The sequence below is a fragment of the Hippocampus guttulatus genome, chromosome 7 (genome assembly GCF_054856545.1).
Source record: "Hippocampus guttulatus isolate MCC_2025c chromosome 7, RoL_Hgut_1.0, whole genome shotgun sequence".
Classification (NCBI taxonomy): Eukaryota; Metazoa; Chordata; class Actinopteri; order Syngnathiformes; family Syngnathidae; genus Hippocampus; species Hippocampus guttulatus.
Genome location: NC_141267.1, coordinates 21,465,150 through 21,536,251, shown reverse-complemented (window position 1 = coordinate 21,536,251; position 71,102 = coordinate 21,465,150). Strand labels below are relative to the sequence as shown.

The window sequence follows — 71,102 nt, the reverse complement described above, 5'->3', positions numbered from 1 at the left end:
CCACAAACCCTACTTCAAAACCTATCTCCGGCTTGAAACCCTGCGTTGACCCCGCAAATGAGGCAAAGGAAAAGTCTGCCGTGCGAAACCAATCTCGTGTCCATCTCGGATCTGGAGCGTCTCAGCTGTGTCGTGCCTCTGTGGCCACGTGGTGCTTTCACCACAATTAACCTGCGGGCGACCAGTTTAAAGGTGTATCAATAATGGATGACCTCGGATAAACGGACAAACGGATTCTCTGCTTGACCCCATCAGTGCTGCCATTATTTATTCACGTTGATGGCGAACTGGACCACGATTGAGCATTTCGCGCAAGGCTGCCTAAACCTATTTGCTATTTATAACTTGCGTTTCTTCTCGCATGAGAGTATTATGAGAGCTAATTTCATGAGCTAACATCGTAGCTCGCTTTGGAAGCTCTTTGAAGAAGCGGAAGAAAAAACATTGAAACTAACATCGGAAGCGAACCTAAGCTGACGTCAGACGACAAGAGTGAAAGCCCGATTTTGAGCCGACCAGCGTCGCGTCGCATAGCCGATTTTGAGTTGTGTCGTGGGACTTCCTCCACGATTGGAGCTAACGTGAGAAGCTGACATTTAACAGTTTAGCGAGCTAAGGTTGGAAGCTAACATTGAAAGCTAACTATGTCAGTAGGGTTGGACGCTCTCTTAACAAGCTAATGTTCATGCAAATTTTGGAAGCTAACATTTAAAGTCATTGAAGCTAACATTGGAAGCTAATTTAGGGACTGCCACTAGATGGCAGAAATGGCTTAGTTGCGCCTGCTCAGGCGCTTATACATACGACATGAGTAGGCCTGAGTTGTTGCGGAGTTGAAATGATATATGCAGGACAAACAATACCTCGATAACATCAACAAAAAAATACCCCAAATTAATTGAATTGTCATTTATATACCAGAGCTCTTTGCGGTGGCATAACAAAAATGACAGTATTTATTGTTTGCTTTCGTGGATCTTTGAGACCAGGGGTGTCAAACTCATTTTTGTCGCTGGACACATTTCTGCAACCATTTCCCTTGGAGGGCCGTTTTGACTGGAAGCATAGGAGGAACGGTTTATTCAACTCTTGTTTAAGTTCCTGTCATGACATGAGGGATTTGGTAACAAGAAAATTCATACAATACAGTTTCTCCCTTATATATTACAAAGACATTTTAGCAAGCATTACGACAGTTGACATGTTTGATTTGCTTTCGCGGGCCACATGAAATGATATGGCGGGCCAGATTTGGCACACAGGCCTTGAGTTTGACACCTTTTTTAGACAAACATTGAGAAACGTATAATAAAACATTAAATATATTAAAAGCACATATTTTTAAATATATTAAAAGCACATATTTCTCTCCCGATCCACATATTTGACTTCAAAATGGCGCCGCGTGAGTGGCTGCCTTTCCAGCAGCTCCTATATTTTGTTGTTCTACTTCTTCCTTTCATAACTTTGCTGCTGTGAATCGGGAATTTCTCCATTGCGAGACTAATAAAGGTTTTCTTATCTTCTTTTTTCCTTACGTAAAATATAATTTTTGTCGTACATCTGGAAGGAAGGTTAGCAAGCGCGCGGTCTTCCGCGCGCTCCCCGAGTCGCGCTGATCAAAAATTGCGGGCCCCTCCGGCACTGAAGTTGAACGTAAATATCTGATCATTTGGAAGGCGGTGTCGAAGCAGAATGCCGAATCACCCGCTGGCTTTTTAACCCCGGAGCAGAGCTTTTGTTAAACCATCTGGCCCGCATCCACGTTTGTGACTCGTCGGTCTTGGCAGTGCAAGCGCTGCGGTTTGGCTGGCAGCTTTAATGACAAGTTGTCACCAGGAAGAACGGACGCTCAACTTTGTGTGGAGATGAAAGACATTATCATACCAAGAACGGCAATGTGGTGACTCTATTGATGTTGTTCCAAAAGGTGACATTCAGTTTTTTTATGTGCTCGGATGGGTGAAGGTCAGGTCCCAAAAAAAAAAAGAAAAAGAAAGAAAGAAATTTAAAAAACAATTCTGCTGAGCACAGCAGTTTTGTTCTTTTTGGTCGGGTTGCGATGTGTGTAATACGCCGGCTGCCAATGTCTCGAGACAGGCACTTCTTACCGCAGTCAACGTCTCGGTTTTGCTGTTCAGCTTGAAACCCTCATTTGAAACCTTTGCTGCTGACATTGAGACTCTTTCAAAGCCCGATACCAGCTGGAACCTTATTTTGAAACCCAAATCCAGGTTTTCAGCCATAGTATGAAGAGTAAACATGCTTTGAAACGGACTTTGAAACCCTAACTTGAAAACCTAACGCAAGTTTTCTCCCCCGAGCTCTCCTCTCGGTCCCTTGAAGCCCAGGGCCTTGCTCACATGAACGCCGAGTGCGCACAAACCAGAAGACAGAGGACGCAGCTTATCTGCTCACCTCATCTTGATTGTCTTTGCGTCGTCTTTTCATCCCTGCTGGCCTGAGCCGGCCGGGCCCTCGGCTTTCTTCTCTCCCGGGAGCTAAACCCTGCGTGTGTGTGTGTGTGTGGGTGTGTGCGTTATCTAGCATCAGGTATTATTTATCAGTGCATACAGCCAGTGTTGACCGGATAAACTATTCATCTGATGCTCAACCTTCTTCCATCGGGGACCTAACGCGGCCAAAACAGGACAGAGACAAAACATTAGGTACACTCATGACTCGTCCTGAGAGACAGAGAAGAGGTTGGAGAGAGGCGACAGAATGCAGTACCAAACATACAAAACGCGAAGCCACCTTGGGACCACCAACTTCAATTTGTTTGTTTCAATTTACTTTGAACACGGAGAACAAAAAAACCCCCCAACCTATTGTGATCTTGAGAAATTGTAGCAAAAAATAAATAATAAAATACACTAAACAGAAGGAACCACCTGAAGACAAGCATCTTTGGTCTTTTTTTTTTTTTTAATTAGTGGAAGAAAAAACATGGAAACATTATTTGAAAACAATAAATATTGATTTTAAGATCCGTTCATCGAAACCAGATCATTTCTCATTTGAATTTTGTATTAAAAATACATTGACGTCAAATTAATTCCGAAACTTGGACAAATTCCCTGAAAGTGGATCAGTGGAAATATTTTCTGAATTTAAAAAAACAAAAACAAACCAGTGAAATTGGAAAATTCGACTTAAACGTTGTTTTGTGTGCGTGTATTTTGGGCTGGGGGGGATAAATAAGTATCGACTTTTGTGCCAATAGAATGAAATTGGAAAATGAATTAAAATCTACCTTCTTGGCAGAATTTTTGGTGGGGGTCAATCAAGATGAATTCAAATGTCAATGTTTGCTTCCATTACTTGCAGGGAATAAATCCAGTTTTTATATTTATTTACATATTTTTGTTTTCAGAGCAATAAGTCATACATTCCGCGTGGTTCAATGGATTCCCATGTTCTGAAATTAGATCATTTTTCCTTTGAAGGAAATGATTGACAATCCACAGCACCGCTCAAAAGGTGGGCTGGAAACACATGAAGAGGTCAAGAAATTCAAGCGTTTGTCTCCTGACAATGCAAAGCTGCAAACTGAAAGTCATCGCGGGTCACGAGGCCTCATCCACATCAGAAAGGGGAAAGAAAAAAAAAAAAGAAAAGCAAGCGGATCTCGTTTGCTCATCGAGTCGGCACACATGAGAAGCGGCAGAAGCAGACGTTGACATTTTGGGCGGGCGGTGTCCTTCCCACAATTAGCACACAATTACTTGTCTGTTCTCCACGTTCTTAATTGCCGGGCGAAAAGGTGACTGGCGGGAAAACTCGTTCATCCCATGCCGGTGCCAAACACCGGCATGAACTCCTTTTGCTCCTTTTTACCTCCCCGCCGCGCTCAATATATATTTTTTTTTCGCCACCAAAATTCTCTATATGCGTTGCCATTATTCTCGCGCTTGTTTTGTTCCACCATTGACGCGTTCAAACGTCCGAATCTTCACCAGATTATTCCCGTTCTGAAAATCCCCCCACATTTCCCCCACTACGTCCCAGTCAATTCAAACCGTTCCAGCGTCTAACTCCGGGGTGTCCAAACTTTTTCATTTGAGGGCCCCATTCCTAAAAATGCACGGATGGCAAGCCGTGTTCTATTGTTGCCGTTTTCGAGTCGCGCTGGGAAACTTTTACTTCTCTTAAAGGCAATAAGGCAAATTGTTTGGGATTTTTCCAACACTTTCGGGTGGCCAACGGCCCTCCATCTCACTCGACTAGAACCACCCCTGCAGTGAACAGAAGCCGAATGCCATCTCCGCATTCTTAACCTAAACGAGAGCAAACTTTGCCAAGCTGCCCCTTTTGAAAACAGTTGAGAACTATTTCGAGTCGCTATATTCAGTTTAAATTCATCTTTCCTTTTATTATTTATAATTTTATCTGTGTTTTTTTTGTTCTTGTCTTGATTGTAAAGTGTCCTTGGGTGTTTTGAAAGGCGCTTATAAATAACATTTATTATTATTATTATTATTATTATTATTATTATTAATGACGAATTTGAGACGTCCACGTATCGGACCGTGACGCAGCAGAATGTGGAAGAAACAATTTATGCTTCTCAAAAATTGGCTTTATTCATCATTGTTGTGAAGAGGAACTCTGTTCTTTTATTATAGATGGTACTTCATTTGTATCTTTGCATATCTCGAAAAGCTGTTTGGAATGTGAATCCATTTCTTAATAGTTTCTCATCTGCCTGCCTCGGTCCTCTTCTTTTTTTCTTGTTTTTTAAAACTGGCCTTGTGGGCCGAGTCCAATATATGCCGCGGGCCACTAAAAAATGGATGGCGGGCCGCAAATGACCCCGGGGCTGTAATTTGGACACCGGGTCTAAATGTTCATCTTGGAAGCTCTTGGTCACATTCCCGAAGTTTCCCCATTTTCACATCAATCTTCCTTCCCAAACGAGGAGACACTTGAGCTTTTTCTTGCTCATTTCTGGACCGACTCAAAAGCCATCGAGTCTCCCATTCGACATTTGGACCCTCGGATTCATTTTGCGGCCTTTCAGTTGAGCTTCCTTCGCGCATTCACACGCCGTCGCCGTCCAAGTCTCGAGTTTTGTTTCTCCTCGTTGTCAAAGTTTGTCGACACAACAAGACGAGCGACGGCGGAGCAGAGGGAGAGGATTTGCTGCGCCGCGCGTTTAGCAATCAAAGCGTCCTAATGAAAGCGTGCGACAATCTTTTCAACCATCGCTTGTCTTGATCTCATGCCACCGTGGGAGGCCACAGAACAAACGTGTAGCACGCGTGTGTGTGTGTGTGGGGGGGGGGGGGGGGGGGTTGGGGGGGGGGGACAAAACATGGGCTGTGAATGCCCTCTAGTGGCGACTGAGGTCACACCAGTGGGTGGAACATCGATGCTACTCGTGAAGCAAAGCTGTGCGCTAGACAAATGCAAGCAAGTCCGACGAGTCCGTCGCCAGAGGTTAACTCGGACTTTTATCTTGTCAAAGCTGAGAAGCAATTTTTGCGCATCCAGTGATTATGTAATAAGTCGGTGCTTCTCAATTATTTTCTGTATATATTATCATCTATCCATTATCCGATCCGTTTATCCTCAGGAGGGAGGCGGGCGTGCCGGAGCCTCTCCCAGCCGTTTTCGGGCAGGGGCACACCCTGAACCGGTTGCCAGCCAATCGCAGGGCACACAGAGACGAACAACCATCCGCGCTCGCACTCACACCTCGGGACAATTTTGAGCGGCGGGGGTGGGTCACCAACCTTTTTGAAACGACTGATGAATGCGCAAAGGCTGCCACTTTGACCGTATGCACTTGACTTCATATAAATTAGCTGGAACTACTTTCATATGTGATCATTAACGACGAATGATATTCATTTGTGAGAAGATATGTATTTATCTTTCATAATTATTGCGAGGGGAAACGGCGAATGTGATCAGTATCGACTGGCCACGCTCTATTTGAAATATCTGCCAGCGTTCACCTTTTGAAACGATCACTTCTGGAGAGTCACGTTGTCTCGTCACCGGGTGAGCTATTTTTGGAATAGACCCTCGAGGGCCTCCCTGGTGTTCCCGCCGGGCGCCACACTGGTGACCCTTGATTGAGAGTGTTCCATCAACCTCCCGTGCATGTTTTGGGGAATGTGGGAGGGAAGCGGAGTGCCCGGAGAAGCAGGTGCGGGGAAGAACAAATTCCACAAAGGAAGGCCGGAGCCGGAAAAAAAAAAAAAGCATTCGGCTTTTTTTACAAAATGTCGATTCGCCATCAGATCAGATGACACAACAGTTTCCAAAGTGATTTCTATGAAACCTTGTGATGAGTCACATGACCTTAAAAGTGGCATAACAAATCCCCAAACCTTGCAGGTATTGATCGGTTACTTGCGTACAACGGCCAGACAATTCCTACCCAAGAAAAAGACTCTTGTGTGAATCACCCCCCCCCCCCCCCCTGGACTTTGGCTCAGTTTTGGCTTTCACTCTGCTCTGGATGCCTTCGCTGTCTTTGTGTGCCTGCGGGCCTTGAGATTTTCTTCGCTTTCTAGCCGCCGCGGATCTTTTTTGTTTGTTTATTTGTTTTTGTTTTTTCAATCGATCAGCTCATTGTGCGCGCGTGACGACGGCAGCGCAAGCAAACGCGACAGATGTTACAATTGACGATTTCCTTTGAAAGCACTTTCAAAGGCGGCCTTCAATTGATTTCAGTCCGCTTTCTCGGCAAGACGGCGGGGGAAGCGTCCTCGCTTAGTTTTTTCTGCCCATCGTGTTCTCCTCCACAAATTTTGTACATGACGGAGTGAAAACGGATTCGCGTCAAGCGCTCTCATCCGCGCTTTATAAAGAGAACCGGTTTCGACACGATTTAGAATTGTCGCTTTGCGAACCCGTTTTTGGTGAGTGTGAATGATTTCAAGCAAGTATCGATGAATCGCTATCGCTATTCGAAAAACACTTCAAAATATGAAATGAGATGATACAAAAAAAATATGTATTTTATTTATTTATTTATTTATTTGTCTTATTTCTTTTCATAACAAATTTAAAAAAAATAGGGATGTCCCGATACGATCAGACGATTGTCAGCTGATCGGGTGAAAAACGATCGCTTTTATTTTCTGAAAACTTCAAGGTCACCAATCTCCAAAATAATCTAAACGTGCAAGTATCTTTGCCAAATACAACAGGAGTGATACAGTACACCGTTTTGTTTTGTTTTTTTAAGTCGCGATCCAGTAAGCGCGACACGAACACGCCCGCAGACGCGTCATACCTCGTTTTTACAGGGAGAGGCAAGCATGAACGGTTCTCCCAAACGAGTCCGCCTCGTCAAAGACTTGAGGGAGCCGCCGGTGCGACAGACGGGTGGCGTTCAAACGAGCGACTCCAAATACGAGTTTAACCAGCGCAAATTATTTGGTGACAAGCGAGCTTGTTCCCCTCTGGTTGTATTTAACCACCGCCATCAATCAACGGCGTCGTTTCTAGACGAGGGAAGTCACGCACGTCGCCGCGGGCTCTTCGCCCCGAAAAAGCCGTGACATAACGACGGAAACGTATTGTTTACTATGAGATCAATCAAACGTGTCAAATAGAGGAATCCCTCATTTCGGGGTCATGCTCCACTAAATTGGTGCCCGGGCCGGCAAATGAAAAGGCTTTTTTATTTTTTGATTAAGCGTCCTGACACATTGACACGGATTGTCTTTAAAGTTAACGTTCAGTTAGCGTCAACGTCGACACAAATCGTACCCTGTATTTGCTGATTATATGCTCCGAACCCACTCGTAGTTTTGAGCACATTGAGTCATTCAATATGTGTAGCATCACATTTAGCCTGTACGCACAAAAAAAAAATCAAATCAGAAATAGAGAACTGGAGTTTATTTTGAATGTATCACAAAAAGCATTTGGCGCTTGATTTGGTGGAATTGTGGAATGGTCCATCTCAAGGAAATCTATTTTGTGTAACAATGCGCGCTGTTTTCCTGAATGCGTATTGTATCGGGCACTCGGTATCGGCACATTCTTCAAGCCAAAGACTATGGTGACAAAAAAAAAAAAAGCGTGACATCCCTCGTAAAATGTATAGAATGATTTTGACAAAAATTTTGAAGATGAGTTAGCGACCAAGGGAGGTGCCGTTAAAAAGTGGCATCGTGTAAGTGATCCAAAATGGCCGCTTTTCTCCTTCGAGTTCCGATTCAGATCGTCATCGCCGAGAAAAATCAAGGAAAGGAGAAGATCATCTGAAGCCACCATATCAAATCTCCAAACGTCCCGCCCGCTCCCGATTTCCCCCAATAAGAAAAGGACTGACGTGACATATCTGGAAAGTAAAAAATTAAAAATGACTGAATGCCTTTAAGGTTGAAAGTCGGCAATGTGATGAAGCCTTTTGATGCCGGAAGCGCCTTTCTTTTTTTTCTTCCGCATCAAAAGGGGACAAAGCTTTTTTCTGATGACCACTGCATAACGGGGTTCATCCACGGGAGTACCGTTTGTGATTAAGGTATCGGAAAATAAATTGTCCACAAAAAAAAAACCAAGGCCTTAAATGGAATTTCAATTCGTTCATTCAAACAAAAACATTTTTGAAAATTTTTAATTATAATTTATTATAATTATAATTATTATTTTTAATTGGGGGGTGGGTGGGCTTGTAGAAAATTGTCCTTGTCAGTGCAAATGTAAAGAATGACGAACCAGTCCTTGATTTAGCAATTAAAATGTTCTTAAATAAATAAAATAAAAGTAATTCTAAGATAAATAAAAAAATTGTCACAAATTGTAGTGATTTACCAAGTATTTTTATTTCTTTTTTTTTCACATAAAACTCCAGGGAGGGACCACTGTAATTTCCTAAATGTAATAATAATAATAATAATAAAAGGTCTGTTCGTCACCCCTTGCTCGAGGGCTGCACTGGAAACTAGCGATAGCATCTAGCTAACTGTTTTCTTTTTTTTTTAGCTAGTTAGGAGACTTTAAAACAGATCAATATCATAAAACAAGTGTTTTAAAATATCGATTATCTGCCTGGGCAATTCTTGTTCTTGCATCACTCGACCGGAGGGCTGCGCTGGAAACTAGCGATAGCATCGCGCTAACTAAGATCTGCTTTTTTATTTTGTTTTGTTTTGTTTTTTTGCTGTTCGCCAGACTTTAACACGAGTAGAGGTGAATTTTTGTCTAAAAGAATCACGGTGACCTTTTTCAACAACAAAAAAAAAAAAGAGCCTTTCCCTGTTGCGTATCCGGGTGAGCATCGAGCAGCGGCGGCACAACGCCCTGCCGGACCCCCCGGCGCGAGAAGGCACGTAGCGGGAGGGAAAGCGGCGTCCGCCGCTTTCCCGACCTGAGCCGCGACAAGCAAATCCTTCTAATCCAGTACAGTACACTTAAGGAGTGACCAGTGCTCAAGCCTGAGCATTAATAAGCTGTCACCGGGCTTACTCATTCTGCCTTTTTCTACAGACACTCAACTGGCAGGGATGAGTGCTCACCCCCCTGATCTTTACACCCCTCTTAAAAGCCGGAGAAGGGAGGGAGGAGGGGGCTCGGGATGGAGGATTACGGTTAGTGCGGTAATTGTGGCGAGGTGTTGGGGAAGTCAGGATGCGGCGTTTCTGCTGGATTAAGACAAGAAGACGGGGCTAATCTCGGATTGGGAGAGGAGACACAAGGGGTCGGAGTTGTTGCCGAGCCCCCGGGGCCGTTGGGAAAGCTTAAAGAAGAAGAAAAGATGCCGGGGGTTTATCCGCACTTGTCTTGTGCCGAGGAAGGAAAGGCAAGGGGGGGAAAAAAAAAAGTACAAATTTAAAATGGCGGCGTCTTTGAGCACATTATACGCGGCCGGGTGTCGTCACGCTAAGTCTGCGGGAAAAAGTGACGACGTTAAGTGTAAGACGGATCACTTTGGTTTCAAAGCGTCAACGCTGCAACACCGCTGTCGCCGCAAAGTCGTCAGAAAGCATTGTCAGGAGTTTACATGAACAAATAAGACGCTTTTCAGTTTGCGTTTCTGACTGAATGGACATTTGCCAATGTGTTATGGTTGTCGCTTGATCAACACTGTGATCTTTTGGAGTATTTCGTAGGTAATGGAAAAGGGGGCGGGGGATCTTTGTACCGTTTCCCCACAAAAAAAGAATTCTGAAAAGTGTTGTTTTGTCCTCTGCTTGGACAAATTCAAACAAAGTCACTTTTTTTGGTACGGTTTCCGACTGACGAGTTATTGGGAGCCATTTTGGGATCGTTTGGTCCTCCAGGAGGAAGCAGTCAAATGTCCGTTGAGTTTCTACAGACGGGTCACTCTGATACATTTTGTGATTTTTTTTCTGGCCCCGGTTTGCCAAAACTGTCGAGCGTCCACTTTTGTATCATTTCCTTGTGTTTTGTTCTCCGTTCCACAAAACTCCCCTCAAAAATGTGTAAAGTTTTCCAAGCTAACGGTCACCGGGAGACAAATTCATTGATGAGTGTCATCAAGCAGTCAAATTTGGGTTAAATTTCCGGCGATATTACGACTAATAATCGGTAACCCGCGAGGCGCAAGCAAGGCCGCTCTACCCAGATGCCCCCCCCCCAACCCCCCCACCCTCCACGCCCAATCTTAGGCGCATTATAAAGCAGTCAAATTCCATTGAGTTTGCTCCTAAATTCCCATCAGAAGGCGACAATGGCAGCGTTTTTGCCTTTGTGTCTGGCTCGGCGGCGCGCTGCCTCTGTTCCGTACCCGGGGGGCGCGGGGGGGGGGGGGTGACCCCTTGTCTGTCGCTTGTATCGGCAGCCCCTGCATTGTACTGGAGGGGAGGGATTGAGCCTCTCTGAAAAAAGAAAAAAAAAAAGCATCTTCACAACAAGCCCCCCCAAAAGAATCTGCGCAGACATTAATCTCGCTCGGCCTCTTCTGACGTACACACATGGGTTGTGTTTTTTGTGCGCGCGCGAGAAGGCGAATCAAGCGGCGAGGGCATTGTTCCCAAATCATTGTAATATCTATTTAGAGTGGATGCCTGACGCTGGGTTATTCACAGAGCGTAAACCAAGCGAGCCTTTAAAATTCAGAGGGAGGAAAAGAAGAAGAAGGGGAAAAAAAAGCTGAAAGGGGCTTATCCCTATATTCTTAAACTCCCCTCTTTTATGCCGGTCTTAGGCATTAAGGATAGGATTGTGCCGAGCAATTGTTCAAGGAGTGAGTGCGGAGACGTGGGTGGGGGGGGGGGTATTTTTTTTTTCTTTCTTAAATCCTTTTCCCTTTTTTAGTGTAAATATGAAGTGTGTTCTTAACTCCCGGCGCAGTAATGTGCTTTTAAGGATACATTATGTGAGAGATTTGCAATAAGAAAAGGCAATTTTTTTTTTTTTGCTTTTGCCAAGACTGAAAACAAAATTTGCCACGGTGGGAAAGAAAAGGGAAGAAGAAAGGCACGACGAGAACTTTTTTTTTTCCTCCCCTCGCGCCGCAATGGAGCGGAAACATTTTCATCCCGATTCTGTTTATTTGCTCCTTTTATTTATTTTATTCTGCGGCGTTTTAAATCGGCGCCGCTGCCTTTTCTTCGGCGAGCGTGTCGCCAGAAAGCGATTCAAAAGCGCCTTTTTTCTTTTTCAAAGCACAATGCACAAAGAGACACAGACAAGTTTTTAGCCGTTCCGCCGGAGAAAGTGGCTCACTCGACACCGTCGTGACACCGGCTAAGACCTTCACGCCGCCGTATGCATCCAGCTTTGCGGATGCGCTTTGCTGCCGGCGCGCCCGCTTTCGGGCACAGCGATGAGCTTCAAACCGAATTTGGAAGAGGGGTGGAGCTTCACTCTCCGGGTCAGGGATGAGATCCAAGCGGAGGAGTTGAAGTATCTTGGGGTCTTGTTCACGCCGGAAGGGCACGATGGACAAGCGGATCGGTCTAACGTCGGTTGTGATGCAGACTCTGTACCGGTCTGTCGTGGTGAAGGAGGAGCTGAGCCGAAGTGCAAAGCTCCCGATTTACCGATCGATCTACGTTCCCACCCTCGTTTTGGGTCAGTAGCTGTGAATTGTGACCAAAAGAGCAAAATTCCGGATACAAGCGGCCAAAATGGGCTTCCTTCGCAGCGTAGCCGGCCCGGAACTCTCTTTGAGAAGCTCAGTCAGCCGTGAGGGGTTGAGAGTCGAGCCACTTCTCCTCCACGTCTAGAGGAGCCAGGTGAAGTGGCTCGGGCATCTGGTTAGGATGCCACCTGGATGCTTCCTGGGTGAGGCGTTCCGGGCATGTCCCACCGGCAGGAGGCCCCGGGGATGACCCGGGACACGCTTGGCCTGGGAACACCTCGGGATCCCCCGGGACGAGCTTGAACAAGTGGCTGGGGAGAGGGAAGTCTGGGCTTCCCTGCTAAAGCTCCCCGTGACCTGACCCCGGATAAACGGATGGATGGAACTACCACCAGAGCAATAAACAAACACAAATTCATCCTAAATCGCATGAACCTGTGATGCGCTTTCATGCTGACGCTTTGGATTTCAGTCAGGCCTTAATGTTAGGAAGCTGGAGAAGGATTTATCTTGCCTAGTTAGCTTGATAAGATAGATTTCTTAACTAGCTAGATTTCTTATCTAGCCAGCTATCTCGTGAGCTAGCTAGCTAGCTAATCTAGCTACTTATCTCTACTTAGTTGTCTGTACCTATCTAGAAATTCATTTCTTTCAATTAGTCCAATTATTTGTGTGTGTGTGTGTGTGTGTGTGTGTGTGTGTGTGTGTGCGCGTGTGTGCGTGTGTGCGTGTGTGCGTGTGTGTGTGTGTGTGTGTGTGCGTGTGTGTGTGTGTGTGTGTGTGTGTGTGTGTGTGTGTGTGTGTGTGTGTGTGTGTGTGTGTGTGTGTGTTGCCATGAATGACTAAAATGTGGCAGGAGATGACAGCAGGTTGATGTGATAAATGCGCTGGAGCACTTGACCAGACACGCGGTTTGCCCGTTGTTCATCCTTGTCATCCCCGTTGGCCGCGGCACTCGCTTTTCGGGAGGCGGCGCTCTCCTCTGATTGAGATTCATGTTGCCCTTCCAAAACAATCACCATCTTCGGTGTGCCACACTCGAAGGGAGAGAACCTACTGCCTGATATTTTTTTCCCCCTATTGGGAATGATGGACATGCAAAGGTTGTTGTTTGTGTGGTCTTGACCCAAGTCTTTTTTTTTTTTTTTTGTACTCACTGTTAGAAGTAAGATTGAACAATTGTCTTGAAATGACAGCTGACTACTTCGAAGAGACGTCAGCTCATGTGGTTCTGTGCCATTTGAGTCCGCTATTTTGCTCAAAGTCGGATTTCGTTTTCTGTCCAACCCATCCCGAGTCACGTGACACAATTGCAGGTTTGTGATCACCAGATGCCTCCATGTTTTGTGCGACAGCGGCTTGCTGTGATTCAAAAATGGAGCGTAAATTCAGAGGCAGATTTGGTTCAAAATCACATTTTTTTAAACCTCTGTTGCGAGTTGTTTATTTATGATATCGATTTTACAATTTTTTGGAACGTCATTACAATATTTCGCGTTGCATTTTAGGCTCTCCTTCTTTGTGCGTCTGCATTAAAACGAAATGTGACACTTGAAAAAGCAATAAACTACTTCCCAAATTAGAATCTAAATTCAAGTGGGAGCAGTCTGTTTATTTAGCCGCAGGGGGACGCGGGACGTAGCCGCCGCGCGCGCTAACTTGTGCATATTCTAATTTGTCCTTGTCATGTTTATCATTAATCTTTTGACCGCGCGTCGCAATTGTCCACACGCCCCGAGGGACAAGAGCAAAAATAAATAAATAAAAAAATACACTCCGATATGATAATGGCATTACGGCGGCGCGAGTGCGAACGCGTCTCATCTAAATGTCTAAATGATGCGTTACGAGCGCGGCTCTGGCACGTGTCACTCCCGATGACTTCCCGCCGTTCCCTCGGCTCCTTATCCCCACTCGTTGGGAAATCATCGGCACGCTTCATATTTATTCATAGACGCCGCTTCACGCGCGACATCAAACATGGGGCATGAATGAAGAAGACACATCGGACACTTGATTAGGCACACAATATACATCCGATCCAAACGAGAGCAGTATGGCAAAGGACGTGATGACCGTCCCCTCAATGTTTTGTCAAAATATTAGTCAGGAGACCTCGTGGACGTGCGTCCGCTGTGTGCAAAACCTCTCGCTAAAAGCACCATTTGTTTTATATTCCCTTTTCCAAGTACCATATTTTCCGCACTAAAAGGCGCACTGGATGATGAGGCGCACCTTCAATGAATGGCCTATTTTGTCATTTTTTGCATACGTCAGGCGCACCACGTTATGAAAAGCAATCTACAATCCATCCACTAGATGGAGCTACGCTCAAGGAAACACCAACGGTACGATGAGATGTCAGTAAAACTGTTCTCCCCGTGCCTGCGTGGGTTTTCTCCGGGTCTTCCGATTTCCTCCCACGTGGCTTTTCTCCGGGTACTACGATTTCCTCCCACCTTCCAAAAGCGTGCATGGCAGGTTAACGGAACACACGAAATTGTCCCAAGGTGTTAGTGTGAGCGCGGATGGTTGTTTGTCTGAGTGTGCCCTGCGATTGGCTGTCAACAAGTTCAGGGTGTCCCCCGCCTATTGCCCGAAGACCATTAGGATAGGCTCCAACACCCCCCACGACTCTTTTGAGGATAAACGCGGTTCAGAAAATGGATGGATGGATGTTTGTAATCACAAGCAGGCTCTTCTTTCAAACAAGCTGCGTTTGCCAGAAGCTCTCACGTACCGCAATCGGTGTCTGTTCTGTGCCACCTCTTTGTTCAGGTTCATTTTGTTTTTCCTGCTCATGCTAAACAATCGTATTGGAGGGGGGGGGGGGGGTTGTTTGTTTGTTTTGCTCTTTTGGGGGAGGGGGGGCACGAGGCCACTTGACGTTTGCGTCTGATCAACGCAACCTCGCTCAGTTCGCCCGAAGAAAAGACGTTGCTCTCTCCTCATTCGTGTGAGCAATAAACTAGAAATAAAACTCTCCGTGTTTTCCGAGGTTGTCTGGAGTCGCGGAGAAAATATTGCCGTGCTATGCATCAAAGAAAAAAAAAAAAAAAAAAAGGCCGGCAGAGATGAATTAGGGAAGGAAAAGCGCCGGAGTGAACTTGCAGGTGACGTGAAAGAAGAGAGGGGTGGGGGCTGGGGGGGGGGGCAGAGGCTAAAGAGTTTGGGCTTTGTGCGAAATGGGACAAAGTGTAAAATATATTCCCAAGAAAGTGTGGAGTTCTCCAACTTCAGAAAGCCATTTAGCTCATCCATCGGCCTGACGCGAGCGGAAATAATATACTTGACCCTTTTGTCTGCGCACCCTGAGAAGTTTGTTAGAATGTAATAATTCAGCAGGCCCTCATGTATATTAAGTAGAACGCAAAGCGGCGCTTTTTATGATGAATTGCCAGGGTAACGCCGGGACACCTCTTTTGCATTTCAATGCGACACACAGTGAGAAAAGAGAGAGGGTGTCAGATTCTTATTTCATTACCAGGCGACACATTAGCTGATGGATTTTAATTTTGTCTTCTTTTTTCTCTCTCTCTCTTTTCCACCCCCTCCTCTCCTCTCGCGATCCACAGAGACGCTTTGAAACAGCCGAGGTTTGAATATGAGAGGAAATGTAATAAATAATTACACATCAGTGTCAAGACCCCTTATTGCAATTTTGAAGCAATCACAAGAGGGGAGGATTGGGGGGGGGGGGGGGGAATGACGACTTTTTGCATAGATGGGCCGTCCGCGCGCAAGCGCAGGTGCTGAGTGGACACGATGTGCTGCTTTAATTCAGATGATGATAACAATCAGCGTGTGCTGGAATCTAGGCCATGCCGAAGAGGGCGTGTCGCCGACTCCGAGTCACGCCGCGAGTCCAAATGTCGCATTGAGTGCCTACATCAGATTCGCTTGACTATTTACATCCTGATATGCAATATGCAAGGCTCAATTTTTTTATTTTATTTTTTATTTTTTGCTTCACAGAGCAGTTTTGTGAACCAGTAACTTCAACTGAGCAGCACCGTTCCAATTTTGTGGAGCTTTTTTTTTCCCGCAGGTTAATCCCTGTGACATGAAAGCAAGGGTTTTTTTCAACTAAAAAAATGTGACAAATTAATTCTTTTTTTTTTTCTTTTTAAATCATCAACAGTTTTTATCTCTTCAATTCTCACTGTGTGCAGCAGCAAACTATCTTGTCTAAAAGCGAAGCAAAATTGTCTTTTTTTTTTAAAAAGGATTTGATATCCTGTCATGTAACTCAAACGTCAAAATTAAAACTCAGCACTCGATTATGAAAACAAACAAATGATTTATCATACACTATGAATATATCTTTAACTTTAAAGGCCACTTTTCCTGGCTGAGTGAGCTGAGGTATGGCGCCGTGTAGCACAGTTTATTTGGGGTTCTGGTTCCGTCAAGCGAGTAGATTCTCTCCTCAGTCAATTTTTCATTTTGCCGTTCAAAGTTAGATATTTTCCGCTTGAACGTGGTTCCAGCAAGACATCTGTGAAAAGTTATGTACCGATATGAAACTCGTACATTATGATATACTTTTCGATCAAATGTAAAGTGTTTTGTTACGGCTCACCTGTTTGTGAGAGCGCTTTTTAATTAAAGACGTTGATTATTGTCTAGGGCGGCCCGGTAGTCCAGTGGTTAGCATGTCGACTTCACAGTGCAGAGGTACCGGGTTCAATTCCAGCTCCGGCCTCCCTGTGTGGAGTTTGCATGTTCTCCCCGGGCCTGCGTGGGTTTTCTCCGGGTACTCTGGTTTCCTCCCACATTCCAAAAACATGCATGGCAGGCTGATTGAACGCTCTAAATTGTCCCTAGGTGTGAATGTGAGCGTGGATGGTTGTTTGTCTCTGTGTGCCCTGCGATTGGCTGGCAACCGATTCAGGGTGTCCCCCGCCTACTGCCCGAAGACAGCTGGGATAGGCTCCAGCACCCCCCGCGACCCTAGTGAGGATCAAGCGGTTCGGAAAATGGATGGATGGATGGATTATTGTCTACAATATAAAGGCCAGTCCTACCCCCTGATACTAATTTTACAAATCGACATAAAATCGAGTGGACATGTCAATCATTTCAGGATGTACGAAAAAGTCTCAATGAGCCAATCCCGAAAATAACCACGAGTTCCACTATTTGAATTTGAAATGGCCCAAGTTAGTTCACAGTACAAGTTTCACCGAAAAACAAGAAATCGGGTGGTCATGTCTATCGCGATTGGTCGCGCGAAAAAGTCTCAAGGACCCAGGCTCAAAATTGAAGGGGATGAATTCTATGAATTGAAAGTTAGAAAAAATCAGCCCCACATACCAGTTGCACCCATCGACTCGAAATTGGATGGACGCATCTATCATGGCAGGACGCACCAAAAAAAAAAGCCCAAAACTCAACATGGAGTTGGCCATTTTGGTATGAGGCGGTCAGTTTGAGCAAAATTCCAGATCTCATACTTTGGTAAGACCCTGATAGGGAATTCGGGTATCTTCGCTATCACAGACAGATCGCAGACATTCAATTGCAAAGGATTTTTTTTTTATCAGGAGTCGAACAATCAAAATTTGATTTTTAAAAAAAGAGCAATTATTCTCGCATGTGTTTTGTACTCCACAATGACAAGAGACAGTGTAATGATTTTAAAGGCGGCGCGCGGCACGTTTCCAGCGCGCATTGTGTCCGCTTTCACTGAAGGGCGAGTGGAAAAGTAATTGCAGAGAGCCGACCGGCCAAAGCTTCAATTAACACGCCGCCGTCGTCTCCCTTCTGCCGTAATGGAGGGATAATGGTTTGATGTTTGGGAGGGCGCCCGGTCACTGACGTTCACGCTCACTATCCCCACTCGGACGTCATCTACATTTTAAGTCGCATTCCGGATTGATTATATTTTTCTTTCCCATTTCCGATGAAGACGGTGGCGGCGGTGTCTTTGCGGCGCTCGTGGTCACACCGAGCGGGAGTTGTAATTGACTACTGACGACCACACCACAGCCACTCTTAATTATGACTTGGGGGCGACTGCCCGGCGATGGTTCGGCTCCCATAGCACTCCGGCTAACGTCCTCCTTTTACTCGGAGTAGATTGAAATGCGGTTTTGTTCGCTGCTCCTCAGCCTTTGACAACGATAATTTGAATCAAGATAACAAATGAAAATGCTGCAAGGCGAGGATAATACAAAGCGCAAGCCAAGCGCACAATACAAATATGCTAACTGCTCAAGCCATGTCAATATTTGTATTTTTCGCGCAACTGCACATGTGTAAAAATGCCACTAAGTTTTCCAGTTACTACGAGTAAGTCACAGTACAGTATCTACACGTTACTATGTAACAGCGCTGCCATGCTAATACATGCTAATGCTAACGTTAGCTAACGCTAACCATTATTTTTTACTTTATTTAGGCGCACAACCCCCCCCAGTCGGATGCGGGACGACCAGCGGTATCGATATCAAACTCGGCTGTATCGATGATTCTTCCAACGACGAAGCGGTCCGTCCCTTCTTTTCTCCATTAACGCCGCGCATAAAAACGCTTTTTGTTTTCCTTCCCGTCCCCGCCTGCCCCGAGCATGATAAGACGGCGAAGCTGTAGCGTACAAGCGCGGCGTAATTCCTACGCTTCCCGTTGAGCGCCTGCCGGCCGCGATACCGCCTGGCGCTCGGGCGCGGGCGGATACGGACGAGGGCGGGCAGACAATTGCACAAAATGGCCCCTAACGTGCTTAAAAGAACCTTGTGTCTTTAATCAAAAGCTCGCACACATGCCGGCACAAAAGCGAGGATGCCGGCTCACGGTGGTGGTTTGTTGTCTCGTGGACACGGCGGCGATTTGGGCCTTGAGCACTGGACACGAAGCTTGTGTTCTACAGATTAGATGCCTTTGTTTGCTTTGTCATGGCTCCTTCCAAAGAGCACGACATGAACTGCCTTCTTCCACACACTGGGATTCGAACTCAGAACCGCTCCATCGTGAGGCAGACGACGTCCCTTTTTTCCTCCCTCCTCCCAGAAGCCGTTTTCGTTTGGCAAAAAGCGGCCCAATGTTTTCTATTTTATATTTCGGGAACTTTTCGATCTTGGCGCTTGGCGGAACGAAAACATTCAGGAAGAAGGTTGAACTTTAAAACGAGATCAAATCGTGGTTGAAGTTTAAATTCTGTCGCATCTAACTTTGAAATAATAATACAGATTCAATTGAAACCTTAATTTGTACTCTTAAACATTGAATTCTGTTGCACCAGAATGAGATTGAGAATTCATCTGAAACTGACAGTTGCGATGGTTTCACTTGAACAATGGCTGCAGGTTTTTTTTTTTTTTTTGGTGCTTGGAGCAAAAATAATGAAGTATCTCAAAGAAAATTGGTAGACGGCCTCAATCCTCTTGAATTTTATGATGAAGATGATGTTTTTTGGTGGGATGCCGAATTTCTGAAAAAGTTTTGGAGCCGAACAGGACGACCGGCTCGCCTGCCATACAAACTTCAATTGTGCGACGTTTCTCTTCTCTTTCACTCTGGTCCATCCGTTTGTAACTTTCTGCCAGTTGCTGCCAAACAGAATCTTTCTTTTTCATCGTGCTCTTGACTGTTTTGGGGGATTTTTTTGTCTTCTATTTGCTCCACAAGTTGTGGTGGATCATAAGGAGATCCTTTCTTTCTTCATACGTTTTCTATAAACTTTGGTAGAGGTTCAATCTTGGTCTGTCCTGTCCTGTCCTAGGAGGGGACCATAGATTAAAGTACCGCTTAAACACGCTACAAATATGAGGAAAAAAGAAATGACCCCCAAAAACTCAAAATACAACCGTGCTGAAAATGCTCGGAAATGGCCCAGGTGTGTTGAAATAAATGAGCCATTTGATCGTTCAATGCTTGACATGCCCCCTAGGTGGCGGCGTTGAGGATTAATGAACAGTCAGCTCCTTGACTTTCGGGGTAGGGCGGTGAAGTTCACGTTCCTTTTTTAAGTGATTATCCTCAAGCCTATCCCTCCATCAAATGTCCCATCCCGCCATCTTTCGAGCGCCGCTCGTCTGTAATGTGAGCAGAAAAAAAAGCGAGCGCTCGCCTCATGACCCTTAGCGTAACACTGCAGTCGGCAGAGCGTGCCTTTGTCCACCCCCCCCCCCCCTCCCGGTCTTCTTCTTCTTCCTCCCGCATGGCAATTATCACACACTCCACTCGCGCTGCCCTCCGAGCCAGAGTTGGAGAATGGCTACATTTATAATCATTTTTTTTTCTCTCTGTGTGCCCATAGATTAATTTTCCAAGAAGGCCTGCTGTCGTAGGCAGGGTGCTGGTGCTGGTGCTGGTTTGGGGTGGCGGGGGAATGAGGTTGGAAGATTGGGGCTTTTTTTTTTTTTTTCCTTGACAGATCATTTTCCACACAGGGGTATCAGGGGGTCTGGCCGATAATTGGCATGCAGATTGCGGCTGATGGCGTCCCGCCACGGAAGAAAAGAGGCCGGACTAGTTAGAATAATGAGCCAGCCTGCCTGATGGATGGGCTGAGGAGGAGGTCATACAAAATGCCCCCCCCCTCACACACACACCCCTCAACACCTTACACCTCCCCATCCTCACAAGTTTTTATATTTCTATTCTCCACAAAAGCCCTGATGTTTCATTATTTCCGCTGTGTCGGGCAAATGAGAGCGTCCCGTCGTCCCTCCCGACATACCTTTGCGCTTTTTCCCAGCATGCAAGCGTTGCAGAGACGAAAGGGGGATAAAAATGAAGTCGCAACTCATTAGGCGTCAGTCGGCCTTAAGAGACGACGGAGTTGTAATTACAACCCAGGAGTTAATTGCAGGCCTCTCGGTGGATTTGTGTGTCACGCTGTGCCCGGCGGAGAACTGTTTGGCCTTGGCGGAGGTCTGCTCACGTCTCGTTACTCTACTGCCTGGTTGGCTTGTTAGTCATTGACGAAATACGTCAGTCAGTTAGTTAAGTTCAATGGTTCAAGAAAACGAAGCCGATTAACCTATGCAGAGTTCCGATCCACTTGCATCGAGCCATGAAGTTAGTTAGTTAGTTAGTTAGTAATGCAGTTGGTTGCTTGCTTAGTTGCTTAATTTATGGATAATCTACACAACTGAAATTTTGTGGGCGACATCAGACATTAGTATTAAAAAAAAAAAAAAAGAAAACCTGTATGCTACATTTAAATTAAAATGTGTATTTATTTAGCCTTTAGCAGCTAGCGACGAAGTCTCACACACAAGACACAAGGGAACAAATTGATGGTTTCACGGGCATTCTTACGTATGAGTACAGTATACAGTACACACGGACGATCAAAGACCTAATTGAAGAATAATGATTGCCGCTTAATCACAGCGAGCGGCAGCGAAGGAGGAGGAGGCTAATTGAAGTGAAAACAGCGACTGAGAAAGAGGATATTGTAAAAAGCTCCCATTGTCTAGCAGATTAAACAGGAGAGAGCTATTAGCCCAGTTAATTGGCTCGCTCATTTAGATGTGAAAGCCTAACGGATGCCCGCCTGTCGTCCGGCGACGGCCGCACTCTGTCACACCGCCCTCACGCGCCCTGATTGGTTAATTACTCGGGGGATTTTTTTTTTTTTTTTTAAGTTTGATGCCATCCTTCAAACGTAACACGATGGGTGGATTTGTCGTTGCAGCTTTGGCTTTCTCGCTAATGCTGCTGTTCACAATGATGGTGTGTGTGTGTGTGTGTGTGTGTGTGTGTGTGTGTGTGTGTGTGTGTGTGTGTGTGTGTGTGTGTGTGTGTATAATAGAGAGAGAGAGAGATTCTACTATTAAAAAATAAATACAATACAAATATTTATATATACTGTATATATTTTTACAAATTTCATTCTGGGTTTTAACCAAGAACTAATCACACAAAAAAACACAAAAAGGTCATGAAAATTAAATAACACGTAGCTTAAGTACTTTTTAAAAAAATGACGAAAAAGAAAAAAAAACATCGCTACCAGTGTTGGTGATAACATTGACTTCAAATGTTGCAATATCAAAGGCTTGTGAGCATGTTTACTTCTTGCAGTGTTAGGCCTCGTCTGCCCTCTAGTGCTCGCCGAAGGGTACCGCAACTCACACCTCACAGCATAAAAACCCATTCGCGTTTTTTTTTTCCCGGAAAGGCGGAAGAAAATAAATGGGGCATTTTTCTACCATTTCCTGACACTGCCTTTCATCATTTCCAGGACACCTCTCCCTCTTTTTTCTCTCTAGTGTTTTCTTATTGTGGCCTGCTGCTAATGGAAGCTCTTGACTGCGCTCGCCAAAATCCCAAGTTGGCGTCTTTGTAAAAACTTTTCCCCTCAGCGCCGACAAAGATGGCAGAAAATGAAGGCAGATTATGCCACAGCGGGTCGCGCTTGTCTGCGTTCAGGGATGGACTCTCATTTGGGGCTTTTTAGTTTTGTCGGCAAAGGCGCTAGCGGCATAGTAGCAACAATTTGTGTGGGTGGTAGCAGGGCCATTTTGTTCCAGACACAAATGTTACGTTATATAGACATTAGCATACAGGAAGGCTTTCAGATCTTTTGAAAAAGTGAACATTTTTAGTCCCACAAATACGCCTTATGGTTTGACGGGTTAGTTTGTCAGTCACTTAAACATGGTTACAGTCCACATACATGGCCAGAGTCTCCCCTGGTTGCTGAGTTAGTCGGTCAGTCAGTCGCTTGGTCATTTAATTGCTGGGAAAACTTCACAGCTAACGTCGAAGCAACTTTGTCAGGAGGTTAACGTCCACTTGAATTGGGGAAGTGGAGGGGGGGGGGGGGTAGTCAGTCAGTCAATCAGTTTGTTAGGTATCTGGATTGTTAGAAAACAAACAAATTAACTGTTTTCCGTCAAATTTGTAGGTTACAGTCCTCTTGCAGATGGGCACAGTTGTTGGTTAGTGAGTCAGTCAGTCCTAGTTATTGTAGATTTTATTAATGCTAAATGGGGGTGGGGGGAAATAAAATGATACAAAACAATACAATAGATCCTTTAGCTGTCAGCGAGAATATTTATCTATCTATCCATCTGGAAACAGATGCAGCTCATTAGCTTGCGGCTAATGAGCTTGTTTCAGTACCTGCCAGAGCCCAGATTGAAACCCCGAACTGTGAGGCAAACATGTTAATAACCACCGTGTTGCCCTTAACTTTTGTTGTAGCGGGAAATTAATTTCAATTGAGCACGGAACGGGACGAAAACAAACGCAAACAATGGAATGCGTGTCTGAGGCTATCACACCAGAGATGATCAAAACAAAACATCAGGGACCAAGCAAGCAATGTGTTGTTTATCCTATTAGCGTTATCGGGAGTAAACGCGTTGGTCATCACGGTCTATCCACACTTGTGTGCTACGTTATCTGCCGGCCTGCAGCACAAGCAACATGAATGAGGTAATTGGCGGCCGCCTTGTTTCCACGCCATTGATTCGGGCGAGTGTACACTTTTTCCTTCTTTTCTTTTTTTAATTTAAATTCATTTTTATTTTTATTCAAGGCTTTGTTGCAGTGTGACGAGAGTGTTGCTTCCTCCTAACCCCGCGGGAGGTGTCTTTATTTCCCAGGGAACCGACTTTAAAGGCTTTAAAATGGTGTGCGTGAAATCACATTTCTTGATGGGCACAATTAATGGAAGTAATAAGTGTGCAACCAGAATGGATCGGCTAATTCTTTTTTAAAAGTTTTTTTTTTAAGCTTCACAATTTGAAGGAAGGAAGGGAATACCTGTAAGGCTAAAATTTTATGTCACTTACTTTGTTCTCATACTTGAGTCTCTGTTGTAGTTAATGTCCTAGAAATAACCCGATGATGACAATCTATTGTCTCTGTATGATATAAGTGACAATGTACGTAGTGGCACTCGGATTGGAATGGAATTGTATGCTGTGACTGCATGGTGTCGCAAAAACGCTAAAAAACTAGCAATTCAATGTACTCTTAACGGTGTGACACAACTAACAAACAATGTAGCTGTCAACGTGTGTGATCTCGCTGACAATATATTGACCACTCACAGTGTGTGCGTGTGTAACGGTACAAATGACAATGTCCTGTTTTTGTACTTCAATCTCTACTGCAGTTAATTCCACACACACAAAAAACTAACTGGGAGCTCAACGTAACTGTATGGTGCAAATTACAATGGAAGCTACCTGCGTAATACGACTGCATGTTACAAATAATTACACTAAAGAATGCGCAACGAGTTCAACATAAGCATTGGATAACTCTTAAACCAAAGTCATCTAAACCCATTACTGTACAGGTACTCCAGTTGTTGGGGGGGGGGGGGGGGGGGGGTTCTGTTAATGCAACTCTGGCGCTATCTAGTGGCAGGAAATGCCATCACGCCCGAATTCAAGAAATCTACATGGATAGTGCAGAATGTTGTCTTTTATGACACTAGAGATGGCGAAGGTTCTCACACTGTACTGGAGTAGAAGTACAGATACGTGTGTGTGGGTGGTGGTGGTGGGGGGGGGGGGGGGTTGTAATTACGGATTCAATTTCTGTATTTAAGTACAAGACAGTCTGAAATGTACAGTACCCACGTTAAAAGTAAATATTAATTGATAACAAATCTGTTTCGACAAAGTAATGATTAGAAAGTTAAATCTGTCTAATTTGAAACCAAGGCAGTTAAAGTAACAAGTTATTCAAGCATCGATAAAAATCAAAGTATTTCTACTTTGTTACTTCCCAACACTCGCGTTTCGTAACATCTTAGATTTCCCAATTGAGAAACTTGAAATGTCATCTAATTTTAAACACAGTACAAATTTCAGATAATACTTGTTTGGCTCCAATCCGTGGCGCACTGCAGCTCAAACGTCAGATTGTCTACCTCCATTTGTACACGAAGAAGGATGCGGAAACGACGTCACTCGCCACTTTTAGCAACAAGCTAGCAGTAGAGTACTAACACTAAAACAATTGTTTACGTTCACTTTTGACTGCGTTTTCCTCACATTCTTGTCAACGCATTATAGTTGACGCGAACAAGAGTAGCGTGTAGAGGAGAAGCTAACAAGTTGAACTCCACTTGAACGTGTATCAAGTCATGGCGCCAAACGTCAGATTTTAATCTCAGATTGTGGGGGCGGAATCCTTTTAGTTTGGCGAGACGTGGTCAACGTCAGGCAGCAGCGACGGTCCGTGGGTGGCTGAGTATTTAACGCCAGTAGCGGACCGGACCGGAGGCTACTTCCCTTCCTCGCTCCGAGCGGTGGTGATGCTCGTCGTGGGTGCTTAATGGGGCTCTTCAGGGTCATGACGCCGCCCAAGTTGCAGCTTTTGGCCGTGCTGACATTCACTGTCACCATGCTCTTCATCGAGAACCAGATCCAAAGACTGGAAGAGTCCAGAGCCAAACTAGGTAAGGTATTTGGAAAGTTGGAATTCAAGGCTGCTCGACAAAGACTTTTATTAAATAATAATAATTTCTGGTTTTAATTTGTATTCCACATGAAACTAAACACAGGCTTTTATACAGTTTTTTTCCTGCCCAGTATTCACTTCAATAGGATGTTTGACACTTAGTTTTTATAGATGATCAAAAATATGATACAATACAAAAGTTTATTAGCCTGTCAAAATGTACCTAATCAAGTGTCCAGTGATGTAACGACAGTTAGGTAGTAGACACCCACACACTTCGGGATTACATTGTGGAGAAGCATTTATCTAATGTCCTCATAGTGGCCTACATGTCACCTAATGACGTAAACAGGTTTAATAGACTTAAAGATAGCGATGAAGTGTGGTAAGTCGAAAGAAATTTCTGTCCAAGTTCAATTGTGTTTAACTTTTAAGCTCATTACGTTGATGTGCGTTTATCCGACAGAGCGCGCCATGGCCAGACACGAATTTTCCGAGGTGGAGCAGCAGCGCCACGGCGAAGACGGCCGTCGCGGGCTCTCGGAAGATGACGACGATGTCGACGACGACACGGTGATCATCTACAACCGGGTGCCCAAAACGGCCAGTACGTCCTTCACCAACATCGCATACGACCTGTGCGCCAAGAACCGCTTCCACGTGCTGCACATCAACACCACCAAGAACAACCCCGTCATGTCCCTCCAGGACCAGGTGCGACCACGTGCTTTTTAGGCATCGTAACAAAACCTTGAACTGTACGGTGAATCCCCGCTGTATGATTAAAAGCAGCTACAGACAACAGCGAAAGCAATGCCAACACCTTCTGGTTCTCAGTTTGAGAGCGGACGGAAGAGACGACAAAAAAAAGCACTAACAAAAGGTGGACTTTGTCTTTTTGAATACAGATGCGTTTTGTTCACAACGTCACGTCCTGGCGAGGGATGAAGCCCGGCTTCTATCACGGCCACGTGGCCTACCTGGACTTCTCCAAGTGAGAGTCACCACCTTCTTGCATACTTGTGCTAACATTTGTCATGCTAGCAAGGCTCTTTGTTGTTAGGTACGGCGTCAAGGGGAAGCCGCTGTACATCAATGTGGTGCGAGACCCCATCGAGCGCCTGGTGTCCTACTACTACTTTCTACGCTTCGGTGACGACTACCGGCCCGGCCTGCGGCGAAGGAAGCAAGGCGACAAGAAGGTGCTCTTTCGCTCCTGGGAAAAGGGTTTTGAAAACCGCATCATACGGTTCCCTCTTCTGCGTCTTTTCAGACCTTCGACGAGTGCGTGGCTTCCGGTGGCTCTGACTGCGCCCCCGAGAAACTCTGGCTGCAGATCCCCTTCTTCTGCGGACACCAGTCAGAGTGCTGGTGAGCACAAAATATTTGTCATGTGCTTTCTCAGGAGGAAAATAGCACAGGCTAATGTTGTGCTGCGTAAAAACAGAAAGTGATGACCTACTGAAGTATTTGATGTCTTTTTTTGGGGGGTGGGGGGGTTCCGTTCCTTCAAAGGGCATTATTTCAGTTTACGGTAATTTGATTATCAGTTCTTTTGCAGTATAAATCAAATTTATTATTGTTATTACCTCAGGTGATCAAACGGCAACACAAATGCTGTTTGGTTAACTCCTTTATGGTGTTTTGCATTGTTTGCGAGCGTTAAGCTAAACCAAATGAAATAAGGCAAAGCTGTGCGGTCGTTTTATTTTTCGTTCCGTTCCTCGACACAAAAACGGGGCATTATTTCAGATGAATTTGATTATCAATTATTTTGCAGTATAAATCAAATTTTATTATTATTACCCCAGGTGATGAAATTGCAACACAAATGCTAGTTTGGTTAACTCCTCCATGGTGTTTTGCATTGTTTGTTAGCATTAAGCTAAACCCAATGAAATAAGGCAAAGCTGTGCGGTCGTTTTATTTTGAGTTTGATACTAAACTTGGACTGGGAGTGGACACAAACGGCATGAATGATTTGTTGGCTAAGCGCCAAACTGCTGCTTGAAGTGAGATGAGTTCAGCATGCAGTAAAAGCATCAAATCTTTAGCTTCCAAATCAGAGCAAAATCTCGTCTGCGGGACCGCTCGTCTCTGGAAAACGTGCTACGTGGACACGCCGTGAACGAAGACATTGGTTGCCAATGCGTTCAGGAACGTGGGCAGTCGCTGGGCGCTGGAGCAGGCCAAATACAACCTGGTCAACGAGTATCTCCTGGTGGGCGTGACCGAGGAGCTGGAGGACTTCATCATGATCCTGGAGGCCGCGCTGCCGCGCTTCTTCAAGGGTGCCACCGACCTCTACAAAACGGGTACCGACGCGCAAACCTCCTTACGGCCCACCGCGAAATGTAACCCGCACGAGGTCGTCAACACCCTGTTGTCCTCCCAGGCAAGAAGTCGCACCTGCGCAAGACCACCGAGAAGAAGCTCCCCACCCGGGAGACCATCGGTAAACTCCAGCAGTCCAAGATCTGGAAGATCGAGAACGAGTTCTACGAGTTTGCACTGGAGCAGTTCCAGTTTGTGCGGGCGCACGCCGTCCGAGAGAAGGACGGCGAGCTCCTCGTGCTGCCGCAGAGCTTCTTCTACGAGAAGATCTACCCCAAAGCCGCCTGAGGAGCAGCGGAGGGGAGGACCAAGACACACATGCTGGATTCCAGGACTGTTTACAGGTAATAAATAGTGTTGTAATGTTTTGTTTTCACGATGGGGTAAAACTGGACTGTGAAAAACAACAAAAGCGACTTTAGCGTCGATGAGCACATTTCAAGTGGCTGCTGAGGAACTGCCAAGCTGGTCAAACGGATGAGGAGTATTTTTACACGCTGCATTTCTCGAGCTCGTTTACAGAAACGCACAGCGAGACTTCAAAGACAGCAGTGCAAATTTGGGCAAACTGCTTTTAATGGAGCAAATATCAAGACCGTAAGCTCGCGTCGAACGACATCGACATCCGAATGGTCATTTGCACAAATATGGACCGCGTCTTAGAGCACAGATATTTTACAGACTTGTTACCTATAAGGCTTGAATTTCCCAAAACGTATATACCACGGTCGGTGTCTGTTTGTTTTCATGAGGAGGTCTTTGTCCCAATACTTTTGTCTCTGTGCCGTGCCATCATCGGCAGTCGTCCATCTAAGGCTCGATTTTGGAGCGTGACGATACAAGCGGCGAGTTCAGGGTCGTACAAATGATTGTGCCTTTTTATGGGGATTATTAATAGGATCGCCTTCTGGTGTTGGCACTCAAAACAATCGTTTTTGATTTTCTTTTCTTTTTGTTTTTGGTATCTCATCATGTCCGCTTCCATTTCAGACATAAACACCTCCCGACAAATGTTGTCTTGGCTTTTCTTACCGTGCTTTGTTACAGAAGAATAGATGTTCATAGATGTTTATTTACGTAACTTTGGCTGCGACAAAATGCTTTTCAGAACATTGAACAAAATAACCATCATACAACAGAACCTGTGACAGAAAACATCGGCAATTACACGACCATAACAACTATTCCAATATACTGTACACCGTGACATTGAGATAAGGAAGGGGGTAATACTTTTTTTTTTAATGGGACTGGGGTAATAGAATATTTCAGAGGGAAAAAAATATTTATTTTGAAGAAATAAATGGTATAATTTGGGGGGAAGGCAAATTGGATAATCTGTGGAAGAAAATGTGTTTTAAGAAAATGATCCATCTCAGATGGGAAAGAATCATAAACAGGAGAATGTAATTGTATTTTCTACTTGTAAAAATAGTCGGAATATGAGAAAAGGTGTTCTTTTCCAGAATTTACAAAAAATAAAAGTCACCAGGGTGCAAAAAAAATAGTTGTACTCCCCCGAGGGAAAGGTTCTACTATGACGTGAAGAAGATTGTATATTTTGTCAGAAAAATAAAGTTTTTCGGAGAAACAAGTGTAGATTTAGTCTTGCTGTCATCAAGGAAAATTAGGACGAAGTATCTTCGTCAACGAGACAAATCGGTGTGAGCGAGACGAGGCGCAACAAAAATGCTGGTCCCGTACGATAACTAAAACTATAATGTCAAATTGTTGACGAATTAAAAACGAGACAAAATGTGCTTTATGAAATAACAACTAAAATGCGAAAATGCTTCTTCATTTTTGTTCACCAAAAGGGGACATGATTTAAATCCCACACCTGTCGTAAAATGACGTCTTCTCCTCAATCCCGACGGGCAACGTATTATTTGGATCAGAAGAAGACGACGACGAACTATCTGACAAATGTGTTTCGTTGTGTGACGTGCAAAATGTCATCAGTTTTTGTCGACTAAAATAGTCATGGAGAGTTCTGACTAAATTAAGAATACGCCTAAAAATGGTCAGACTTTTAGTCGACTAGAACTTGACAAGACTAAAAAGATGTTGAACGCGACAAACTCATAAAAACTCAAAAGACAGTTTGACACAAAGACTCGACAAACTAAAACAGGCCGCCTCAAAAAACACTTTTGTAGTCATGATACTGAGATCATGAAATTTCAGAAATTGCATTCAATTTTTCACCAAATATTTTTTTGCATGTAAGGTTGGACCATTTTATTCCTTAAAAAAAGTCTCAAAGAAAATTAGGTTTTTTTTAAAAATATTTAAACTGTAATGTACTCCAAGTGTATTCTCATAAGATCGCAACATTTTTCGAAAACCAAAAACACTTCTTGAAATAATGGACTTGAATATTAACACTATTTGACTTTTTAACAAAAGGTTTATTGTAAGACTGTTTTCCTTTTTAACTTTCTCAACTATATGACTACTCATACGGTTACATCATCACAGCATCAGTGTTTTATTTGTCCTTGTGTAATACCCCCTTTGCCATTTTGTTCCTGCTCACTCCTCATCAGTATTTGTCACAATAACCTGCGCGTGTCAGTCATCAGTGTGTACTTGATGAGCCAGAACACCCCCCCCCCCCCCCCCCAATGCCTCTCACAGGAACGGTGAGCCACAAAACTGTGAACGAGGTGTCCGCTCAGTGAGTTTCACGCTCCAGCGGTCCGTGGCACCCGTTCGCCGCTTTGAGGCCGCCGACACAAAAAAACCCCGGAAAGTCTGGCCTGTCTGAGGGGAGGAGGGGAAAAAAATGGAACTCAATTAAGCATTTTGCCGCAGGCATATTGGAACATTGTTTCATTAAGCAGATGAATACAGTCTGATAATTACTCTGTCTCAATTAGAGGGAAAAACTCTATTGATTGTGGCTGATGAGCTTGAAGGTTAATTAGGAACACAGCATTTCCATCCAATTCAATCGTGGTTTCAAGACCTTTCCAGTTGCTGTTGTGAAAATGAGACCAAAGTAGCCCCCCCCCACTCCCTTCTTTTTTCTAAACTTTTTCCTTTACATCAGCCAGTGAGTGACCAGCAACAGTCCCCTCCAAAAATATTGCAACGGCTAAATATCAATCATTTCACCAGGTTCACATCGTGTGCATTTTGTTTTAAAATTAAACGTTTTATTATTCGCCACCAGAGGTCGCCACGCCTCTACCTGTCGAGTCTTGCTCTTCAGTCTGGCCTGAGAAACAGTTCAGCAAGTTCCCCCGAATGCACCTGAGGTCAGCCCAACGGAACACACTAATAGCGCATTAGCATCAGCGCCACAAATGACGCCATTAGGATCACTTGGACATGAATATTCTCACTTGGCCTCGGACAATTTGTTCCGCTTCTTGTGTGTAATGATGCGACTGGCGCAGAATCGGGAGAATGTTCTGTGAACGGGCACTTTAAAAATAATAATAATAATGACGAGCCTCTTCGAAATGAGCACAATGGTTCCATTACGCTGTATCTCACTTTACAGACAATGTAAGGACCGTTTTTTTTTTTCAAGCCGCGTGATCATATCAGGAACGTTTTGGCTGTGTTCACGAATATAGGTCCAATTTGCCAGACGGTATATATTTTTTAACTTATTCCGTACCCACCATTTTCAGAAAAGACAACTCCTAGGAAAAACAAACATTTCATTGAAATCCACCGGAAATTACATTTTTGTTTTGACCAAGTATAAACTAACATTACCCACCCATCAAGACTCACGTGTCAACTCTACTGACTAATGTGTAACTTAGAAATCAAAGAGTTATGTGTGTTGAACAAGAAAAATCTTTGGAATAGCTCCTCGCTGTAGTCACTGATGCACCCCTTTCACATCAATTTTCAACAGCTTTTGAAGAGCTCATTCTTGAAATTAGAAGTGTTTGACTATTGATGTTAGATCGCAGCGTGCATATGAAAGATTATACAGTCTATGCAAGTGGGATCCAATACTTCTTCAAATGTATTTCATGGAATTTAATGACTCATAAAAAGTAGGGGGGGGGTGTCTGATTTTTGTCCTCCGAGTGCAACCTTCACACCGCGGGTTCTTCTTGCTCCATAAAGCAAACAGAGCAGATCCGAGACAGCCTGTTGGGCCCCCACATGGCCAAAGGGGACCACCGACCGTTCAATGGATGGGTCGCTGGGTGGCGTGTACGACTCTTGTTATATGCAAATTTGTCAGAACGGGAGGTAAAATGGAAGCCAGCATGTCAGAGGCAGTGAGCCAAGAAAGCCTTGGTGCAGATGATGGATGGAGCTGGGGAGGGGGGGAAAAAGATGACGGACGCCATCATAAAGCTGAGCCAAATTCATCGCTTAATGGATACTTGCCTTCTGGTCTGATGCACATTAAAGGTCCCCCAATAGGATTAATGGCTGACTATGCTAAGGCTGCACTTAGGCAGTACTGAGCTAAATGCTAGCGTCACTGAACTAATCATTTGATTATCTGCTACCGTCATATTTCCCATTTTGGACGTTGAAGAGATTAATATCCGATATCACTTAGTTTATATTTATCCAACAACTGGTAGCTCCTCACCAAGTTGCTTCACTATCACGTTGCCAAGCCTGCTTATTTAGCAATTGAGCTGGCAGCTTCTCAGCAACCTATCTTGCTAGCATTGCCCCGTAACTCAACATATTTAGCAACCTATCTGCTAGCTACTCACCTATGCATGCATTTGATTGCTTACATAGTGACTGAGATGAGTAGGTTCCAGCTATGCAACGTGGGAGTGGAATTGGTAGGTACGTATAGCTACCAGTTAGATTGTTAAGTTGGTACGGAGGCAATATAGGTAGCTCCAAGCACACTCTGCTCCACTTCCACCATTCGGAAACTCAGAGAATTGTCCAAATGTGCCGTTTGGTTATTCAGAGTTCCACAAAATAGGAGTGCTGAAGCATGCTCTGGCCACCTAAGCTAGGGACGCGGTGCATTCAGAATATCCAGCAGCACAGAAGGAAACAGTTCAAGCATGAGCTGCTGATTGGTTTGTAACATATGATACCTTTGGCTATTAATGGCAAGGGAGCACGCTCTGCCTCTCCGAACACACCCGCTCTCAGAGTCGTGTTAGGGCGTTTCCGAATTCACCCTGAATAGTGATATTGGTAAGTAACTATCAGCTAGGTAGCTTCATAGACGATATGCTAGCAACATAGTGCGAGTAGCTACAAGCTACCCTGCCAAGTAGGTATGATCGACGACATGCTAGCGACAAACGTTGAGTAGCTACTTGTTAGGTTGTGAGCATGTTGCGTCACAAAGCAGAGGAGCTACCAGCTATTTTGCTGAGTAGGTAAATCTACCCGTCGCGCTAGCATGTTGCCTAGCTACCTATTGAGCAGCGTCACCTGTTTGACGGTGAGTACCGTGAACATAAGCTTGTTAGATTTGTCTCATATGAAAGGTTTGTGACCGGTGACCATCCACTGCAAGAGAAGCGTTGGCATATTCAAGCCGGACGACTTTATGGAAACACTCATCAATTAAAGCGGCAGAGGGGAAAAAGTCTTTGCCCGGCTGGGAGTTTGGAGGGAGCATTTAATAAGCATCTTTCATTCACTGACAGGCGGGACATGATGTAATAGCTAATGGACAATGCGAGGCTGACCCCGTGCGGGGAAACTCTTAATTAGATTGCTCTATTGTCGTTTGACCTTGGCGGAAGAAGACACCCAACACTGCTGCTGCTGCTGCTCCTCCGCTATTCTGCCCACCCTTCCCTCTTTCTCGTCCTGCTGGAGGCTGGCGGAGAATCAGCAATTGAATCCATTGTGTGTCGGTGCTGATGAGCTTTGCAGAGTAGATAATGGATTAAATTATTTATCTGCTATCCCCCACCGTCCCTTCTCCTCATTGTTGCCTGCTCTTTGTGCTGCTGCAGAGCGACACAGGCGCAGGCTGAAGGCCTTGATCACTCGCCGCCTTTCATAGATCTAATTTTTCTAATTAGCGCCTGAATGCCGAATGGGCTCTCCTGCTCTCACCCTCCTCCTACTCCGCGTTGGACTCTTGGTGAGATGCATTCCATGACACTGCATCGTACCTGTGTCCTTCCTCGAAGGCGACCTTAAATGATTCTACTAATCATCTAATCAGGAAGTTGTCGCAGGGGCGATAATGGGGACCATCATTGTCATAAACGTTAGACTACACGTAGGGAGAAAAAAAACGATTTGGGGTAGGCCGTCTGTGTTGTTGGGCGGTTAATTGTTCGATTGGTCGAATTCCCTAGTCGCAGGTTGTCAACGGAAGAGCGCTGGAGTTTGCCCTATGATCTTAACGTGGCCATGTCCAACCGAAATGTCAGACTTCCTGTGTCTTTTTGAACTTGGCTTGTAGAGACCTTTTTGTGGGTCTACTCATGACTGACATGCCTAGCAAATTTCATGCTAAGTGACTTCAAGGCTGTGAATTTCCCCCTAAAACAATCCCTGGGGCACGTGTGTTTGAATGACTTTGGAAAAATGAACCATCATTTCATGTAAACCAAAACCAAAATGTCAGATTTTTCAGACATGGCTTCTTGAGATTCTTTTACACATGCTGACCAAATTTCACGTCGACCGTGAAACTGGCTGAATTTTTTTTTTTTTTTTAATCCATCGGACAAGTTTGTCTTTGAAAGACCACCGGAAACTGCTAAAATAATGTCCACTTGAAACCAAAATGTCACACGTTTTGTGTCTTTTCAGGTATGGCGTCTTCAGACTTTTTTGGGGGGGGTCTACTCATGAGAGACATACCTAAAATCTAGTTCAAGTTTGTGTTTGAAGTGTCCTGGGAAATGGTCAATATCACTCTGAAACAGCCATTTGGAAATCATGTTAGAATTGTGTCTTCAGACATGGCTTTTTGAGACTTTTTGTGGGTCTTCTCATCGTAAACATGTCTACCAAATTTCATGTTGATAGGTAAAGGTGGTTTCAAAATGAGCATGTGCCCACTACAAACCAAACTTACGGCCTCTATCCCGCAATGACTTCTTGCGACTTTGTTGCGGGTTAACTCATGACAGACATGGCCACCAAATTTCATGTTGCTGGCGTCCAGGACTGAATTTCCAAGTCAGGGCACAACTGAAAAAAATAACTTCTGCATCAAGTTTGTCTTTGACGGACCCCTGGCAATGTCCAACCTGACCTTGACATGGCCGCCTCAACCCAAAATGGTTGACTTTCTTTGTCTTTTCAGGCCTGACCTCGTGACTTGCCGACTCCTGCCCTTACTGTAAGTGCGCTTCCAAGTGGCCTGTTTGTGTTTCCCCCTCTGGTGGGGACCACCACGCCCCCACCCTCCTGACAACGGGCAACAAAGGGCCCTTTGAGTGGTCGTGGCAAAGTCGGCAGCGAGGGTCTTTGATGGCTAATCTGCATGCGTTTGTGCAGGGAAACTGGAGCCAGCTTCAAGGAAACAGGTGGAACTCATTACGATATCCCCACTCTGGATTTCCTCTTACGTTCTTTTTTGGGGCTTTTTATCACGATTTGGTTTTCCCTCCCTACCAGAAATTCCCTGGCAAGTCCTCCATGTGAACACACAGAAACATGGCAAGTTTTGCTTTGTGCTCACAGTTTCAGGAAGAAAGTTTTAAATACAGGTTTTGGTTTTGATTTTACAGAGTGAAAAGTCAACTTTGGAACCCATGTTGCATTCGAGAAATTTCAAAAACATCCCCCTCTCCTCGACGTCATCAAAATATTTCTACCTCCTCCCGCCTTGCTTCTCTCGCATTATGTGCTGTGAAAATGAGTCCCACCACGCGGGGCCGTATTTACTCCCGTAATCACTGTGCCAAGTGACTTTTGGGGGTGCGGGGGGTGTGCATTATAAATCGCATTCGTTTTTGTAATGTGAACGAGTACGTAAGAAGACCGTGTTTAAGAAAAAAAATCTAATTGGGTGTCAGCCCTGCAGTGTGAATTTGTCTCCTAACATTATGATCTCCCCCCCCCCCCCCCCCCCCCCCGACTCGAAGAAATCCGACATACTAAATATCTCTTTTCTCAATGCGGCTTTTCTGTTGACAAATATTGTGGCTATTTTTGCCAGAGGAGACCTTGATTCTCTATAAAATGCTACTATATTCTCAACATACGATTCGTAAAAAGTACAGCTGTATTTTTTCAAGATTTTACGTCTTTTTGCCTCTAAACTACAGGAAACAGATTTTTTCCGATTACATCTAGAAATGGAAAATTTCCTTACAAAAACTGAATTCATTCTCATCTTTAATATATATACGGTACATATAATATAAATTTCAAGCATTGCCACGCCTCCCTTCAGGTTTTTAATGTGTTCTGTGGCGACGGAGCCAATCCTCGGAGATAAATCGGAAAAATAAACCGCTCAATACCAAATACATGATGACCATAAGCAGATTTTTAATAGATTTTTGGGAGAGAGGCTGATCTTTGATTTGGCTGCTTGCTCTATCGCCCAGAGGGATTTGGATGCTTTCGCTTGATCAATTTTCGAGATCTCATTCGATATTGAGGACGTACCTAATGTGGCCATTGCTTGTATTTTGAGGGAAGTTGCTTTGATATTCTGATGGAAAATAGGACTTTATTGTTGTAATATTGTGCCACTTTATTTCCCCAAAATAAATATGATTTAATTCATAAAAGGCGGAATATTAGGATCATGGCGTCTGATTTGTATTTTTTTATTGTTAATATTAAGAGAAAACTGTTTTCCCCCTCAGAAAAATAATAGTAACATTATAAGAATAAAGTCATCTTAGGGCTTTATTTAAAAAATAAACTATTCTCAAAATATTACATTTTAGTTGGGGAAAAAAAAGAGATTCTCATTTGTTTTCAAAAAATATTTTTTTAAAAACGTAAACGTTTCTTGAGAAAAAGGATCATGACTTTTATTTAACCCGCCAAAAGTGTATTTGAATGGAATTTTTTGTCTCTTTTAAAAAAGTTATAAAACAAGAATGACATGTTATTTTTCGACAAATAACTGAATTTCTCCTCCTCAGATGATCCATTTTACAAAGGAAGAAAATCAGTGCCACGATGACTTCTTCATCAGATGGCCAGAAAAAGCAAAAGAGGAGGAGGAGGAAATATGCGTCGGCAAGGTAACGTCCCGCAACGAAAAGCAAAGCAAAACACGGAGCCGGCTTTGGATTGTTTAATTCAGTAACGTCGGGGGAAACACTAGCCGTGCACCTCAAAGGCCAAGGCGTGTTTGCAATGCATTAGCGCCGCAAAGTGTGCAATGTAGCGGGCGGGCGGGCGCGTCCCACCTGGCCTGCCCGCCGTGGATGACTTGCAGATGTGCCTGCCTAAAGTCATAAGCGGGCGGGCGAGAACGCTTTTGTTAGCGCGCCGTCCGTTGTTTTGCTTTCGGCCCGGCTAATCTGCGGCTGAAACGGACACTTTGGAATGTCTCTGGGGGTTTTTTTTTCCAGTTCGTCCTGGACTAGCGTCGCACGGCATCAGAAATGATCTGAAAGAAATTGTTTGTGACTACAATTGGGTCACGTTTCTTTCAAAGAGAAAGTTGTAGTTTCAGACTGGGGTCGGTAGAATCAAATAAGGATTAAGTGATTAAGCTATTGCGCAATTAAAGACTTTTTTATTTTCAGAATATTTCTTTTTTAATTAAAAAAAATATAAATGAATAATTTCTTGGGGGTGTGGCTTGATTAAACTTGTATTTACAGCATGACATTTATAACAATAATATTTATTTTAGGGGGGGCAATTAAATAATAAAATTAATGTTTGGTTTTTTAAAAGTAAAAAAAAAAAAACACCATATTTTTCCAGACATAAATGTTGTTTCAAGCATAAATTTGACAAAATAAAATTTTTTTGAGTGTTTAAAAAAAACAAATTTGTCTTTTATTTTTTAAATAAAACATTTTAAATTAGAATGGATTATTTTTTCTTATTAAAATTTTACGTCAGATTTTTTGCAAAAGTGGAAAAAGTTGAGATCCTAAAAGAGTGTCATTATTTCTTGGAAAGAGCTTAAAATTCTGAGGATAATATCAATGTTTTAGAAGAGCAAAGTTGAATTTGGACAAGAAAACATGAGAATAGAAGCCTTTCTATATAAGATTTAATTTTCAATATTCAAAGAATAGTCCTTTTTTTTTTTTTTTTTTTGGTCCAGTGGGAAGCTCCGTGCGGCTTTGCGGCGTTCCCAGGATTCTCAGACAGATTTTGGCTCGCTGGCAGAAGCGCAGGGACGTCCAAATTGGCCTGTTGTCATCGAGCCCCACTATGATCTTCTGTGATCCCCCATTTTCGTCCGTCAGCGGGCCGTGATCAAAACCGTGAGCGCGTCCCTCACTTCCTGTCAGCCAGGAAGCGGACAACAAAGGTCTGCCTCTTTCGCCGCCGAACGCCCCCGCATTTTGATCACATTAGCCACCGTCTCGCGTTTCCTTATTAATGAAAGAAAGTCTTGTTTTGGTCGTCGTGCGGCTCAAATGAGTCGCTACTCTCTTGTCTGCAAACAGGAAGAAGACACACACTCAATAGATGAGCAAGATTTATCGCATTAATATTTCCCACGCTCCACAAACGCATCACCCCAAAACGGAACGATGCGTTTTGGTCGTTTGGAATTTATCAACAAAATCATCTTTTAAATGTAACGGGGTTACATTATCATTTGTCAGACCCCGACGATGGTGGTGATGGGTATTTATTTTTTATTTTTACATATATTTTTTCATCCCCCATCGCGGGTCCGCAGCCTAACGTCAACAGAGAACGTGGAGGCCATCTGTGTTTTCTCGGCCTGCCTGCGCGCCACAGTTTTCAGGGGGATCACGCTCGAGCGACGGCCTGGAGGTGCAAAGGAAATGAAAGGAGGGCTTGTCTTTACTTTGGCTCCATGGTTGTTTTTGAGGTCGGGAGGAACGAGAGGGTGTACAAAAATCAAGGTGCCGCCAACGGCGCGTTGACTCGGGCCGCTAATTGCGTCGTCAAAAGCGCATCCCTGCGGTATTTGCCGTTTGTTTTCCAACCGTCACCCCCGATGTCTCCGTCACCAAATCAACGTCAATTTACAATTTTGCCGAGTCACTTTTCCAGGGTTTACGTGTAACGCTTTTCCAATGTTTTTGTCAGCTGTCCAGAATGTGTGTGTGTGTTTTTTTTTTGCTCACGTTAAAAGACAAAGTAGCGTATCAGACGATAGCATACCATTCAAACTATCTGGTGGACGCAATATCCGTGTCCTCGCAAATACAGTTTCGGATATCAACTAAACATAACGTAGGACTTTTCGTAAACATGAAAGACAAGTTTCGAGTATCCGATGGCCGTTGTCGTGAACATCAAAGGCGACTTCCAGTAGCCAACGGGCGTAATGTACCGGGGCCTGAACGCTGAACCGCATTTGCAATGTCATCGATGAAACCTGATTTGCTCATGGCAAATGTTGATTTGACTGTTCCTTGAGAGCGCAGCAGAAACTTAAAAGCAGGCAGAGACGGCAAAGCTGTCATGAAAGACCGCTGCCGCTAGGGGGCGCCCAATTTGGCTGAGTTTTCCATCTCATGAAATTGCTACTGAAAATTTGATTCGGCTAGCTTCTGGGTTTTTGTAGATGTCGTTGACAAGTTGGAGTCGTCTTTGAACCAAACGTGCATGTTTTTGACCAAAAAATGTCAAACGTGAACTCGAACTAACCTACGTGCTGTTTTGTGGGGAGTTTTCACTTAGTGTTGACTGCAAAGTCACTGGACTCTTTTTGAGGTTTTCGATTCATGCGCAGTCTTGATGGGGGCTCCTCAGTAGACCCCCCCCCCCCCACTACCCCTCTTCCACACACGGCGCCTCCCTGCTCGCCCATTGTGGAGCTTTGTAATTGGCTGTGTGTTCATGACAAAAGAGGCTCATGGAGAGACTCTGATGAGAAAGTGCCTCAATCCAGCCCCTTTGTTTCTGGATGGCCTTAATTAGAATGGCTGTAAAGAGCCCCACAGCCAAACAGAGAGCCTATTGCGCTTTTGCTCGCCTCCTTTGTTGTACTCACGTCCTCTTCCTTTTCTCATTGGTACTTATTTTATTTTTTTTGAGAATCAAAGAAAATCTTACAGTGAATATTGAGATGGCGCCGACTATAACCACCTCAAAGAAGGCCTCCTGAGAGCATACTGAGGACGGAAAACGGATCTGTCCGGTTCCGGACTCGAGATTGATGTCCGAGAAAATGTGCACGTTGGGTTCGGCCGAAACTCAAAAGTAATCTTTGATTTTTACGCAAACGAATAATATAATCATAAAATGCAAACAGGTGCAGTGCAAGATGGATCGATCCAAATATCGATACCGTCGATACCAAGTATAAATATCGTATCAATGCTCGCGCTCCGAGTTCGATACCAAAATAGTCGGTATGCCACACCACAAGTAACAACGCGCCACATTTTTAAAAAATCCTACAAATTACATTCTAGGTAAAAAACAACAACAACAAAATAATATGAGAGTTAAAACGTATACAGTATGTGTTTAGTTGTTGAGGAATACGCTGAACACAAACCAGTCTGTGTTGTCCATGAAAAGAGCGACGTCAGCTAATCGTCCACGTAGTAAGACGACACCGCTTAGCTTTGCGAGCGTCGCCGTGTCGTGCAGAAGCTCGCAGGCCAATCAGCCAATCAGATGTCATCGTCAAAGTAGAGGTGGCGAAACGCTCTTAATGAGGTTCTGTCGAAAGCAGCGCAGACTAATCACTTGACACCAATGGCCCCTAAGAGTAGTAATCTACCTGCCGACTTTTTACACGCAAGTCAATCAGCAGCCAACATGGCGGCGGTGGGGCGGCGCCGTATGAGGGTGATGGGGGTAATCAGGCGGAGGGGTGTGTGTGTGTGTGTGTGTGAGGGTGAGGGTGGGGGGGGGTCTTCTCGGTGGGAAGTTCCAGCAAACAGAGCGCACCCACTTTTTTCCAACTCCATTTGTCTTGTTAATGCTTCCCTCTGATTACCTGATTGCACTGGATGACTGTGGAGAAATGTGATTGCGTCAAATTATACACGGCAAACTTTTGATTGGGGATCTGGTGTGCGAGCCGCCATCGACGCCAATGATCGCCTTTGTCAAATTTGGTCCCAAATCAGCAAAGTGTCATATCCTGTAATTGTAATCACGACTTAATTTTTAACCCCCCCCCCCCCCCCCCCACCTCCCGTTTTATTTTATTTTATTTTTTTTATGTTCTCCTTCAGCTGGACGGAACTGGATATGGTCTCACGCTAACTTTTTGTTCAGCCTGTTGTACTTGTTTAATAGCGCCCAACTATGCAGAAACACCTTTGCTAGCTTGATCAGACTCTAAATGTTCCACGGTTTTACAAAAATGTACTTGCTGTCGTTGGTGGGGTTTTTTTTTGTTTGTTTGTTTGTTTATGAAATACAATATCAATATTTAGTGTTCCAGACCAGATCAAAGACTTAGTTGAGCCTCTGCTATGTCTTGGACAGGCTGGTCATTTGCGCGAAATATTTCCTCCCTTGGCTGAAATGAGACATTCAAGGTGAATCAGCCTTGATGTGTTCTTTTTATTTTTTTTCCTCGCGCCGAGGTTCAACGATTGTAGCGGAGCAAAAAAGAAAAAAAAAAAGGCTGGCATTTGCAAATCCATACTCCGGCGCGGTCCTCATTAATTAACTAACTATTGATTAGTGACCTTGCCACTTGCACTTATTTCCATTTGGTACATTGGCGTACAGTGGGCCGTCGCTCTTATCTCCCCAAACGCTCGCTTTCATTAAAACCGCCATTAAGTTGCGGTCATGGATTACGGATTTCTGCCCACGGCCGACTCGGGACGGTTTGTTTGAGCAACGCGGTGGAAACGTTGGATGACTACGCCGCACAAACCAAACGTGATGCCTTCTTGTTTGCGTACGTGAATTAAACCCCAACGTGACAAAGATACCGAAAGAAATTAACAATTTTATCAGCTCATGAAAGAAATAGTTTGACAAAAGCATTCGATTGCATACGAAACTTAGATACGCGCGTCGCATATCGCGATAATATTTTTGGAATGCATTGTTCTGTCAGGGGCGGCCGATATGAAAAGTGAAGTCACCGTGCTGTCGAACTAACTGTACGTCGTCACTCACAGAATGACTTTTGTCCAATTGAATTGCTTTGTCTTCATAATCGTTTCAACAGACCACAAAGTCCCAAGATTTTGTACCGATTCCACAGGTTTTTTTTTTTTGTTTTGTTTGTAGTCCTAGTTTGGCGAAATGATCATGAGCCAAGCGGCCACATCAGATATGGCCGCCCCCCCATTCTTATCTTTCCCTCCCACCTAACTGTTAATCACAAATCGAACACAGCTGCTCTTTCATTTGTGATCGGATGAGCGTGTGTGTGTTTGTAAACTGTCAGTGGAATTTCCGCCCACACGCAGAACAACCTTCTTCCTTCCGACGCAGAAGTTGCTTGACTGTACAACTAGTTGGATGTTTGTTTGGGCGTATTTGGGCTCACTGTAACCGTTCGTTGTCTCCATTAAAATACGATAAATGGGCATACTGCAGATGTTATCCTGCCAAAGAGAAATACTGTAAATCCTACTCGCTTCCCCACGTTACAGAAAATCACAAATGGGCAAATTTGGCTGTAAATAACAGCGGATGGGCTCCCAAAACAAAATACGCAAATAGCCAAAGCACGAATGTGCTGCACGTATCCAGTCAAAATGTCACGGTGAAATAGTCATCATTTTATGTAAATGTTACAAGGAATAAGTCCGAATTTTTAAGAGACAAAATCAGTATGGGGGGGGGCATTTTCTTGAACATTTAAAATGACAGGAATAGATTAGAGTCATATATGCAAAAAAACACTTCATAGCAGGAATACCTGGAGCTTGGGTTGTTTATTAATGTGAGACTTAGAAGGGCCTCCCCTTCAACATGGAAGAAACCAAAAGAACGCTCGTGGGGGGGGGGGGGGGAGACTAACACAGATGTCCAAATAATGTGTCAAGCATTCATTTTGACAAGATTAGCCTTCCCCCACCGCTTTCCCACACGTCTCGATAAATTGATTTTCTCAGCCCGAAAGACAAATTAAATTGAAATACAACACAAAGAACAAGAATGTCCGCGTGCACCCCACTTCCTTCCTCTTTCCTTCCTTCCTTCCTTTTTTTTATGGGGTCAATTTCCCATCTAAAGTGATCCCAAGTGTTCCAAGTTATATTAAGATGTGTGGCAATGATAAAGAGTTAAAAGCAGTGGTCGCCATAGTGACGCCAGGCTGATTGCATTCTAATCCCACAGCAATCAAGTCTCAATGATAAGGAAGGCTGACATTTTCTCTCCCTCTCTCTTTTGGATCTTATTCCTCCGTCGAACCTGCCCCGGAGTTTGAATGATTTATTTATTTGCGGTCGAGCGTGACGGAAAAACCGAAGACGTTAGCTTTCGTTCTTGCTAACCGGGTCATACAATCTTGCCGTATGCTAACCAGGTCATACAAAGTTTCTGCGCGCTAACCAAAGCGTACCTTTCTTCACGCATGCTTCCTTGTCACACGCGCGATGGATTTTGTTTCTGCTGACGTCATACAAGGTTTCTTCGCGCTAACCACACCACGCGTTTCTGTATGCTAACCACGTCGTATGAAGTTTCCTCATGCTAACCAAAGCGGACCTTTCTTTACGGCAATCGTTGCCACGTGCTTCCTTGTCACGCGCGCGATGGATTTTGTTTCTGCTGACGACGTCGTATAAAGTTTCTTCGCGCGAACCACACCGCACGTTTCTGCATGCTAACTATGTCGTATGAACGCTTCCTCGTGCTAAAGACGAGGGCCGTCGTCCCTGTTGAATTTTTTTTTTTTTTTTAATCAATTATGCTGTTTTGGGGGGGGGGGGGTTTCTCACTGAACTGCAAAGTTTGAGTTTGGCTCAAACTCTTGAGCAGCTTGGGGCCCGTTGTAAATATATTTTTTTAAAAAGTCATTTAGTAAAGTGAACTAGGAGACAAATGAAATATGCACTCAATTACGGCAATGCTTGTAAGGAGCTAATAAAGCCAACGTCCTGACAAGACATCGCAAAGCCTTAATGGATGCCAACTCATTTACCTTGACTGATGGCTTTCCCGCGCTGCTCACGCAGGGGCGGAATAATTATGAAATTCATCACCAGGCTTCGGGACTCGTTAAGGATTCACAACGTTTCATTAAGGGCGCGTCGTTAGCGGCTGTTTGTGTGTTTGTTACGCAGACGCGTAACGGGGAGTCGAGAATAGCGTGCGGAATTAATTATCCGCCGATTAAAGCGCTTAAAGGGGGGTCGCCCGTTGGACTGGCGGCTTTCCGTTCGTTACGGGGGGACGTGCCGTGCACTTTTTTAGCGCGCGGATAGCGGCTTTGGAATGTGCTACGAGGTCGCCTCGAGTCTTTCCGTCTTATACGTTGAGCATCAAAGCAGTGTCGGGATAGCGCGTTTGGTATAATAATACATTTTATTTATAAGCGCCTTTCAAGACACCCAAGGACACTTTACAATAACAAAAAACACAAAACAATACGGGTTGAGCAGCGGCAGCCAAAACGCGCCAGCGTTCACTCAACCCGGAAGTCAGAAAGAGATGGCGGGACGGTGTTGGTATGTGGCCCAAGAAAGTGTCTCACCGAAATCAGTGCTTCCTAAAAGCCGACAACTTCCCCAGCAGCATTGGACTTTTGGTCTTTGTCCCGAAAACCAACACCTGGACCAGTCTTGTTACTTGCCTGAAGCCGAAACAGTTCTCTTTGTGCCTCAAAGCAAGGCTTCAAGCACTCTTCTATTTGATTTTATATTAATAATAATAATTCATTCATTCATCTTCCGTACCGCTTGATCCTCACGAGGGTCGCGGGGGGCTGGAGCCTATCCCAGCTGTCTCCTGGGCAGTAGGCGGGGGACACCCTGAATCGGTTGCCAGCCAATCGCAGGGCACACAGAGACGAACAACCATCCGCGCTCACACTCACACCTAGGGACAATTTAGAGTGTTCAAACAGCCTGCCACGCATGTTTTTGGAATGTGGGAGGAAACCGGAGCACCCGGGGAAAACCCACGCAGGCCCGGGGAGAACATGCAAACTCCACACAGGGAGGCCGGAGCTGGAATCGAACCCGGTACCTCTGCACTGTGAAGCCGACGTGCTAACCACTGGACTACCGGGCCGCCCTAATAATAATAATAATAATAACATTCTGTTTGAGAAGATTGATGGCTGGTTGGGCGACCCGGTACTAAGGTTCAATTCCAGCTCCGGCCTCCTCGTGTGGAGTTTGCATGTTCTCGCCGGGCCTGCGTGGGTTTTCTCTGGGTACTCCGGTTTCCTCCCACATTCCAAAAACATGCATGGCAGGCTGATTGAACACTCTAAATTGTCCCTAGGTGCGAGTGTGGGCGCGGATGGTTGTTCGTACTGTATGTGTGTGCACTGCGATTGGCTGGCGACCGGTTCAGGGTGTCCCCTGCCTTCTCCCCAAAGACAGCAAGGATAGGCTCCAGCACCCTTGTGAGGATAAAGCGGATCAGAAAATGATAGAATGAATGACGTCTGTTTCAGACGTTGCTTTTAAGGAAAGAAGACGACAAGTTTATTAGCCTTTGGTTCTGCTCCGGTTCGGGTGTTGGTTCAAGGTAAAATGACTTGGGTCAGGCGTTTGTCCGAGCCTGGTTCAAGCGGTAATTTTAGACGATGACTGGTTAATTCTGGCCTGGTTTTAGGGACGAAGACGAGTTCATGCGTTGTTTTTACTTGATTGGGGGAAAAGAAAGTTCAAAAGTGAATCCCGCCTGTAGGAAAACTTGTCCCAGGACTTTGAATTTGCCAAGTGGGTTTTCCATGACAAAACATGTTCATTATGAGATGCCCGCGGCCTCATTGGAAAGACATCAGATGTATAAAGACAATCTTTTCCTCCCACTTTAATTGTTTTATTATTCGCGGAGCTCCGAGGAGACGCCGCTGCGCCGAGCTGATTTCCCCTTTGGCAAGCGGGCGACGCGAGCCCACTTTGCTCCGGAGCCGTCTTGACAATCTCATCAGCCGAAACAAAAACACGGCGGAAAGATGGTGCAGAATATCTTTTCCAGTGTGCGCTGATTAATTGATTTCAATGATTAAAACAGAGGGAAATTACGAGAGGAGTCTGAAAAGAGGAGGAGGGCTCGCAGGGAGGGAGGAAAAAAAAAAAAGAAGCTTTGTTTGTTCCCGGCTTCCTTTAATGAGCTTCTCATAACACAGAGCAGAGAGGAATTACTCTGAGTGGTCTTCATCCTTGTTTTTTTGTGTGTTTTTTAAATGAATAATTACGGCACGTCGCTGTGAGAGCGTGAGGAAGAGGTGTGTGAAGGCGTTGGGGGGTCAGGGAGATCTGTGTTTGCAGGAAGGGGGCGGAGTGGGAGGGGGGAGAATCATACGGCAAGAATCAATCAAGTCACTTTTTTTGGCGGAGGTCCCTTTTCATTTGTGTTCTCACATGATGTGGGCCCGCCTCAGGGAAGAACATCGGTTTGAAGTTCAATTCGAGTCGGGGCAGATTGTCGGGGAAAAAGGTCACCTGGTTTTCAAATGTTTAATTCAGAGAAGACGACTGATTCAACCATTGAGTGCTGCGTGCATTTGATGCTAAGCTAAAGCGCATGCAGAGGGAAGAGTGGATTTCTTGAATTCTTCCAAGTTTTCTGGATGTCTTGAAGGAAACAAGAGCCTTCGGCATTCATCGGGGCAATCACGAATAAATCTCACTTCGTTGATGTCAGCATTGAAAACGAACGAGGGAGGAGAACGCTAAAATTGTTGTTTGCACAGCCCCCCGATTGAAGCCGGAACAGAACACAACTCTGGTGTGAAGCTAACCATCGGCATGAATTATTTTTATTTTTCCTTTTTTTTTTTCCTCTCTTCCTCCCCCTGGCAGGACAAGCGTCTTCATTACGAAACGCTGCGGTTTCCTTTTCACTTGGGGTGAGATCAGCCCTGTGGGGAGCATCCAAACATCTGAGGTCGGCCCCGCCATACTGTTTGCGGATGCCTTCTAATCTGTTTCATCGTGCGGCTGCTTGGGGAAAACAAACTGCCATGGGACACAAAGATCTCAGCAAAGAAAGGAGGTGATCAATTTTCTGACGGTGGGAATGCTGTCCCACCACATACACACACACACACACACACACACACACTTCCCCACATTTGTTTTTTTCCCCAAAAGCTAAATTGCCTTCTTTGTTAAAACCAGCGCCTGTACCAGGCTACAACTAAAAACTAAATCACTTATCTTCCTCCCTCCAACGTATGCATCACTTGGCATTAACATCCTAAAAAAAAACTCTAAACAGTTTTCTTCTTCCCAAAAATGTTTTTCTCCCACTGGAACTACTTTTCTCGATTACATTCAACTTGATGATAGAAAACTTTTGAGGAAAAAAAACAAAAAACAACCACAGACAGAACCGGCGCCTCTTCTGTGTTGTTATATGGAGCGCCTGCTTTTCCACGAGCGGCCTTCAACCATGCGGCAAGTGTCAAACTCCAGTCCTGGATTCAAATGATCAGGATGGTTATCAGGCTCCTGTGGAGCTTGCTGATGAGTTGATCACTCGAATAGAGGAAGGAAACGTCTAATACATGAAGGACAGTGGCCCTCCAGGACCGGAGTTTTACCCCCTGCCTTGCCTAAACCAACTCTGCGACCACTTTTGTTCTTTAAAACCAACAACGCCTAAACAGTTGTTCTTGTCTTTAACCAACCCCAGAACCAGTGTTCTTCTTCCCTACAAGCACCCCCTGAACCAATCTTCTCCTTTAAATGAACAATTAAATAGGTTTTTGCCTTATTTTTCTCTAAAAACAGCCCTCTTAGCTTGAAGCCAACTTCCCAGGGGTCTTCGATGAGGTCACAAATGACAGCCGAGCGCCTCGCTGCAATTACCCTCTGTGCCAGACGATGGCGCCACTTCACGTAAATAATCAGAACACACGTCGATGCGTGCCAGGACTCGGCACGCTACGCCCTCCTGGAATGTCAGGTAATTAAAGTCAGGCGCGAGGTTACGTCTACTTTCTTCACGTTTCCATTGAGAATGTAAATAATGACAATGTAATCCCGCACGGAAGATAATAAAAGACGAGAATTTAACAAGGGCATTTGTCAAATATACATGGAAAATATCAACAATAGTGATACAGTTTAGTTTAGTATTTGCGAGGTTTTTGTGCTCTTCGCCCCCCCCCACGCCCTCCAATACCCGTTGTCACTCGTTCTGATTGGCTGGCTGTTGCTAATCCCCACCCTCCATTTCCCCTTTCTTGGCCCCGATTGGCTGCAGCGTTGTGCCGTCACGCAAGCAAGAAGTCATTTCTACAGGCGCTCGTTTCCTAGTCAGAGACACGAAGAACGTGAAGCGCAGGAGCTCCCATCTGGACAGAAACGACAGCGGCATCCTCCGCGCTTCCCAACCCGTCAAAGGCACGCTCCACTCGGCGTGAGGACCTTACGGAGGTCACGCAGACCTTCGATCTTCTTTTCGCCATGGACTCCCCGTGTTCTCGCCGCAACCGAACGCCGAAGCAGTAAAACGCTGGAAATACCATAACTCTGAAACTATTTTTTTGGGGGGTGGGAGGGTCTAAAAAAGAAACCCAACTTCTCGGACTTTTTTGGACATTTTCTCCTGCTTGTTCACTTCACTTGAAGGCGTTTGAAACTCGGTGAGTTTCTTTTGTTTTTGTTGAATTAGTGGATGTTTTAACGCGGTTGACAGCCTTTTAGGAGGTTTTGCTCGCGTGTATGTGTGAGTGGGGGGGGGGGGGGGGGGTGAACTTGACTTTTTGTATTTGAACGTATGCTAGCTGACGTTTGTTAGCATGCCGTTTTTCACTTCTTCTGATGCTTTTACGCCATCTTATCTCTTGCCGTCTTCAAATTACCCGACCATGTAATTTACCTGAGTGAAGTTAAAAAGCTCCTTTCCACTCCACTGTCCTCTCCTCCTCCCCCTCCCGTGTGAAACTTGACGATGGCTGCGCGTTGTTTACCCGGGGGAGTCACTTTCAGGTCGCCTCCTTCATCCTCCTCTTCCTCAGATGCAATCAGCTCGAAAGGTAGGCCGCCTGCTTTTGTCCCTAAAAGCCATCGCTAATGGCTTGCTGAATGGACTCCCCCACCGCCGCCACCGACCTCCTGCTCTCCGCTCCCCCCCCCCCCCCCAATCCTCTTGCCCAGAACCCAATTAGCCTACCTGCCTATAGCAAAAAGATTTGGCTGCCTCGCCACCATCGGAGGGGGATTACACTTTTAAACGACATTTAATGGCTGCTTGACGCAAGAACGCTTGGCAGAAACGGATTGAAGACGTCATCTTTGGAAGCGGAATGATGAAGGATGTGAAGTTCGAGAAGGTCAGAAGTGACAAACGCCTACCTTGAATAAACGCCACACTTTATCCCCAAAAAAACAACAGCCCCCCCCCCCCCCCAAAAAAAAACGTTCCAAGGAAGGATGGCAAACCCAGGCGCGTACCATTGTGGAACAATACAGCAAGGAAGTGGTTTTTAAATTGTCGTTTTGAAGACCTCCCTCAAATAGGCGCCTTTCAGTTTCCTCGCAGCAAACAAAGTAAAAAGTTTCATCTTGACAAGTAGGAGGGCGAAAGAATCAAAAGTATGGCAAAGTTGCCCGTGCGCAGCGACAGCGAGCGTCCCGTAGGCGCCGATGTTGCGCACACTCGTGCTTATGGTCCGCGGATAACGGAAACGGCAGCACCTGCCCGACATGTTCATCGTTGATCATCTGCTTGGCGGCGATGGCATCTTTCGTGCCGAGTAGCGCTCCGACGGTCGCTCCAGTGTTGTGCATATCCACGTTTATGCTCAGACCGGACGCAACAAATAAGTGAGGGGCGCTTCTATTATGCCACGTCCAATCAGTTTCATTTACGTCTCCAAATGTTGTCCATTTTTACTTGTCGTCTTTTGCCAATCGTGTTCAGCCTTTTTTACGTTCCAGGGAGCGCCGCCGCCTCTTATTTGTCCCGTCCATTCTGTTGGGAGTTCTTCATGTTTTGCCTCATTTCTTCAAAATATTCCTTTTTTTCCGTTGGCATGCAAGCGCTCTGAGGTGTCTTAGTTGACGTTTCAGAGTGTTACCCCGTTTTATCATCGCTTGCTTTGCGTCATTTCAACCAAATATTCGACCAAAAGTCCCATTTTGTTTGTCTACCGGACACGTGGTCAGTGCACAGGGTTGCGTGCATGCATGTTCATGTTCCTTGGGAGTCGCCGCAGACAGGTGGTCGCTCCACAACGTTGTGCGTCAATGTTATCTTCCACAGAATGAAGAGATGGATTCCTTCGACAACAGATTGCTTTGAACTTTTTTTGCGCACTTCATTTCTCCTAAAGAATGCCCTCTTTCGGCTCGCGTTTGAATTTCACTAGCCCCCACAATGTCGTGTGCCTCCTCGTTCCCGCGGTGCAATGTCACTCACCCCCCCCCCCCCCCCAATATTTTTTTGCTGCACAATGTTTGTGTCTGTCTGTTTTGATGAGCGATGCCCTGCGTAGTCAAACTCGCCTCCTGGCGCTTTTTGCTTTCATTGCGACAAAATATTTTCAATAGTCTTCAGTTTTTCTTGTGTTGGGCTCCTGACGTGCGGTCGCTCCACACCGTTGCGTGCGTCCGCGTTGATGATCCGTGCAGCTAGGCCACATATTTATTCCTCCCCGTTGACCTCGATTTTGGCCATTCTGCTTTATTTTCTGCTTTCCCCGCTGGGAGACTGACATGTGGTCACTCCGCAATGTTGTGTATGTCCATGTTTATGTTCCGGTGAACTACTTTATGTAACTTGCCAGTCGCCGCGTTTTTCGCAAATATGCATCGAGGCCACCTTGAGTGACAAGTTAGTGTTCCGCTAAACGTTGCCATGTTATTGCTGCACAGTGTTCTGTCCGTCTATCTTTATATTCTGAGGCGTCCTTCTCTCAAACCAAGTATCAACGGGCACTACCGGATGTCAATTCTGTTTTGTTTTGTCCCCCCCCCCCACTCCCGTCTAGGAACCATGGTGAACCCCGGAGGAAACGGCCAGCAGCCGCCGCCGCCGCCGTCCATGTCCGCCGGCTCGCTGCCGTGGAAACGTTGCGCCGGCTGCGGCGGGAAAATCGCCGACCGCTTCCTCCTGTACGCCATGGACGGCTACTGGCACAGTCGCTGCCTCAAGTGCTCGTGCTGCCAGGCGCAACTGGGCGAGATCGGCACATCGTGCTACACCAAGAGCGGCATGATCCTCTGCCGGAACGACTACATCAGGTGCAAATGACGCGCGGAAGCTCTGCGATGTTTTGGCGATGTTGCGAATCGAAACGGCGGGCCCCCTTCTCGCACCGAGTGAACACTCACTCAGACGACGTACGTGAAGCTGAGAGCGTCTTCGGCAACGTGGCAGAGATTTACTCGACTCTGTGTGGTCGCCGCACGTCGTTGCGCGCGCGTCGCTGCGATTGTTTTGGATTTCGAACGAAAACAGCAGCACTTGTGGAGCTTTTCAATTGGAGCAGCGAGCGCCTTGAAGCGACGTTTTGTTGTTCCATTTAACTCATTCAGTACCAGCCAATTCTAGACCAAGTCTGAAAAGACGTTTAAAAACGTCTTTGGGAGTGAATGAGTTAAGTCTGACATCTGGTGGCTCAGCAGTTCTACGTGCTGCCGTGCCGAGGTTTTTTGTTGCTAACCAAAACAGCAGCGTGAACCGCAATACAAGTTGTATTAAGTGGTCCCCCCCCCCCCCCCCCACGCAAATTATCGGCATGCCCGCGAAATGGAAAAAAATATGTTTGGCTCCATCTTTTGACAAGTTGACAAAAGCGTCCGTCAAATCGCACCTCCCCCGGCCGTCTTTAATTTGCGTTTAAACGTTGCGTTTTTCTCGCGCCCTGGTCCCGAAAGTTAACTTTCTTCCTTCCGAGCTAAAATAAGAGTCAAATAAATCATGGTGATATGATATTTGAAAGTGAGCGCGGCGACAAAACCTTTTGTCTTGATACTCATCTGCTTCCGCGCAGACAAGACGTATTACAAGCGATAATGTTTATATGATTTGAATGCTTTTGGGTTTGCGGCAGCACAACAAATTTGTCTTCTGGGGGGGGGGGGGGGGGGTACCGCGTACGCCTTCACATTTCATTTGATTTTGCCGCCTGCATAGATTAAGCATGTTAAGGAATCGAATGCTGAACCTGCCCCGGCCTTGTCGCGAACCAAAACCCAGTAAGCATGACGTGTTGATAAACGGCATCTGAAATGATGCGACGTTCATTTTGGAATCGAGCCCAAACACATTGTTGCTTTGTGATTGGTCCCCACCGCCAGTGGGCTGCGGTGCAAATCGGCGGGCTCGGGACAGGGCTTCACGGGGGCTTTTGTGAACTCACAATAACTACGACAATTCAGCTTACGGGGGGGGCGCCGCGTGTTTCAACGCTCGCGTTCTGTTGTGAACCGACACGGCAGCACCAAGTGGTGCGTTCGGATTTGGCGTGTGGAATTCCCGCGCAGGCTCAAAAGACAATCTTACGCGACGTAAGCAAGAGTTAGCCAACGTGCGGCCGCGCCACGGCCTTGCGAGTTTCTGCCTCGGTTTTATTTCTAATCGAAAACGATCACTGAAGCATCCGAAATGGAAAGAGTTGTTGAGTCTTGACGCCTATTGTTTCCCGTGCAGCGTGAAATGACGGACTTTTGTCCCACGGTTGGCATTTGAGCGGTCCCTCAGTTGCTGCCACGTATGTTTGAAGCCCCAGACGTGCCGCATTCAAATGAGACTGCCTCAAGTTCGAAACGGAAACTCTTACAGGACAGCTCGAGTTCTCGTTCACTTCTCTTGAGCCCGGTCTAGTATTGGTGTCGTGGTATCGTAGCATTTTTGCCCTTTTGGCACGGATAGCGCGCATCTCTCTTTGTATCATCCAGTTGTGGCGAAGCAACTTGAGCGCCGTTGCCGAGTGCAGTTTTCTAACGACGGGGTGCATCCAAATCTGTGACGGGAAGATTACTCTACTCGGCTTTGGTGAGCCCGATTTTGAATTTGTCCAAGGAGTACTTTGCAGCCACGACGGAGCCCCCCCCACCCCCACCGCGTGGTGTCTGGGGCCCGCCCACCTTACGAGAGTCGCGTCGACGACTCGAGGGCGTGAAGAGGGAGTCAATGGGGGACACGCTTGATTGCAAACGGGACGGCCACGGCATCAAAGCAAGCGGGGGGGGGGGCTTTTCCGCGCACCGTTCGTCCCCCCTTGTAGCCGAGCGCCGACAAAGCTTAAACGCACGTGATGGAAGCGGCGGATCTCTGCGGAGATAAAGCGGGCATCTGACAGTGAGTCTACACAATTAAATGCTTTAATTATAGCCGCAACCCCCCCCCCCCCCTCCATTTCCTTTTAGTCCTGATGGGTTTTATCTAATGAGATCTGCTCCCTGGCTCGTCTCCGCTCGCGCGCTGACGTGTCCGAAATGAATGAGAGGCGCGCGGGCAAACAAAACATTTAATTAAGCAAATTGGCTTTTGAGAAGGAGCAGCAGAGAAAGGCAGATAGCGACCGCCGATTATTGCCACGGCCATTTGATGCTTGGATTTTGGTTTTGGTTTTGTTTGTTTTGTTTTCTCCTCCAATCTCCCCCACACCCCCATAAAAGGACACGTCTTGTTGCTTTTCTGCTCCTGGCCCGGCTTTTCCACTTGACACGCCGTAACGCAGCGGCAGAACAAGGGGCTCCCGTTTCAACCCGGGAGGAGACTTGAAGGCTCGCTGCGGTCAAGTGGAGGCGATGGCGCGAGAGGAGCAAAGGATCAAAGCTTCCCGATTAAAGTCTCGCTTCTTCAGGATCCGTCGTTCAGGATTTCATGAACACAAATGCCGCAATCTATTTCTGCATCCGTTTTCAAATCTCATTTCACCAGCAAACAATTTGTATTTGTAGCAGCAATCTTGGAGTATTTCTGGAGGGGTTTTTTTTTTTTTTTCGGTGTTGTTCAGTTGAGCATATGTCCAATAAAAGAAGATTCGATACGTCGGGCGCGAGACCAATCAAGGGCTGTCCAATTTCAAAGGGGGACCCCACCCCGTTGGTGCAATTCAGCAGGATGACGATTTGATTCGGTGCCGCGCGGTTCACTTTCGAAAAGTTTCTTGTGGAAAGTCGACACTCGTTTGATTTCACGGGATAAATGAAGCAAGCGTTGACGTTTCCTTCAAAGAGGTTCAGCAAAGACTAGAAAAGTGCATTGGTAGCATTTGTCGTGTTTACTGACAACGTAATAGCCGAAAAGAGCTTCCCAAAACGCAAAGTGTTGGAGGAACTTCAATTTAGAGAAACGGCAATCCCTCGGCGACACCAAACCAACGTCGAACTTTTGAGCCGTTCAAGCGATATCAAGCCCGGCGCATTCGCACATTTAAAATTAAATCACATTTTTCCCATTCAAATAGATTTTCGATGCACTCTCATGGAATCGTTCACGATCAAAGGATTGAGATATCGATCCGTTTTCGGTATCGAGGGATCGCTAGTTCCGTGTCGCCGACGCTAAGTTAGCATCGAGGTAGCAATATTTCAGGATCAAATGATTGATAGTTCGGCATCAGTGGATTCGATACTTTAAAAAACGGATCTTGAAATTTCCGTATGGTAGACTCGTCAATCTTCTCTCGCGGCCGATTTGTGAGGCGAAGTCGCCTTGCTGGCCGCCAACGGTTGCAAAAGCTTTGCCGTTCAAGTGCTCCGAGATTGGAAGTGTGTCGAAATCCGCTTTGAAGCCCGTCAACGGCCATCACAGTCACATTTTGGGGGATGCTGACATCTCCGAGGGATTTAATTTGCCCCCCCCCACCCCCACCCCTCACCGCTTAATTGAACGAGCCGAGGTAATTAAATGGCACTTTTCCAATGGCACGCGTGAGGTAAATGGAAAAGTTGCTTATTTAATATCACTCGCAAGTCCCGCTCGAGCGCCATGACAGCGGCGGCACGCCGCGAACTATTAGAGCCCGGCGAGCGCGGGATCTCGGGAATTAATTAAATGGCCGCGCAATTTAGCGGGAGCGTTTATCTTGATTTGTCATCACGGAATTAATTCCGGGGGCCTTGCTCTCGCTCTGGCGGGTGGGTGGGGGGGCCCGATCTGTTACTCGGGTTTACCAGCGTGTCATTCGCCCGTCCGCCGACGCTACCGTCCCGCCGAAACACGTGCGCAACCCACACCCGACCCCCTCACAACAACCCCCCCCACCCCCCGCGCCGCCACTCTAATGCACCTTCTGCCATTATGCAAAGCCGTGCTTCGGTTTCAATATGGCCTCATGCTTTTAAGGTGCTTTGGCCGTTGATGCACACAAGCCTTTTTAATGGACTCCGTGTGTGTGTCTGTGTGTGTGCGTGTGTGTGTCAGCGCGAGTGTAAAATTTCCCCCCAGTCAAAGGCAGCAGTGAATGAGCCCGGCGTTTACCTGACAGCCGCGCTGTTGACAAGGCTGCTCTCGCCGTGTTTTCTTCTTCTTTTTTTTTTTAATTTAAGCCCGACATCAGTCAAGCTCATGTTTTCGTGAGGGAGGCGGCGGGGGGGCGCAAACGGTTGCGTCGGCGCGATTAAAGGGTCCCTCGACGTTAATTACGGCGTACCGGCGTTGGCGTGTCATCCGGGCGCCGGAGTTCAATGCCACTCGAGCCCATTAGAGCCCGACTTCAAAAATGGATGAGCGCTTAATTGTGCACGCAAGACTCTTGGGCTGGATTTACACGGAACTTGGTCATGGCCGCTTACCGTTCGGGCCGCAACGCTTTTGGGGGGTGGGGGGGGGGGGTCAGGATGTGCCATTAAGAGAGGAAAGATGGGGAGAACAGCGCGGGGGGGGGCAGAAATGCTGTTCATCCAAATCGCATCCAAGTTAGGCCTTGGTCCTGTGTCTGCGTCAAAGGCAAAACTGTGCCAGCAAAAAGAAAAATCGGCGTTGAAGCAAAAGTGCGAAACGAAAAACCTGCTCTGAAGGCAAAACTTGGACCAAGTCATTTGCTTTGGAGTCCAAAATGAGTCGAGGAAAAAAAACACGCCACGGTATACACAAAACTGTCTACATAAACACACTCTTAATTTAAAGAAAAAAAATCCACATTAAAGCCAAAACTGAGGGGGGGGGGGGGCAAAACAATCTGCATTCAAGCAAAAGTTGCAAAAACAAGCCTTCAAGCCAAAACGCTGAGAAAACGACTCCGCATCAAAGTTCAAACTGTGGAGGTCAAATCTGCACCCAAACCAGAACTGAGGTGAAAAGCAGCCATATTAAAGCACAAATGATGGGGGGGGTTCGCTTTGATAAAGCCTCAACTCCGGGAGGGGGGAGGGGGGGTGGCGGCATTCTGCAACTGCCTCAAAGCCAAAACAACTTTCGCAGTCAAGCCAAACGTGCGAGTTAAAACTGCAGAACTCAGTGACGAAAACGTGCACATTAAAGCCAACGTCAAAACCGAAAAGGGCCTCAGAGTGCCCGAGGGCCCCCTTTTGAGGATCGCATGACCGAACTCGAGTCCCGAGGCCTCGCCGACGTCATTTTCATCCGACGGCGAGTGGCGGTTTTTGACTCGACTTCCCCTTGAACGGCTCCGCTTGTCCAAACTCTCTTCGTGTCTTAAGCGACGACGGCTTCCGGTGTTTTTTTTTTATTTGAACGCGAATGGCACAAGGGGACCGAGTTGTTGTGGTGGAGCTGCCAGGCCCGACACGTTTGCGTCACGTTGGTCCCGGTGAAAGCGCCGAGTTGGCGCCGTCGTCCCCATCAGCCTCCAGTTAATTAGTTTGTGGAATTGAGTTTTGATGGAGCCTTTCCAAATCACTCCGAGACGAAATTTGCTGCTGTCTTATTGAAAGCAGCAGCCGTCCCAGCTTTCGTCCCCCCCGCCCCCCCCCCCCCTCTTTGGACGGGTTGTGCAACCTCGATTTCACTCTCATTACTTTCACGTAAAAAGCCCTTCGAGATGTCCGAATTGGGGAGAATTTTATTTATTTTTTTGTGGTGTTTGGCCAAACAACTTGATCTGATCCTCTCCGTCCTCCCTTTCTCCCACCTCGGCCCCTTTTCTCTTTTTTTTTTTTCCCCCCCCCCGCCCTTCCCGTCGAAGCATGTCAGATGCCACGCTCTTATTTGATTGCTTAGGAAAAGTGGCGTGATAGAGCAAACACCCGCTGAGATATGATGACAAATGGCTCCAGATCCCAGTAAATTACTTTCTGCTCAAATCGAAATTTCATTCAGTTTGTTGCTCGCTGAGATGAAGTAATCTAAATTGTGGACTCAGAAGGACGATAGAAAGGAAGCCGCAGCAAGCATTTCATTATCGAGAGGTGGGGGGGGTGGTGGTTGGGGGGGGGGGCGGAAGAGATGAGTAGAAGCAAATCTAAAGTGTTGACACCGTGATTGAAAAGGTTAACCCGCGAACATGATATATCAAGCCCACTGGCTACAGCTTTCTAATGGAAACACAGCGGTGACGGAGCGCTCGAGGTGCTCCGAATGTCTGCAACCGCCTGGACGGGCTGCAGACGCTCCCGCCGCAACTCGTTATTAGCTCGTGGGAACGACACATTTAGCGGCCGTGCCGCGATGATGAAAAATGGCGGCTTTTTATGGCGACGGAGCGACTTTAGCATTCGTAGTGCCTGCCTACCGCCTAGATGGGCCGTGGACGCGCCTGTTGCGATGCGTTGTCAGCGCGCAGGAACATTTGGTGTATGTGTCGCGATGATGAGAAATGGAAGCGCAGTAGTGACGGAGCATCTTTGAGCATCTCCTTGGCCACCGCCGCCTCGATGGGCTGCAGATGCTCATGTTCCAATCCTGTATCGGCTCATAGGAAGAACACATTTCCTTTGCGCGTGTTACCGTGATGCTGCCGATCGGTCCGATGTCGCTGCCTCGTTGGGTTGTGGATGCTCTGTCTGATTTGTACTTGATTTAAAAACGACAGTGACTGTCATTTGCCAGTCCATATCCTGGGAGCTGCCTAGATGGGCTTCGGAGGATTCTGTTGTGCTACATATTTGCTTGCAGAAACATCTGCTTTTTTTTTTTTCTTTTGTAAGACCGTTGTTTTGGTTTTTCGTTATTAATAGAACCCCTTTGACAGTCCCGATGCCTGCATCCCGACGTCACTGCCCGACCGGCGGCTCCCAGTCGAATTAACCCCCCCCCACCTCTTCTCTCTTCTTTGCCATCAGATTATTCGGCAACAGCGGCGCTTGCAGTGCATGCGGTCAGTCCATCCCCGCCAGCGAGCTGGTCATGCGGGCGCAGGGCAACGTCTACCATCTCAAGGTAAACTCTTCCCCAAGATGGCCGCCATCTTCACACGCTGACGTCAGCGAGTGGGCGTTTCCCACCAACAAGTGGCGAGCGGCATCTGCAAAAATTATTATGATGAGATGAAATTATTTTTTTCGACTTTTCACTGTTTGGTTCGTTGAATAATGACATCGAAAAAATAAATAGCAAAACAACTTTACATATCCATTTAACAAGCGTGGATTTATTTTTAGCTGGAAATTAAGACAGAGTTTTTGTCAGCCGGACCATTAACGGGCCTTGTAACAAAAAGCTCGGATGTGTCTGTGCCGATGATGTCCTCTATTAATAGTCCAGCGAGTTTGGGTCGCAGTGGAAGTCAAAACCGGTGCGTGAAGGTGACCCGTTTAGTCGGAAACCCCTCATGAGCCTCATTAGCGCGGCTCCCCAATTGAAGGTCGTCAGTCGCAGGTGGCCATGTTCCATGTTCTTTGTTTTTTTTAATTTTATCTTCCAAGATGTCAAGACTTCTTTGAAGCCCACTTTTTTTGTTTTGGTCTCTCCAGTGTTTCACGTGCTCCACCTGCCGGAACCGCCTGGTCCCAGGTGACCGCTTCCACTACGTCAACGGCAGCCTGTTCTGCGAGCACGACCGACCCACGGCGCTCATCAACGGCCATTTGAGCTCGCTGCAGACCAACCCGCTATTGCCGGACCAGAAGGTGAGACCCTCGCAACCGCATCGCGCGATCGTCGCGTCAAATCTTTGTTTTGCCGCGGCGTTCGCAACTCATCCGTCACACGGTCGGAACTTGAAATTTTGTACCGCGGTGGACAAATGACGTGTTATTGGGCGTCTTTCCCCGTTTTTCTCTGCTCACTTAGCCTAAGATCCATAGTCGGGGGGGGGGGGGGTTGCGAGGTGATCTGTCCTCTGCCATTTGAAGGCAAAACAGAAGCCTAATCAGACGCGAAAGACGCGCTGGTTTCTCATTACGCCCGCAGCAGATGTAATCACGTTGGCCAGGAAGAGAAATTGCGGCGTGGTCTCACCTTGAGTGCTTCCAAGCGGCGGCGGCGGTTGCGCGCCTCTAAATCCTCGCCGACGCGCCGGCCCTTTCCGTTGAAAGCGCACCGCAGCTTAATTGTGGACGTCTGTTTAAGTCGCGGTAAAAACAGCGGGGCCTCGTTGCTTATTGATGCGCTCCACATCCATGGTGGTGACACGTGCTGCATTATTGATGCTAAAGTGCACCGTGGCGGTGGATATTGGCCACGTTGCTTTAATTCCAGCGCACATATGCAATTATTAAATCAACAAAGACACCACAATTCCAGTACCTCCGACGCCCTACTGGTCAGAGGGAGACATGCACTTTGGAGACTCGTGGGAAATAAAGACATGAAGGCAAACTTGATAGCGAATGCCACTTGTGGATGGAAGCTAGCGGCGCGCAGCTTGTTTTGGCGTCACGGCCCGCCGCCGGGCCGCCCTAACGCAAACACTTTTTGTCAAATGGTGTACTGTGATGTTCATGCAAATGCAAATGTGGACTAAAATTAGCGGTTTGGGTCTGTTGAGCGAGTTGGCTAATGCTAATTGTGTTTCTACAATAGCAGTGTGGCTTGCTTTCAAATCACGTAGGAACAAAAAAAAAAATTCACTGACTCCTCTCTTCTCCTTTATTCAGGTGTGCTAAACGAACACCACGTGGGAAAGCAGGGATGTGTGCCTTCATTTTAGCCCCCCCTTCCCCACCCCCTCACTCATGCTCACCACAGACATTTTGTGGACCCCCCCGCCCCACCCCTCCCCAAACTCTCCTCAAACCTGGACCAGATACTTGCACTTAACAAGGCGGGACACCGACACAAAAAAGACTCTCCAGGAAGAGATTGTGACTTTTTTTTTTTTCCTAAAATCTGACGGTGTCATGTTTTCTATTGAAGCAACATGTATCATTTTGATGTTGTGGCGGGATTGTGATATATATCTATTTTTTTTCTCTCTCTTGGCTGGTGTGTCAAAAAAAAAAAAGACCACACACTTGGTGTATTTGTATGTACGGTATGCATGTTAATGTTGTCGTCTCACCACTTTCGTCCCTTTCACACCTGGAAAAAAAAAAACGTAACTCATGCTCCCTCATCAGTTATTCAATGGTGTAGCGTTTCCCCGACATTTTAATGCCCCGACAAAAAGAGATGAATTTATTTGTGATATTTTCCAAGACATTTTTTGCTTCACTATGGTGTATTTAATTAATAAAAAAAATATATATGGACGGTTGACTGTATTTTGAGATGGCTTTGTTTTTCCCAGCGCGGACGACAACAGTGTCGCCGAGTTTCTCCATCCTGCGTGAAATTGGGTGGACATGACACGACAGCACGCAGGAAAAAGTCTCAAGGCGGCCATTTTGCGGCAGCAGTTTTGGGGGCAAATTCCACGCCTCGTGTTTCACGAACTTCGACTAGAGCCCCAATCGGAACCAGGTACACTGGTACATACAAGACTTTTAGCCTAGGTCGGAAGCTTTTAAAGTTTTATTTTTTGTTGTTTTTTTAAGTATAGACCAGCATGGTTTTGTTGTGGCGTCACCAGCAGCTAACAGGGCAAGAGCTTTGCTTCTCTTGCTGGTGGTTGTCGTTAGCAACCGGGAGCCAAAGCTCAACACAAGAGCCAAGATGTATACTCCCGAACCTTGAGTGATGGCGCAACCCGTTCTACCAAGTGAGCCACAGTCACCTAGCAAGACCGACACGCTGTTGGTACCCTGCTGCTAGCCGGTGACACCAGCAAGACTCCAGTTGGTCACTCGCTCCCGACAGAGCCGCCGCAACGCGCCGACTCCGCTCCCGGGTGACGCCAACAAACCCACGCTGGTCTATGTTGTCTTTTTCAGCAGCGTCAGCCGCGCCGACCGGATGAGCCTTACGCGATCCATCCATTTTGGACCAAAATTCCACAGCTTTGTGCATTGACAAAAGCAGGTGTCAAAAGTTTGCTTTTGACGATACGGAGGCGATCCGTGCCCATTGGCTATTTTTCCGCCGCCATCTCAACGACCGCGGCGAAGACGGATAAAACACGCACGGCCTCTTTGTGCTCTTGGCCATTCATCACCCGGGCCGGCCGACACAAATGGAGGAAAATGTCCCTTTGAAAATTCAATTAGAGCGAGAGCGACGCGTCTTTCTCCCGCTCCCTCGCTCGCTCTTTCTTCCGCACTCTCACTTGGCAGCCGCAAATTGAACGTCCTATTTGCACAACAAATTGCTGTTTGAAGTCCTCGCAGGACCTAATGGGTCTGAAGGAGGAGCACCCCCGCTAATGGGCCCCGACGCTTATCTGCTGCTCGCGCGGGACGAGACCGCCATGTAAAGTGTGCCGCCGCTTGACACGCGCTAAGAGCGCTTTCAGCGCGCCAAACGATGGGCTGGTCTCGTTGCGCTGCGTTAAGGGATTCATTTTGAGATTGACTGGCAATTGGAACTGTTGCCGGGGGTTTTGTGAAACAACTGATCAAAATGGCCCACGGGTCAAAAAAATTAGAGCAACCTGTTTCAACAGCGATCAGAGCAGCGGTGGTCAGAGCACGTTAAATTCACCAATCAATTGGTTACTTTGCCATTCGGTGGTTCGACATTTTTTTCACAAATTTAAGCGGCTCCCAGATGTCTTCAGAAAAGATGGGTGACACGCTTCGTTCAAAAAGGCCCACGGGTCAAGATTTGCTGCACCTGCTCTGAGCACCCGGCGAAACGTGGTCAGAGCACTGAAAATCGATGGCTTATCAAGCTCTTCTCTTGTTGGATGCAATTTTTTTAATAGGAAGATTTGACGTTGGGACATTGAGCACATGTGACTTTTGGACATATATGCTAACTGCTAATACATGCTAATACCGTGATTATGTTGGCTAAGTCATCTGTTGCCAAAGTCAAATGACACCCGTGTTCCTTGTCGGTGTTCTACCACTCTCGATTTATCGATGATCTTTGTCATTTCAGGCCAAGAAGCTAATTTATTTTTCATGATAGGAGCCAGGTGTGCTCAAATCCGGTCCTCGAGAGCCCCGATCCGGCATGGTTTTCCCTCCTCCCCCGCATCCGATTCAAACGATCCGGATCCTCAACAGGCTTCTGCGGAGCTGACAAAAGGTAGAAGTAAAGCTTCATTTTGAAAACAGCGTTGCCTCAAGACTTACCGGCATTGGTGTGATCCGAGTCCCAATGGACCGCCATGCTGAAAACGGCAACAAAAACGAGCCGTTGGAGCAAAGAGCCAAGTCGCCGATGCATTTAGGTCGACTTGATCCCAAATCAAACAATCTGACGGGATAATTCCGCGTCGAAATTGCGCTCTGGCAGCAGCCGCGAGCCAACACTTAGCGCCAAAAGCGCCCTTTTATCTATTTGATTTATTTATCGTTCCGCATTAATGACTTTGGAGAAGCATCATCCTCATTGAGTTGAGCCGCCGCTTTTACATTTAAGGTGATTTTGAGCACTCAAAAAAAAAAAAAAAAAGGAAATCAAAGCACTCAGGTGCCGACTCGACGGGCTGCGGCGGCGCGGGCTCAGGGAAAAAAAGTCATCGTAACAATAATCTTTCATGTTTATTTTGGGTCTGATTTTTGGCTTTGGCTTTGTAATCCACGTGCTAACGGCATTATGTCGTGCCGCACCACGCTAGGATTTTTCCATTAAGAGATCCGCTTGCGTCCATTAAGCTGTTAGCGCGCGCACGCGTTTTCACACAACCCCCCCCCCCCCCCCCCCCCCCCGAGTCAGCTTTGTTTGTAAGCATTTTATTGGTTTTGGATTTACGCATTTGTATACGTCATTTTCATTTTAAGGTGTTTATTTTCATGTGCTTGTGGAACGGATTTTTCTTATTTGGTTGTACATGTTAATGTATTTAAGTTGCAATTTACACATGGACTCATTCGGCAAACATGTTGGGATTCGCATGTTTTTATACGAGCGTTACACTTGATTGGCTTGTGGAAAGGTCGACGCATTTCAGAATTACGTTTGGTTCATTGTTAGTTGAGAGTATGTTGACTGTCTTTTAAACGTATATGATTTCATTGGAGGAATGGAAGTGGTGTTGGTCATGAGCCCTGCGGCACACACCGAGTTAAAAAGAAGAAAAAACCCAATTCATGTATGTAAGGAGAGTCAGCCGCGCTCGAGAGTGTCGTCTTCCCACAGACGATCCGTCAGGTTGTCGGCTTTGAAGCCGACTGGCAGCGTAAACCGACACCCTCAAAGACGCCCTTAATGGCCGCCTTAATGCGCTTGATGACTGTATGATGTTGAAGGTGCTGTTTTTAAAAAAAAAAAAAAAAAACGTACATTTGGCCTCAAGGAGGACACGGAAACTGGATCCCATCCATTATGAGCGCTTTTTACTTAAAAGGATGCTGACAAAAAATAAATAAATCCAGCTTGTCTTACAGCCTCAAAGGTGGAAATGTTCGCACAAAGACGTGTTGGAAAAAAAAGCTGCTCAGGCACTTTGACTAACTGAGGTGTGAAAGGAGGTCACTGGCAGAAAGTTGACGCGTTGTAATAAGACGATGATTTGAATCAGAGTCGCATCTTTCAAAACCGATGGAAAATTTGTTGGGTTTATTGTTGGGGGGGTTTTAGGTCCACTTTCCGCTTCCATAATTGATTTGCATGCTTAGAATTCTGTATGTCTTTTTGTACTGGATGTATCATTCTCGAGTTGTTTGTGTCGCTCTTTTCCGTGTTTGTGTCGTTCAAATAAAGGTTTGGATGCAGCTCTGACTTGGCATCTTTTGGGTAACCGAAGTCGTGGGAGTGATTGTTTTCACGTGTTTGGAATCGATGGCTTTGTTTCGGCTGTTTGTGTCACTGTTACCCGACTGTGTTTATTTCTAATGTGCAAGGCTGCGGCGGCGGCGGTTCTCCTGGATAACTGGCGAGCTCGGAGAAGCCGCGCGTCCTTTCCGTCTTGTTCCCGGGCGCAACGAGGCGCCTCATAAATAAATGCATTTGCCCTAATTAGCCGGCGCGGCGGCGCCTTCTTTTGGGAGACGGAATAAGATGAAGATCACGATGATGGTGATGATGACGAGGATGAGGGCACGGGGAGGCGTCCTTTTGGAGCAGATGCTAACCCCAACAGCTCCTTTCATGTAAATCTATTAAGCCGCCCCTCGCTGGGTGCTGATCCTTTTGCTCCTCAGGCCGCCAGCTGGACTTCACCAGTGCCGATAATCTGGAAACCGGGTATCATCAAACCAGGGTGGGAAGTGAGAGGGTGAATGGACCAAAGGAAGTTGGCAAGGGGACACTTGGTGAGTTTGACGGTCATCGCTTCCTGACAGGAAATGGTGGCAAAGTGGCTCTCGAGTTGCGTCCCAAGTTACACGCCCACGCGCACGAGCGCACACAAGCGTCAACATTTGTCCACAGCAATTTGCCGAGTGCTCCGGATCAGCGGCGGCGCATCAGGTCCGGACATTAGAGATATTAGCGCTCCGTATGTGCGCTCGGTCACCTGACGCTCAAGGTCACCTTCATTAAATGCCCGCCCTCGAATCAAATCCCGCACAGCAACCCGTTTATTTATAGCATGCGAGCATACACACACACACGTGGATTTGGTTGGTTAAATGCAGTGGCAGGAAATAGGATTAAAGACGCAAACAAATTACCTAAGTGGGCCGCTCTGTGACCAACCCACATGAGTTTTGTTCGGGCCATAAAATGAACAGCATTTGATTGACAAGAAATATAACTCGGCTCCACAAGCCCCAATCTGGATCAAATCCGGATCTGCACTGAGGAGATCCATCCATATCTATCTCTGTCCGTAGCTTGTCAGTGCGCCACCTAGCGGTGACAGGACACATCCCTCAAAAAGTACTCCGGGCCTTTGCAGTGTAACTGCACCGGACGGCTGGCCATCTAATGCCAAACACACGCGCGCGCGCACACACACACAAAAACCCCCCAAAAAACACAACCGCTCAGCCTTAAAAGTCGTCATCCTCAATCCAATCACTTTGTCTGGAGTAATTAAAATGATTATCTTAATGAGCTTAATTAACAACATTTGACTACGGGACACAGCCATATGGCGGTGGAAAACAAAGACGGCAGCTAATTAAAGTTAAAATAATGCAGGTTTTAATTAACTCAACCCCGAGGCGTCAACATTTTCACATGTATCCCAGCTGATAATTAAAAAGTCCTCCTGCCCGAGCTGTTTTTTTTTCCCTTCTCCTCCTCGTCGTCGTCGTCGTCGTCGTCGTACTTGCGAGCTAATTAAATCTGGAAATAAATTAGCAACGCCACAACGCTCCAAATATGAAGATGACTTCACTTTCTAATGAAATTAATTAACTGTGCCGGACGGACGGACGGATGGACGGCGACTCGTCCGTCAGCCTCGGGCAGCTCATTTACAATTGGAATGAAGACGCGGTTCTCTCGGCCAATCAGAATGCAGACGCGGCAGGCAAAGAGATTTGGCCTGGAGCAAATGGCTTGTAACCTGTAGCGTGCAACGTAGCGCGTAGCCTCGAGTACACAACGGATGCCGCGTACATTGGGGAGAAAGTCTGCACACCCTTGTTCATATGCCAAATTTTTGTGACATGAAAAAAAAATTGTGACTTGTAACCTGAACAAATCAATGGAAAAAAAAATACGTTCACTCAAATTACTCAGAATGGCTTGAAATTGGTGTCCGGTGTGTGCCGACTCCCATTTTGGATGACCTTGACTGTGATTGGTTCATGGTGAACACAGCCACCTCCCCAGTGAAAACATGATTTCAGATTTTGTGTGTGTTTGTGTGTCGACTTCTATTTATATCTACTTTTCAGATACAGTGATTTTTTTTGAACGACCATGTATACTACCGTGTTTTTTTATTTGTTTTCCTAAACGACCATGTATACTAAGACGTTTCTGAATGACCATGTATAGTAAGGCCTTTTTTTGTTTTGTTTTTCTGAACGACCATGTATAGTAAGGCGTTTTTTGTTCTTTTTCTGAATGACCATGTACAGAAAAACAACAAAAAACACTTTACTAAACGACCATGTACAGTAAAACGTTTTTTGTTGTTTTTCTGAACGACCATGTATAGCAAGGCGTTTTTTTGTTGTTTTTCTGAACGACCATGTATTGCAATGCGTTTTTTTTTGTTTTTCTGAACGACCATGTATATTAACGCGTTTTTTGGTATTTTTCTGAACAACCATGTATAGTAAGGCGTTTTTAGACGAAAAAAACTGACCATGAATAGTAAGGTGTTTTGAGCCGAAAAAAACGACAATGTAAGGCATTTTTGGACAAAATTTTTAGCCGAAAAAAACATCATGTATAGTAAGGCGTTTTTAGCCGAAAAAAACGACCATGTATAGTAAGGCATTTTTGGACAATTTTTTAGCCGAAAAAAACGACCATGTACAGTATGGCGTTTTTAGCTGAAAAAAACGACCACGTATAGTAAGGCGTTTTTAGACGAAAAAAACTACCATGTATAGTAAGGCATTTTTGGACAAAATTTTTAGCCGAAAAAAACGACCATGTATAGTAAGGCGTTTTTAGCCGAAAAAAAACGACCATGTATAGTAAGGCGTTTTTAGCTGAAAAAACGACCATGTATAGTAAGGCATTTTTGGACAAAATTTTTAGCCCTAAAAACGACCATGTAGTAAGGCATTTTTGGACATTTTTAGCCGAAAAAAACGACCATGTAATGTAAGGCGTTTTTGACCGAAAAAAAACGACCATGTATAGTAAGGCGTTTTTAGCCCAAAAAAAGGACCATGTATAGTAAGGCCTTTTTAGCCGAAAAAAAACGACATAGTATAGTAAGGCGTTTTTAGCCGAAAAAAATGACCATGTAAAGTAAGGCGTTTTTGACCGAAAAAAACGACCATGTATATATAGTAAGGCGTTTTTAGCCGAAAAAAAACGACCATGTACAGTAAGGCTTTTTTAGGCCAAAAAAACGACCATGTATAGGAAGGCGTTTTTAGCCGAAAAAAAACGACCATATATAGTAAGGCTTTTTTAGGCCAAAAAAACGACCATGTATAGTAAGGTGTTTTTAGCCGAAAAAAAACTACCGTGTATAGTCAGGTGTTTTTAGCCGAAAATAACGACATAGTATAGTAAGGCGTTTTTAGCCGAAAAAAAACAACCGTGGAGAGTAACGCGTTTTTAGCCCGAAAAAAACCACATAGTATAGTAAGGCGTTTTTAGCCGAAAAAACGACCATGTATAATAAGGCGTTTTTAGCCGAAAAAAACGACCATGTATAGGAAGGCGTTTTTAGCCCCCCAAAAAAAACGAACATGTATTGTTTGCATATGTTCAAACCCCGCTAAATGATGTGTGAAAATACACCAGTTTTCTTCCTGTAAACCGTCCAGACTGCATGTCAAATACGCCTATCGTGCAGGGAAAGTCACAGTCACTGGTGGTGTAGAGGTATACAAGCAGGCTTTCCGTCCAGGCAACCCCGGTTCAAACCCCGGTCAGTGACGTGAGAAAATACAACACCAAACAGTTACTTTTTCCTGCAACCCCTCCAGAGTGCATGTCAAATACGCCTATCGTACAGAGCAGGTCACAATCACTGGTGGTGTAGAAGTATACACGCTGGATTTTCATCCCGGCAACCTTGGTTCAAACCCTGCTCAGTGATATGAGAAAATAAAACATCAGTTAGTTTTTCCTGCAAACCCTTCAGAGTGCATGTCAAATACCCCTAACGTGCAGAGCAAGTCACAGTCACTGGTGGTGTAGCGGTATACAAGCCGCCTTTCTGTCCAGGCAACCCCGGTTCAAACCCCGGTCAGTGACTTGCAAAAATACAACACCAAACAGTTACTTTTTCCTGCAAACCCTCCAGAGTGCATGTCAAATTCGCCTGTTGTGCAAAGCAAGACACAGTCACTGGTGGTGTAGAGGTATACACGCTGGCTTTCCGTCCAGGCAGTGCGGGTTCAAACCCCGTCCAGTGACAGCATAAGTGTGAGTTCCGATGGCCTAAAGCTGGGATAGGCTCCAGAAAGTTCCCAGTGACAGGCGTTTTTGACCTGAAAAAATGACATTGTATAGTAAGGCGTTTTTGGCTTGAAAAAAAAAGACATAGTATGTAGTTTTTGGCCAGAAAAAAACGACATAGTATATATAGTAAGGCGTTTTTAGCCGCAAAAAACGACATAGTATATATAGTAAGGCGTTTTTAGCCCGAAAAAACGACCATGTATAGTAAGGCGCCTTACTTAAAAACGCCTTACTATACTATGTCGTTTTTTTCGGCTCAAAAACGCCTTACGATACTATGTCGTTTTTTTCGGCTCAAAAACGCCTTACTATACTATGTCGTTTTTTTCGGCTCAAAAACGCCTTACTATACTATGTCGTTTTTTTTCGGGCCAAAAACGCCTTACTATACTATGTCGTTTTTTTCAAGCCAAAAACGCCTTACTATATATACTATGTCGTTTTTTCGGGCTAAAAACGCCTTACTATACTATGTCGTTTTTTCCGGCTAAAAACGCCTTACTATACTATGTCTCTTTTTTTTCGGTTCAAAAACGCCTTACTATACTATGTCTCTTTTTTTTCGGTTCAAAAACGCCTTACTATACTATGTCGTTTTTTTCAAGCCAAAAACGCCTTACTATATATACTATGTCGTTTTTTTCAGGCCAAAAACGCCTTACCATACTATGTCGTTTTTTTCGGCTCAAAAACACCTTACTATACTATGTCGTTTTTTTCGGGCCAAAAACGCCTTACTATACTATGTCGTTTTTTTCAGCTCAAAAACGCCTTACTATACTGTCATTTTTTTCGGTTCAAAAACGCCTTACTATACTATGTCATTTTTTTCGGCCTAAAAACGCCTTACTATACTATGTCGGTTTTTTCGGCTAAAAACGCCTTACGATACTATGTCGTTTTTTTCAAGCCAAAAACGCCTTACTATACTATGTGGTTTTTTTCGGCTCAAAAACGCCTTACTATATATACTATGTCGTTTTTTCGGGCCAAAAACGCCTTACTATACTATGTCGTTTTTTTCGGCTCAAAAACGCCTTACTCTATGTCGTTTTTTTCGGGCCAAAACGCCTTACGATACTATGTTATTGTTTTTTTTTTCAGCTCAAAAACTCCTTACTGTACCATGACGTTTTTTTCGGGCCAAAAACGCCTACTATACTATGTCGTTTTTTTTCGGCTCAAAAACGCCTACTATACTATGTCGTTTTTTTCGGGCAAAAAACGCCTTACTATACTATGTCGTTTTTTTCGGCTCAAAAACGCCTACTATACTATGTCGTTTTTTTCGGGCAAAAAACGCCTTACTATACTATGTCGGTTTTTTCGGCTAAAAACGCCTTACTATACTATGTCGTTTTTTTAGGTTCAAAAACGCCTTACTATACTGTCGTTTTTTTCGGGCCAAAAACGCCTTACTATACTGTCGTTTTTTTCGGCTAAAAACGCCTTACGATACTATGTCGTTTTTTTCAAGCCAAAAACGCCTTACTATACTATGTGGTTTTTTTCGGCTCAAAAACGCCTTACTATATATACTATGTCGTTTTTTCGGGCCAAAAACGCCTTACTATACTATGTGGTTTTTTTCGGGCCAAAAACGCCTTACTATACTATGTCGTTTTTTTCGGCTCAAAAACGCCTTACTCTATGTCGTTTTTTTCGGGCCAAAACGCCTTACGATACTATGTTATTGTTTTTTTTTCAGCTCAAAAACTCCTTACTTTATACCATGACGTTTTTTTCAGGCCAAAAACGCCTACTATACTATGTCGTTTTTTTTCAGGCCAAAAACGCCTTACTATATACTATGTCGTTTTTTTCGGCTCAAAAACGCCTACTATACTATGTCGTTTTTTTCGGGCCAAAAACGCCTTACTATACTATGTCGTTTTTTCGGGCCAAAAACGCCTTACTATACCATGTCGTTTTTTTTCGGGCCAAAAACGCCTTACTATACTATGTCGTTTTTTTCGGCTCAAAAACGCCTTACTATACTATGTCGTTTTTTTCGGTTCAAAAACGCCTTACTATACTATGTCATTTTTTTCGGCCTAAAAACGCCTTACTATACTATGTCGTTCTTTTTTCGGCCTAAAAACGCCTTACTATACTATGTCATTTTTTTCGGCCTAAAAACGCCTTACTATACTATGTCGGTTTTTTCGGCTAAAAACGCCTTACTATACTATGTCGTTTTTTTCGGCCAAAAACGGCTTACTATACTATATCGTTTTTTTCGGCCCAAAAACGCCTTACTATACTATGTCGTTTTTTTTCGGGCTAAAAACGCCTTATTATGTCGTTTTTTTTCGGGCCAAAAACGCCTTACTATACTATGTCATTTTTTTAGGTTCAAAAACGCCTTACGATACTATGTCGTTTTTTTCAAGCCAAAAACGCCTTACTATACTATGTGGTTTTTTTCGGCTCAAAAACGCCTTACTATATATACTATGTCGTTTTTTCAGGCCAAAAACGCCTTACTATACTATGTCGTTTTTTTCGGCTCAAAAACGCCTTACTATACTATGCCGTTTTTTTCGGGCCAAAACGCCTTACGATACTATGTTGTTGGTTTTTTTCAGCTCAAAAACTCCTTACTTTACCATGACGTTTTTTTCGGGCCAAAAACGCCTACTATACTATGTCGTTTTTTTCGGGCCAAAAACGCCTTACTATATACTATGTCGTTTTTTTCGGCTCAAAAACGCCTACTATACTATGTCGTTTTTTTCGGGCAAAAAACGCCTTACTATACCATGTCGTTTTTTTCGGGCCAAAAACGCCTTACTATACTATGTCGTTTTTTCGGGCCAAAAACGCCTTACTATACTATGTCGTTTTTTTCGGGCCAAAAACGCCTTACTATACTATGTCGTTTTTTTCGGGCCAAAAACGCCTTACTATACTA

The 71,102-nt window shown here is 45.5% G+C and overlaps 2 protein-coding genes across 5 annotated transcripts; both read left to right on the top strand.

Annotated features, from left to right (window-relative positions):
* The first annotated feature begins 24,879 nt into the window (after positions 1–24,879).
* On the top strand, positions 24,880–28,738 carry LOC147203060 (heparan sulfate 2-O-sulfotransferase 1-like). The gene is made up of 7 exons (XM_086116252.1): positions 24,880–25,391; positions 25,860–26,107; positions 26,302–26,387; positions 26,457–26,595; positions 26,667–26,764; positions 27,551–27,708; positions 27,789–28,738. Exons 1-7 carry the CDS (start codon positions 25,268–25,270, stop codon positions 28,013–28,015), a joined length of 1,080 nt encoding a protein of 359 aa, XP_085972378.1. The 5' UTR covers positions 24,880–25,267; the 3' UTR covers positions 28,016–28,738.
* Positions 28,739–36,725: 7,987 nt separating this feature from the next.
* lmo4b (LIM domain only 4b) lies at positions 36,726–60,402 on the top strand. Of its 4 annotated transcripts, XM_086115409.1 has the most exons (8): positions 36,727–36,867; positions 46,708–46,900; positions 47,641–47,815; positions 48,116–48,497; positions 50,847–51,099; positions 58,054–58,150; positions 58,684–58,839; positions 59,809–60,402. In XM_086115409.1, the coding sequence occupies exons 5-8, from the start codon at positions 50,852–50,854 to the stop codon at positions 59,815–59,817; spliced, it is 510 nt and encodes a 169-aa protein (XP_085971535.1). In that variant the 5' UTR covers positions 36,727–36,867; positions 46,708–46,900; positions 47,641–47,815; positions 48,116–48,497; positions 50,847–50,851; the 3' UTR covers positions 59,818–60,402. The 4 variants fall into 4 exon arrangements, with proteins under 4 accessions (XP_085971537.1, XP_085971535.1, XP_085971536.1 ...); XM_086115411.1 differs by lacking the exons at positions 47,641–47,815; positions 48,116–48,497 and having other exon boundaries at positions 36,726–36,867; XM_086115410.1 differs by lacking the exons at positions 36,727–36,867; positions 46,708–46,900; positions 47,641–47,815; positions 48,116–48,497 and adding an exon at positions 48,867–48,890.
* Positions 60,403–71,102: the final 10,700 nt, after the last annotated feature.

What these genes read in the sequence shown, in the direction of transcription:
- lmo4b (XM_086115411.1), top strand. Translation starts at nt 50,852, where the DNA reads ATGGTGAACCCCGGAGGAAACGGCCAGCAGCCGCCGCCGCCGCCGTCC. An exon ending in TGCCGGAACGACTACATCAG is followed by an intron (nt 51,100 to 58,053) that starts GTGCAAATGACG and finishes CTTTGCCATCAG; the next exon opens with ATTATTCGGCAACAGCGGCG. An exon ending in GCAACGTCTACCATCTCAAG is followed by an intron (nt 58,151 to 58,683) that starts GTAAACTCTTCC and finishes TGGTCTCTCCAG; the next exon opens with TGTTTCACGTGCTCCACCTG.
- LOC147203060 (XM_086116252.1), top strand. Translation starts at nt 25,268, where the DNA reads ATGGGGCTCTTCAGGGTCATGACGCCGCCCAAGTTGCAGCTTTTGGCC. An exon ending in GGAAGCAAGGCGACAAGAAG is followed by an intron (nt 26,596 to 26,666) that starts GTGCTCTTTCGC and finishes GCGTCTTTTCAG; the next exon opens with ACCTTCGACGAGTGCGTGGC. An exon ending in GGACACCAGTCAGAGTGCTG is followed by an intron (nt 26,765 to 27,550) that starts GTGAGCACAAAA and finishes CAATGCGTTCAG; the next exon opens with GAACGTGGGCAGTCGCTGGG.